Raw genomic sequence first — 72,089 nt, 5'->3', positions numbered from 1 at the left:
GGGCTCAAATGTTAGTTTATTCACCAACTCTTTATTGCGCACCTTATTTGTGCCAGACAATGAGGCCACTCTAGTAAAGAATTCAATAATAACCCCTGACCTCTTGCCATTGATGGTTTAATACGAAATGCAGATAAGCAAACATTCAACTATTCTATACAGCAGGGTTACACTGAGAAAGTGTAAATGGTGATGGAACTTGTAGCTACCTCACTCAGACTTCTAAGTTAAGGCCTAAAGACAAGACTACGTTCACCAGGGATGAAAGAGTGGGAGGAGTGTTGCATTAATAAAGAGCATAGAAAGTACAAACGTACAGAGGAGAAAGAACAGTGTGCATTCTGAAATTGAGAGTTCATTATAATGAGAGGTCAAGTTTGAGGTTGTAAAATATTGTAAATGGTGATTCTCTACTAGGGGAGATTTTGGCCTCCAGGGGATGTTTGTCAATGTTGGGAGATATTTCTGGTTGCCACAACTGAGTTGGGGGAGGCTACTGGCATCTAGAGGGTCGAGACCAGGAATGCTGCTGAACATCCTACAATGTGTAGGACAGCCCCGCAACAAATAATTGTCTGCTCTCAAAGTCAGTAGTGCCTAGGATAAGAAAACCTATTAAAGATAAACCTGTAGACTTAAATTGGGTTTTGAACACAAAGCTACTTGAAGGAATTCGGGATTTATTCTGGGAGTCATGGGGCACCACTGAAGGTATTAAACATGTGTTTTTTGTCACTCTGAGAACAACTCCGTTATTGTGGCTGAAATTAGGTATTTATTTATATTGAGTCTCACTCACATGATTGGAAAATTGTGCTGACTATGAATTCCATCTACCCATCTTACAAAAATTGACAGACCATCACTGTGGAAAGTTTGCTGAAAAGTTTAAAAGCAGAAAGAAAGGATGGCTTAATTCATTGGTCTTTGCCAGATACAACATAATTTTTCTTAACTGTGTGTTTATTTTATTAGACTCTCTGCTGCCACATAGGGTCAAGCATGAGCATCCATTCTCATGAATATGAAGCTCTTGAAATCAATAGAAGATACACTTGGCCGTGATGTAGTTTCAACTGGAAATAATAACAATAATAATAATAATAATATCTTTGTACATCTAGAGAAAAGAGATACCATTTAAAGTTTCAGAATAGGGATTCTTAATTTCTTTTTAAGTTCCAGTCTCTTGATTATCTGATGACACTGATTTTTTTTTCTTTTTTTTTAGAAATATGCACTCATTCCTACAAATGTAGGATCTAATTTCAGGGTTTCACATAGCCTACAAAAATATAATGATTTCTCACATGATACTGATGTTCCCCCAAATACCCAAAGGCCAGACTGATAGCCACAAAAATTTGCAAAGGGAAATCTAGCATAATTTAGAATCATCCAGAGAAAGCTTTGCATTTTTTCATCAGCAAAGAACTCTTTCCAAAAATGTTCACCATGATACCATTTGTGTTATCTTGCAAAAAATAAGTAATATTGCATCACAGCCAAAAAATTCAATGGAAATGAGCAATTTTTCTTATGATCCATAATGAAGACAATATGTTGCTCTGGTTATAATAACCTCTGTGATGAACAATTCTGTAAACCATGTGCTTTCTGCTGATTCTTGTCCATTTAATCATTACTTTACCTAAAAATAGTGATTGATTATAGGCTCAATGTTTTGTAAATGGGAAGAAAGGGTGAATTGATCTGTGCTTGAGTTTATTACTATTCTTTTCTTGTACAATCAAGTACTAAACTTTCAATTCCCTTTACTCTCTTTTACTACAGATGTACCAATTAACTACCTTAGTCAGTATAGAACTGCTCCCAGAATACCTACACCCTAGTAAATACAGACATACACAGACACACACACACACAGACACACACACACACAGACACACACACACAGACACACACGCGCGCGCGCACACACCTTATCAGTTCTTTGGAGGAGATAACACGTGCTTATTTAAGGATTTTTATCTCTGCTAATGCCATCACCATTAGCTCAATGCATTTTCTACTTGTTTGTCGCTATGCTCATCGTTGTTCACACTTCCTAGTTCTGTAGGGAGAATCAAAGTGTCTGCTTTAACTCAGATTCTTGCTCTGATTTCTAGTAATTCGTCTACTTGAATGAAATTCCATTATGAGAGTCAGAATGTCCCTTCATGCTCTTTAGTTTGGGATTTTGTGGACTCTACAAATATTAGGGAGAAGTTAACATCTAGTCAGAATCAAGGTATTATTTAGGATTGCAGTTCTCACCTGAGTCCCATTGGTAGTTTGTAGAACTCATTTGTAGTTCATTGGTAGTTTGTAGAACTAATTTCCTTCTCATGCTTTTCACATGTCTGTTTCCATCTTTAAAATAGCAATGGTAGTTAGAGTCCTTCTCATGCTTCCAATCTCTCCTTTCTTTCTGCTACATTTCTCTGATTCCAGCTGGAGAAAAATCTCTGCTTCGAAGGGCTCATGTGATTAATTTGGACTCATCTGGATAATACAGGGTACTTTATCTTAAGATTTCTGACTTTAATTACTTCTACACACTCTCTTTGCCATGTAAGATAATATGCTCATAGGTTCCAAGAATTAGGGTGTGAACATCTTTGGGGGCCTTTATGCTACCAGAGAAACCTGCAGATAAACATTCAGAGCGAGAGAGAGCAAGAGCGAGCAAGCAAGAGAAAGAGAAAGAGAGAGAGAAAGTGTTTGATTCTAATTAGAACTATCATGGAAGATCAAAACCACAATGAAATATCACCTCATACCTGTTAGAATGGCTATCATCTGCAAGACAAGAGATAGCATATGTTGGCAAGGATGTAGAGTAAAAGGAACACTTGTGTGCTGTTGGTGGGAATATAAACTGGTACATCCGCTATAAAAATGCTGTGGAGGTTGTTCAAAAAATTAGATGTAGAACTAATATATGATTGAGAAATTCCACTTCTAGGTATATATCCAAAGAGAATGAAATCAGGACATTGAAGAGATATCTGCACCATTATTTTATTGCAGCATTATTCATAATAGCCAAGATATGGAAACAACCTAAGGGGCTGTCAGCAGATGAATGGATAATGATGATATGGTATATATACACAATGGAATATTATTCAGCCATGAGAAAGAAGAAAATCCTGACATTTGTGACAATATGGATGAAACTTGAAAGCATTATATTAAGTAAAATAATTCAGAGAAAGACAAATGCTGTATAACACCACCTATATATATAATTTAAAAAAAGCTAAACTCATAGAAACAAAGAGCTGAATGATGATTATCAGGGTTTGGGGAGCTGGGGGAAATAGGAGATGTTGGTCAAAGGGTATAAACTTTCAGTTTTAAAGTGAATAATTTGGGGGAATCTAATGTACAGCATGGTGATTGTAGATAACAATATTTTATTATGTACTTGAAAATTGCTAAAAGAGATGATGGAAATGTTAGCCAAGACAAGAGATAACTAGTTATCTTGTTATGGCCAGTGCAACAGTGGTAATCATTTTATAGTATATAAGTGTGTCAAGTGAACACATTGTACGCCTTAAACTTACACAATGTTATGTTTCAATTATTTCTCTATTAAAATGAGTAAATAAAGATTTCTAAAATTAAATGATAAAAAAATCCTGTAAGAATGACATAATTAGACTTATTAGAGATGGGACCATTTTTAGGGGGTCTCGGTGTCTGAATAAAATTTTGACTGGTGGAGACGAAATTGGGTCATTTTATATGAAGGTAATAGAGTAAACAGATTTGAAAATGAGGAAGTAAGAGAGTTTGAACAAAACAATAGTCAATTTGGGGTATAAAGAATGAAAAAGTAGGTGAGAGTCAGGGAGTAGAGATCCTTAAATTATGGGTCAACAGTTTATTCTTACTAAGAATATAACCAATACATTGAAGGCATTAAATAAAAATAGTATTAAAATTAAATAAAAACTTTTTTTAACTGCTGCAAATGAATGGGAGTATCAATTTGCAATGGTTGGGTACATTTTATCAGCAGGAAGTATAATGCTACAGGTGATTAGGATAAAGAAAGTTCTGAAAATTGATGCAGCTAAATACAGAAATGGTACTTGTTAGCAATTCCTATATAAAGACTCCCCATTAAAGTTTTGCTATTCTCTATGAAGTAAAGCCTCAGATTTTACAGAAATCCATGCTTAAACATCACTGTAAATATCTACTTCCATCACAAATGTGAGTGGCTTGGAGATTATTCCTTTTATCCCTTCACTTATGAACATAACCAAGTATAATATGATTTGAAAAATCCAGAGAAAAATTAGAATATATAATAGAAAAAGTTCCCATTTTCAGTAGCAACTGAAAAGATAAAAGGGAATAAACTTAAGAAATATGCAAGACTTACATGAAGAAACCTTTAAAATACTATCAAAGAATATAAAAAGACTTCAACTAATGAGGAAATATATTAAGTTCCAGACAAGAAGACTCAATATCATAAAGATATCAATTCTTCCTATTTTAATTTAAAATTTAATGTTATAACACCAACAAAATTACCAGCAGTCTTCTTGTTTTCTTTTTTTTACAGGACTAACCAAATATAAACTTCCCATGGCAAAATAAACAGAATATCTCAAAAATAAAAACTAGAAAAGAAAACTGGAGAGATGAGATTAGTCATTCCAGTTAGCAAATCATACCCTAATGTTTTAACAATTTAAACACTATGGTAGCAATTTAAGACTAGACAGAGAAACAAATGAAATAGGATAGAAAGTACAGAAATAGACCCAAACACATGCCATATAATAAAAAGGCCATCTTAAGTCAGTGGAAAAAATATGGATTCATCAATAAATAGTACTGGGACAACTGGATGGCTATCTGGAAAAAAAGTTTGTCTACAGGATTAATTCCAAGTGGATAGAAAATATAAATGTAAAAAGTGAAATCATAAGAGCACTAGAAGAATCCATGAAAAAATTTCTTTATGATTGTGAAAGATCAGAAGCCATTAAAAAAGCTATATCTAATTATATTAAAATATCTTCATAGCTAAGTGCAATGTTAGCTAAGTCAAAATACACCAATTAATTGATGAATACATTTGTAGCAATATTTAAAATAGCAAAAACATTGGAAACATTTTAAATTTCTCAGTAGGGACCAGTTAATAAAGTATGTTTGATCCATACAATGGAATATCATGTTTTGGTAAAAAATAAGAGGGAGATCCAGGTCAAGATGGCGCAGAAGGTAGATGCTGTGCTCACCTCCTCTTGTGACCACATCAAAATTATAATAAAACTACCGAACAACCATCACTGAGAGTTGCCTGAGGTCTGGCTGAACAGAAGTCCTACAACTGGGGACGTAGATAACAGGTCACCTCGAGGGAAGGAGAGGCGAAATGGCTCAATTCCACAACCACATGTAGCAATCAAGAATCGGGAGGGTTACCTTGGCTGCAGGACCCCTCCACCACACCCCCCCCACACACGCCAGAGAAGGAAGGGGTCCTGGCTCCACATTGGGTTTCCCAGCCCGGGGTTCCAGCACCCCACAATCTCTGGCTGTAAAAACCATTGGAAACTGTGGCTGAGAGAGATGGAGGGCTATGGAGTCACAGACATTCCTCTTAAAGGGCCTGCGTCTGGTCTTACTCGGTGAGGGACTCGCTCACTCTTCTCTCTAGAGCTGGGGCAGCTTCTTGAAGAGTGCCAGTGACATATGAAAAACTGAGTTATTGGGCTTCAGGACAAGGGCTGAAGGGATAGCTTTCTCCAAGACAGAAATGCTGACAGTGTCCCTTGTTCCTTTGTTGAGCATTCCCCTCTCCCAATGTGCGAATGAAGGTGGCTGCCATACAAGTCTCCAGAAATCAGGCTAATACAGATTGCTCCTCCCAGGCAATTCCCTGAGACTCCACCTTTCCTAACCGGTAGGCCCACCCAAGCTGCCTCCAGTGATTTATTCCATACAAATGGCCTGCCTATCTTGGCTCATGCTGCAAACTTTCCTGAAATCTCTCAAAGGCTCACAAAACTGAAGAAAGCAGCATCTGGCCTCGGCATGCCCCACACTTCTTGCTGAACAGCCCTAAGCACGGCACTAGTGGCTGCCAGCCTCAGTTCCTGGATTGGCTTCTCGAGGCACCTATAAACCCAACAGAGGAGCAGTCATATTAAATTGCTTGGTGACTCTTACAAAGTGCCCCCAGAAGTGCACATTCAAAGGCTAAACTTGGCCTGCAGCTGGGCCTCTCCCAGGAGGTCCATGGGCCAACATATCCAGTGACCTGCTTCCATTGGTGATGGAGCACTGCCCAGGACAGCATTGGAGGAGGACACACCAAAGGGAACATTGGGCAGGCCCCAGGCCCTGCTAAAGAGAATCCTGCTCCATAGGCTCAGCCTCTCACCAGCCAGTCAGTCATCGCAACCAATTGGCTCAAGGGTCAATCCCTCTAATCAACGTACAAACAGCAACCAAGGCTCAACTACAACAGGTGAGCACACACAACCTGCACAAAGGACACACCTTGAGCATCTTGCTCTGGTGACAAGGGAAGACTGTGCCACTGGACCTCACCTAACACCTACTACATAAAACCATTCTACAAAGACTGGGAGACTTTGGAGCCCTATCTAACACAGAGAAACAAATACAGGGTGGCAACCAATATAGAGAGACAAAGAACAGAAGAAAGCTCCAGAAAGAGAATAAACCAAATGGAGACAAGCAATCTACCAGACACAGACTTCAAAACACTGGTTATAAGAGTGCTCAATAAACTTAGGGGAAGAGTAGACAAACTCAATGAGAACTTTAACAAAGAGATAGTAAGCATAAAAAAGGACATAGAAAACATAAAAGGGAACCAGTTAAAAATGAAAATACAATATCCGAGATGAATAATATATTAGAGACAATCAAAAGATTGGATGAAGTGGAGGATCAAATCAGTGATTAAGAGAATGGGATAGAGGAAGAAACCAATCAGAAGAGCAACGACAACAAAAAAAAAGAATAAAAAACAAACAAACAAACAAACAAACAAAAAATGAGAATAGTTTAAGGGACCTCTGGGAAACCATCAAGCGTAACAACATTCGTATCACAGCGGTACCAGGAGAAGAGTAAGAGCAAGAAATTGAAAACCTATTTGAAGAAATAATGACAAAAAACTTTCCTAACCTGGTGAAGAAAATAAACATACAACCCCAGGAAGCTCAGAGATTCCCAAACAAGATGAACTCCAAGAGGCCCACACCAAGACACATCATAATTAAAATGCCAAAGTTTAAATACAAAGAGAGAATCTTAAAAGCAGCAAGAGAAAAGCAATTAGTTACCTACAAGGGAGCTCCCAAAAGACTGTCAGCAGATTTCTCAACAGAAAGTTTGCAGGCCAAAAGAGTTTGATACAAAATATTCAAAGGGATGAAAAGCAAGGACCTACAACCAAGATTACTCTACCCAGTAAAATTATTATTTAGAATAGAACAGATTAAAAGCTTCCCAGACATGAAATAGCTAAAGGAGTTCATCACCACCAAGCCAGTATTACAGGAAATGTTGGAAGGACTTCTTTAAGAAGAAAAATATATGTATCAAAAACATGAATAAAGAATGGCAATAACTACATATCTTCAATGAAAAAGAATTAAATATTCTAATCGAAAATAGGGTGTAATTGCGTAAGAAAACAAGACCTTTACATAGTCTGCCTACAAGAAACTCACTTCATATTAAAGGATACACACAGACAGAAAGTAAAAGGATGGAAAAAGATAGTTCATGATGGATCTAGAGGGTATTTTGCTTAATGGAGTAAGTCAGTAAGAGAAAGACAAATGCCATATGATTTCATGTACATGTTGAATCTAAAGAACAAAATAAACTGGTAAAACAGAAACAAACTTATAGATACAGAGAACATTTTGAGGGTTACCAGGTGGGAGAGTGGTTGGGGATCAGTGAAAAAGGGAGAAGAAATTAAGAAGTACAAATTTATGGTTACAAAATAGTCATGGAGATATAAAATATAGCATAAGTAATATAGTCAATAATATTGTAATAACTATGTAAGGTGTTAGATGGGTACTAGATTTATTGGAATGATCACTTCATGAGTTTTTAGATATTTAATCACTATGTTGTACACTTGAAACTAATATAATATTGCATGCTGACTATAATTTTAAAAAAAGAATAAGGGAGTTCTCTATGTATTGATATCAAAGCCTCCAAGATACATTATAAAGTGAAAAAAGCAAAGTACAAAATGATTTTAGTACACTATCTCATATAGAAAAAGAAAGAAATTAAATACACACACACACACACACACACACACACATATGTGTATTTGCTTGTATATGAATAAAGAAACTAGTTCTTACCTACAAGTTGGAAAATTGAAAGAGAGTCACAGGTGAGAGTAAGATTTTTCTCTGAATCCCTTTTTATGTTACTTTATTTTGTATTACTGATCTAAAAATTTAAATAATAAAAAAAATCTAGTAATGCTTTTCTTTTTCTAGGCAATCTTATTCATTCTACCAAATCCTATTTTATTAAGTTATCATAGGGAACATGTACCAACTGCAGAATTCCTTCAAGGGATTAGAATTCTATGACATCAGTTCAAAAGAAATTGAGCTGGTATACGGTGCTATGTAGTGCTTTAGTGCTAAAATACAAAAATTCTTAAGTAATGCTCAGTTTGACAAGGGTGAAGTCCTTCTGGGTTGTTTGGCCTTTCATGACTTCATAGCCACTAACCAATAGTGGGTCACATTCTGTATCTCTCTGAATCCATCCATTGGGCTATAAAACACAACTCCAGAGATCTGATTAGCCAGGTGGTGGGCTCTGGGACCAGGAAATGAGCAAGTCAATTTATGATTAATATATAAAGTTGGCAAATATAAGTGCTACACTATACAAATGTTGGCCAGGATTGCCACTCTGAATTTCTTTCTCTGCATCCCTATCCGCAGTGGATCTATCTTGCCCTCTTGCCTCTCCAGAACCTTGTGAATTTCAACATGGTATAGAGTCAAAGAAGAGAAACAGGAAATTAGACAGAAAGGGAGAAAATTGCCATTTTCAACTGTTATGTACATGAATGATATTTTCAGTTAATGAGATGTTTTGTAGAAACTGTCTTATAGTTTCATTTAAACCCCTTTTAATATTATATTTAAGTATATCTTTCTCTAAAAAGTTAAATTCTGAGAAAAGAGGATCTTTTCAAATAAGGCAAGCAGTGACTCTAAAGACCTTTATGTGCATATAGAGGGCAGATGGCAGAAGGGAGCAGGCAAGCTTAGAATAAATGAAATTCCATTCCAATTAAAAAAGGATCTTTGGAAGCACCTCAAGCAAGCTAGAATTACTGTCATGCCTGTTGATGTTGTAATCTCTCCTTTTCTATTGGGCGAGAGACATATAAATGAGCCAAGAAATAAGGCAAGTAACTTGAGAAACCAGATGAAGTTTTTCCTTTATAAATTTTAAGTAGAAAGAGGCTGGCTTAAGTTGAGTCGAGGGAACGGCATAAATGGTATGAGAAGAACAAAGGCTACAGTAGTTAAGATAAATGACCATGGTGGATAAGATTTTAATTCCTTAAAGAAGCCCTAGAAAAACTGAAAAAATAATATTAAAAGGGGCTCACTCAAGCTTTGAAAGGAAACTGAAGGCTAAATCAAACAATGAACAACAGAGCTGAAAATGAAGTTAGAAAAATTTCCAATTTAACTGACATCTTCCCTAAGTTTTTCTCTAAATTGTGCATCTTGTTTAAAAAGAGTATTTCTTTATATTACTGCTTTCTTGTTTAATAGAGAATTCGACTTCAGATAAAGCCTGAGTAGAATATTTGGCTAAATCTTGTGACTGGCTTAATTATGCCTGTGGGAAGCTATTCAGACCTTGAAGCTGTAACTTCGATATCACTATGAATAGCATGACAGTTTATTCAAACAGTGGGCAGAGGATCAGGAGAAATTTAGAGGCCACTGAAGTGCTAGCATGAACATGTAAACCTACAAAGTAACCTTGGTAAATACCACAGACTGTATAAATATCTTTTTTTTAATCTGTTGCATAGAGGACAGCACTGAACGTGGCTTTTTGGACAGATGCAGTTTTCAAAACAGGAATTAGATCTTAGGTCTTCAGAGCTTAAATAACGAGAAAAGCAAGCAAAATTTAGGGATGATTGTTGAAGTATATTTAATGCTTATTTGTGCAAATTAAAAGCCAGTAATTTTGATCTTTGTATTATTGTAACAAAGTAGTTTTCCAAAGTTTTAAACAACAGTGGAACTCATCTTTCAGATGGTACCTTTTACAGAATTTGAATACATAAAACAAATCAGAAATAGAATTTTAGTAGTTTTAATCCTATTTTATAAATTCACACATAATAGTTTTTTACTTATTTACAATAGAGAAAATAATTAGGCTGTTTTGACAAACTGATAATTTGAAAACAAGGCTATTATTATAGTTTTAGGACAATTGTAGTCTTTTATCAGCTTCAATACCCAACAAATTTTTATATCTTGTTTCGTTTGCACAATAAGGAGAAAATCTTAATTCATTAAATAGTAGCAAATAACACTCTTCTAGAGTGTTAACCATCCATTTTGCATTCTCAGGGCACTGGAAAATTACACTGATTCTGAAGTAACACAACGGATGCCAGATTTTTTTTTTTTTTAACATTTATTCATTATCTAACTACTGCTCATATAAGTGGGTAATTGTTCAAATTTCAGAGAAATTAAAGAGTCCATTTTTTGGTAGAAAATACTTTACAAATTTATTTTATGACATAATGAGATGTTTGGTGTAGTTATTTTTAGCAATCTTTTATATACATCAGTGTTTGTCTCTGTTAGAGTCACTTATAGTTTCAAAGTAGTAAAACAAATTTTGTTTTGCATGTTAAGTTCAAGATTTCGTCCGTAATATTGTCCGTAGCTGTAAGGATAGTACTACTCAACCTGAATAGCCTAATAAATCTTAGTCATATTTAAAAAAAATTATTGGCAAGACACAAAATCTGGTGCAAATGTGTAATCTAATGTAAAAGACATGCATGGTCCTGAATAATTAGTGAAAAAGACATGTATGCAAAGCCACATAAACTTTTACAGACTATATGGCTTTATAAAAAGTCAACTTTATGCAAAAATATGTCAAAGTAAACATTATTTTAAAATTTGTACCTAAATGATTTTATCTGAGAGCATTACGTCAGGCATTAATGCTCTCTAATGTGTTAAAATTTGGTATTTAACACTTTTGAACAAAAAGGTTTGTTTGTGTTACAGCTTGAATTATATCTAAAAATGTATGAAGTAATGTTTGAATTAGACAACTGTGGAACTCCTGAAGCGCATTTTGAAATATCTTTTAAGATATCTCAATAGTGGAGTCAGAGTTTTGGGACCTAGGGTTGGAAACAATTAGTACAAGCCTCAAATCCTGAGCTTTCATGTTGATGTATAAATCCTGTAAATCTCTTAATCATTCCTAGAGCAAGCTTTCATCTAATTTTCTCAAGAGAGTTATCAAAACAGTTCTTGGAGTTGAATCAGGGCATGTCGAAGGTCTTCAGAGGATAGGCTTCATATACTTCTCATAAATCAATATATCTCTTCAGCTTGCCGAATATAAGAACTGCGTTAAATTCATTTCTTCAAAATGTTGTGCTATGACATTATGTCTTCAAACTGTTATCACAAAAAGGTTGAATTATTTTCTAAAAAATGTAAAGGTAAACTTTCTTTTAAATTACACTGATTCTGAAATACCACAATGGATGCTAGATATTAAATAATAAGGAGTGATTTATAATATTGTCTCACAATAAAATTTTCTATTTGGACTTTAGTTAATTTTATTTTTTTTCCATATTAATGAATGATATTTTAGTTAAGATGTCATTAACTGTAGTAAATAGTGATGAAAATGCAACACCCTAACTTTTCTCAGTAGGCTGGTAATCCAGTTGAAAGCATAAAAACTTGGTGTATGTATCCTTTACATTACTGGTTGAATTTAAAGAGGCAAATTGCCAGGATCTCAGTTATAGACTTGATTACAACTTTCGCTTTCTATATCAATTAGTATGAAGTGAAATCCATTAAAAATATATTGTCTTCATATCTTGGTTTGCTCTCCTTCCTGTTTGATTTCAGTAGAGTAATAAACTCTGGTTAGGCATTGCTTTGCCTGACAATGTAAAACTACTCACTTTCTTCTAAAGCATTCATGCTGGTTTTAGCCATTCTGAGCCTTGACTAGTACTCATTTTCCTCACTATGATAAATTTTCAAGCAATCTGTGGAAGCTAATATAACTCTGACTTCTGCTAGCTAGTTGTGAGAGCTATATTTGAACTCTCCCATCTTTTTCCTGTTTTGTCCTTATGTTGATCTGTGAACTTACAAAGGGGAAATCATCTATTTTTAAAAATTTATTTTTATTTTTTAAAAGATTTTCATTAAACTATAACATAAAATATTGTATTAGTTTCAGGTGTACACCATAGTTATTCAACATTTATGTACCTAAAGAAGTGATCACCATGGTAAATCCAGTAACCATCTGACAGAGTATAATACTATCACAATATTATTGATTATATTCCCTACACTGTACATTACAACCAGATGATTTGTTTTATACTCGGAAACTTGAACCTCTTATGCCCCTTCACCACCTCCCCCACCTTTTTAAAAATTTTCAAATTACAGTTGACATTCAATATTATTTTATATTACTTTCAGGTATATTGCATAGTGGTTAGACGCTGATATAATTTATTAAGTAATTTCTCTGACTAGTCTAGTACTCACCTGACACTATACATACTTAATAAAATATTATTGACTATATTCCCCATGCTGTACTTCACATCCCCACGATTATTTTGTAACTATCAATTTGTAGTTCTTAATGCCTTCATCTTTTTCACCCAGCCCCACAAGCCCTTTCTCATCTGGCAGCCATCAGTTTATTCCCTGAATCTATGAGTCTATTTCTGTTTTGTTTGCTCATTTTTTTGTTCTTTAGAGTCTCATATAAGTGAGATTATATGGTGTTGTCTTTCTCTGATTTATTTCACTTAGCATAATACTTTCCATGTTCATCCGTGTTGTTACAAATGGTCAGATTTCATATTTTTTGACAGCCTAGTAATATGTCATTGTATGTGTGTGTGTGTGTGTGTGTGTGTGTGTGTGCCACCTCTTCTTCATCTAATTGTCTATTCATGGACACCTAGGTTGACTCCATATCTTGGCTATTGTAGATAATGCTGCGATGAACTTTGGAGTGCGTATATCTTTTCAAATTAGTGTTTTGGATTTCTTCAAATACACAGACGTGGAATTGCTGAATCATAAGGTAGGTCTATTTTTAATTTTTAAAGAAACACCATACTGTTTCCATAGCGGCTGAATCATTTGTAATCCTACCAACAGTGCATGACAGTTCCTTTTTCCAGGTTTTCCCCAAAACCTATTATTTGTTGATTTATTGATGATAGGCATTCCGAAAAGTGTGAGGTGATATTGTAGTATTAATTTGCATTTCTCTGATGATTAGTGATCTTGAGCATCTTTTAATATGTCTATTCTCCATCTATATATCGTCTTTGGAGAAATGTCTATTCAAGTCTTCTGCCCATTTTTTTAAAATTTATTTTTTAAAATATATTATTTTTTATGGTGACATTGGTTAACGAAATTCAGTAAGTTTCATGTGTATGATTCAACAGTAAGGCTGTATATTGAATTGTGGTTCACCATCCATAGTTGCATTTTCCTGTCACCACATATTTGACCCCTTTTACCCTACCTACCTCCCTGCCTCCTCTGGTAACTACTAGTCTATTGTCCATGTCCATGAGACTTTGTTTGTTTGTCCTGTTTGTTCGTTGCTTTTAGATCAATATCCCACATATAAGTGATACCATGTAATTTTCAACTTTTCCTGTCTGGCTTATTTCACTTAACATGATTATCTCAAGGTCCATCTAGGTTGTTGCAAATGACCGTATTTCATCTCTTCTTATGGTTGAGTAATAGTCCGTTGTATATATGTACCACAGCTTCTTTAGCCAATCATCTATCATAGTACACCTTGGTTGCTTCCATGTCCTGGCCACTGTGAATAGTGCTGCTATGAACATCGGCGTGCAAATATTTTTTCAGATATGAGTATTCAAGTCTTTGGGGTAAATACCCAGGAGAGGGATTGCTGGATTAAATGGTAGATAATTCTTAGTTTTTTGAGGAGTCTCCATACTGTTTTCCATAATAGCTATACCAATTTGCAGTCCTACCAGCAGTGTATGATGGTTCCTTTTTCTCCACATCCTCTCCAACTTTTGTTATTACTTGTCCTGTTCATTATAGCTATTCTAACAGGTGTGAAATGGTATCTTATTGTGGTTTTTGATTTGCATTTCCCTAATAGAGAGTGATGTTGAACATCTTTTCATATATTTGTTGGCCATTTGTATGTCCTCCAGGGAGAAGTGTCTGTTCGGGCCCTCTATCTAATTTTTGATTGGATCGTTTGTTTTTGTTGTTGTTGTTGTTGTCATTATTGAATTGTATGAGTTCTTTGTATATTTTGGATATTAGGCCCTTATTGCAGGCACTGCTTGCAAATATATTTTCTCATTTGGATGGTTGTCTCTTTACCTTATAGATGGTTTCTGTTGCTGAGCAGAAGTTTTTAGTTTGATATAGTCCCATTCATTTATTTTTGCTTTTACTTCCCTTGCCTTTGAGGTCAAATTCATAAAATTTTCTTTAAGTCCAAGGTCCTATGTTTTCTTCTAGACATTTTATTGATTACGGTCTTATGTTCAGGTCCTTAATCCATTTTCAGTTAATTTTGGTGTGTGGTGATAGACAACAGTCTAGTTTCATTCTTTTGCAGGCAGCCTTTCAATTTTCCCAGCAGCATTTGTTGATGAGGCTTCCCTTTCTCCACTGTATGTTTTTGTTTTTTTTGTTGAAAATTATTTGCCCATATAAATATGGGTTTACTTCTGGACTCTCGATTCTGTTCCACTAGTCCGTGTTTCTGTTTTGCTGTCAGTACCATGCCGTTTTCATTACTGTTGCTTTGTTGTATAATTTGAAATCAGGCAGAGGGATATCATCAGCTTTGTTATTTTTTCTTAGGATGGCTTTGGCATTTTGAGGTCTTTTGTGCTTTCATACAAATCTGATGTTTTTTTTTTATTTCTTTTTAAAAAATGCTGATGGGATTTTGATGGGGATTGCATTAAATCTGTATAATACTTTAGTTAATACGGTCATTTTAATTATATTGATTCTTCCAATCCAAGAACATGGAATATCTTTCCATTTCGTTGTATCTTCTATTTCTTTTAAAAAGGTCTTATTGTTTTCATTATTTGCCTGTTCCATTAAATTTATTCCTAGGTATTTTATTCTTTTTGTTGCAATTGCAAAAATAATTAATTTTTTTACTTCTTTTTCTGACGCTTCATTATTAGAGTATAGGAATGCTGTGGATTTTTGAAAGTTGATTTTGTATCTAGAGACTTTACTGTATTTTCTTATTGTTTCTAGTAGTGTTTTCGTGGAGTCTTCAGGGTTTTCTATATAGAGAATCATGTCATCCACAAATAGTGACAGTTTGACTTCTTCGTTTCTTATTTGGATGCCTTTTATATCTTTCTCTTGCCTGATTGCACTTACTAGGACCTCCAATGTTATGTCGAATAACAGTGGCGATAGTGGACAGCCTTGCCTTGTTCCTGATCTTAGAGGGAAGGTTTTTAGTTTTTCACCATTCAGTGTAATGTTGGTTGAGGGTTTGTCATAGATGGCCTTTATTATGTTAAGGTATTTTCCTTCTATACCAATTTTGTTGTGTTTTGAATGTAAATGGATGCTGTATCTTGTCGAAGGCTTTTTCTGCATCTATTGCTAGGATCATATGATTCTTATTTTTTAATTTGTTTATGTGGTGTATCACATTAATCGATTTCCATATGTTGAACCATCCCTGTGCCTCTGTGATGAAGCCCACTTGATCGTGGTGTATAATCTTTTTAATATGTTACTGTATTCGGTTCACTAGTATCTTATTTAGGATTTTTGTATCTGTGTTCATGAGAGATATTGGTCTGTAGTTTTCTTTTTTATGTGCTATTTTTACCAGGTTTTGGTATCAGAGTAATATTGGACTCATAACATGAGTTGGGAAGTATGGCCTCCTCTTCCACTTTTTGGAAGAGTTTGAGGAGAATAGGTATTAAATCTTTGAATGTTTGGTAGAATTCACTGGTTAAGCCATCTCTTCCTGGACTTTTACTTTTTGATAGGTTTTTGATGATTGTTTCAATTTCCATAATGCTGATCGGTCTATTTAGATTTTTCAGATCTTCTTGATACAGTCTAGGAAGATGTATTTTTCTAAGTACTGGTCCATTTCTTCTAGATTATTAAGTTTGTTACTGTATACCTTTTCAGTGTATTCTTACGTGATCCTTTGTTTTTCTGCAATGTCAATCGTAATTTACCCTCTTTCATCCCTGATTTTATTTATCTGTGTCCTTTCTCTTTTTTCTTTAGTGAGTCTAGCCAGGGGTTTGTCAATTTTATTAACCTTCTCAAAAAACCAGCTCCTTATTTATTTTTTCTATTGTTTTTTAGTTTTCAATCTCATTTATTTCTGCTCTAATTTTGACGATTTCTTTCCTTCTGCTAACTTTAGGCCTCATTTGTTCTTCCTTTTCTAGATTTTTAAGATGAAGCATTAGGTTGTTTATTTGGGCTCATTCTTGTTTTTGGTGATAGGACTACAATGATATGAACTTTCCTCTTATGACCACTTTTGCCATGTCCCAAAAGTTTTGATATGTTGTACTATCATTATCATTCGTTTCTATATATCTCTTGATCTCTCCTTTTATTTCTTCCCTGAACAAGTTATTCTTCAGTAGCATGTTGTTTAATCTCCATGTATTTGCGTTTCTTCCTGTTTTCTTTTTTGCAGTTTATCTCTAGTTTCAAAGCATTGTGATCAGAGAATATGGTTGGTATGATTTTGACCCTCATATATTTCTGTGTCCCAGTATGTGGTCGATTCTTGAGAATGTTCCATGTGCACTAGAGAAAAATGTATAAGCAGCTGTTTGGGGATGGAAGGCTCTATAAATGTCAATTATGTCCATTTAACATAATGTATCATTTAACAATGTTATTTTCTTATTAATTTTTTGTTTGGATGATCTGTCTATATCCGACAGTGGAGTATTTAGGTCCCTTACTACGATAGTGTTTTGGTCTGTTTCTCTCTTTAGTTCTGTTATTAATTGCTTTACATATCTCGGGGCTTCCTGATTGGGAGCATAGATATTAATAAGTGTTATGTCTTCTTGGTGCATAATTCTCTTTATCATTATGATGTGTTTCTCAGTATCTTTCTTTACCTTTGTTATTTCGAAGTCTATTTCTTCTGATATTAGAACTGCTACTCCCGCTTTTCTCTGAATGCCGTTTGCTTGAAATATCATTTTCCACCCTTTCGCTTTGAGTCTATATTTGTCTCTGGAGCTGAGATGTGTCTCCTGGAGGCAGCATATGGTTGGGTTTGTTTTTTGATCCATTCTGCAACTCTCTGCCTTTTTATTGTTGAGGTCAGTCTATTTACCTTTAGGATGATTATTGAAATATGAGGTCTTCTTATAGCTATTTTACTTTTTGCTTTCAGGTAGCTCGGTGTTTGCATTGCTTTCTCATCCTTGTGTTTCTGTTTTCTTTATTTTGGTTGGCTTTTGTGGGTTTTTCCTTTGCTTCTTCTTGTTTTATGTTATATGCTGTAGTTCTGAATCTTTGGCATGTTGTTACTATTATGAAAACGCAGAGGACAGTTATGTACATACAGTCATCTATTTTCTTCTGCGTGTGACTTATCTCCATTCGCCTTTGCAAATTTGGATCTTTGAATCCTCTCCTTTTCTGTTATTGTTGTCTCAGTTTGTTCCTATATATACTGAACTACACAGTACTATCTTGCTATAGCAAATCTCTTCTTATTGTTTAAGCTTATAATGCCCTGATCTTAGTAAGGTTTGCACTCCTCTGCTTCTATCTGCCTGCTAGTCGCCGTACTCATAGTTATGGATTTTTGTGTCATTTTGTTTTAGGGGACCTGACCCCTTTCAGTATTTCCTGTAATGCAGGCCTTAATTTTTGTATGTTTGGAAAGGTCTTTATTTCTCCTTCATATCTAAAGGAGAGCTTTATTAGATACGTTATTCTTGGCTGATAATTCCTTTTATTTAATAGTTTGAATATTGCATTCTACTCCTTTCTGGCTTGTAAGGTTTGTGCTGAGAAGTCTGATGATAATCTAATGGGTTTTCCTTTATAGGTTACCATCCTCTTTTCCCTGGCTGCCCTGAGAATTCTGTCTTTGTTGTTGATTTTTGATAATTTTAATACAATGTGTCTTGGTGAAAGCCTTTTTGGGTTGAGATAATTGGGTGTGCTGTTGACTTCTTGAATTCCAAGCTCCAGCTCATTCCTTAGATTTGAGAATTTCTCTTCAACTTTTTGTCTGAAAATGCTTTCTAATCCCTGTCCCTTTTTCTTGCCTTCAGTAATGTCCATTATTATGTTTCCTCTCCTGATGGTATCAGCTAATTCTTGAATTTCTTTTTCATTATTTTTCATTCTTTGGTTTCTCTCTTCTTCCTTCTAATTTATTTCTAGATTTCTGTCTTTGACATCACTGATTCTTTCCTCCATTTGTTTGACTCTATTTCCCAATCTTGCTATTTCAGTTTTCATCTCTTGCAGTGTGTTCTTCATCTCCAGAACATCTGTTCTGTTCTTTTTGAGGATTTCGATCTCCTTGCTAAAGAACTCATTCTGCTCATCTAGTTATTTTTTCAATTCCTGAAATCGATGATATGTATTGTTTTGGACCTCATTGAGTTATTTCAGAAGTACCATCCTGAATTCTCTGTCATTTCAGTCACATATTTCTATGTCTTTAAGCTTATTTTCTGGAGAATTTTCTCTTTCTTTCTGAGCTGCCTTGTCACCATGGTTGTCAATGGTGTTCAACGGAGTGTTTCTCTGCCTAGGCATTAATGGAAGTGTATTCCGCTTTTCTTTTTTTTTACAGGAAAAAGATTTGTTATACAAAGATCTCTCTTTATCCTGTTTCTAAGAAGGTGTTTTACTTTTTTATTTCTAGTAGGTGATGTCTAAGCCTCTTAGATCCCTGCTTTATATAAGGTGTCAATAATGCTTTTATGTTTCTTGTAGATATTCAATCACGCTTGCTACCCTAATCTGTCCCTGACATTGTTTGTGACAGTTTCGGTAGCATTTGCTCAGATTCCCCTGGGACTCTGCAGTGTTTAGTCTTGGAGGATATGGGGGGGGGGCTTTTTGGATTGGGGGACAGGAACTGCGGCTTAGTCTCATGTTTTTCAGCAATGGCTAGGAATAATCAACTGTTGCTTCTCTGCCGTCCCCACTTGTTCATCATCCCCACTTCTCTGATTTCTGCTCTGATCTCTGGGCACTGCTGCTGCATGGAGTTCATAGCTCTCTTATGCAGAGTTGTTCAGGGAGCCTGCTGAATTTTCTCTGTTCTCCCAGTCTACCTCCCGACACCCAGGGCTCTGACCTGTGGTAGCTCTTATGCACAGATCCCACACTCAGATGTGCTGGTGTGCTGGTTGGGTGATTTTGTTGAGTTTTAGATGTTCAGCTTATTGTTGTTTCAAGGGCAGAGATCTGGGGACATCTCTCACTCCACCATGTTTCTGATGTCATTCTTCTGCCTATTCTTTAATTGAATTGTTAGTTTTTTGGTGTCGAGTGGCATGATCTTTTCCTTTTTTTCTTTTTTTTAAAATACATTTTCAATATTCCTCCATTTAGTAGGTTGCATTTTCTTTTTGTTGATGGTTTTCTTTGTTGTGCAAAACTTTTTTAGTTTGATATAGTCCCATTTGTTTATTTTTTATTTTGTTTTCCTTGCCCAAGGAGATATATTAGAAAAAATATTATTAAGAGCAATGTCAGAGTGTCTACAGTCTGTATTTTCATCTAGGAGTTTTATGGTTTTGGGTCTTACATATAAGTCTTTAATTCATTTCGAGTTTATTTTTGTACTGGTGTAAGAAGGTTCTCTAGTTTCTTTTTCTTTTCTTTTTTTTTTTGCATATATCGTTCCAATTTCACCAACACCATTTATTGAAGAGACTGTCTTTATCTTGTATATTCTTGTCTCCTTTGTTATACATTAATTGACCATATAGGCATGGGTTTGTTTCTGGGCTCTCTATTCTGTTCTATTGATCTACTATCTGTTTTTATGACAGTACCATACTATTTTGATTACTATATCCTTGTATATCAGGTAGCATGATACTTCCAAATTTCTACTGCTTTCTCAAGATAGTTACGGCTATTTGGGGTTCCATAAATATTTTAGTATTCTGATAAAGTAACAAGATCCAACTATATGCTACCTACCACAGGCATATTTTATATTCAAAGATACAAATAAATTTAAAGTAAAAGAATGAAGAAAGGTGAAGAAAAAAATGGCAAAGATAATAGAGACTCTGTTCATCCCTCTGGTGACCAAATCGAAGTTGTGACAGAAACAAGGAGCAAGCAGCAAGGAAAAATTGCCTGGAATTTAGATGAACAAGCCATACAACTAGGGAGAAATCCAAGAAATCACCCTGCAACAGCAGATGGTGGGACAGGGTGAGGACGCAGGGCTGCCTCTTCTCCAGTGGTTGAGTGAGGTGAAGGCGATGGCAGCAGCAGAAGCCTCTTAAAGGGGCCATGTCCATGAGCAGATTTTTGTGGTGACAGACCTGCTCTCTCGGAGCACCAGTGCCCATTCAACTGCGTGCAGGGGGCACCAAGTACTTACAGGGAGACATTGTTGGAGTGAGGACCGAGGTGAAACACTCTATATACAGAAGTGCTGGCAGTATCCATTATTCCCTGTTAAGCCTTCCCCTCTCCCAGTGTGCGGATACAGTGCTACCATAGCTGAGACATCATCAAACTGGATAACAGAGTCTATCCACCCAGAGGATTCCCTGAAACCCCATCTCCCTCAACTCGCGGCCCCACCCAAGCCACATCCAGGTATACCCTCAGCGAGTCAGGTGCTTCTTACTGAAATTCACACAGGAAGCAACTGGCCTTGGTTTCTGGTGTGGCCTTTTGAGGCGACTATAAGCATAGCACCTGTGGATTGTTTGCTGACTATTAACAGGTGGCCCCAGAGAGACAGAAGCTTGGGCTAAATTTATCCTGCAGCTGAAATCTCTCAGGACTGTGCCACTGGACATCTACTTCACAAAGCCACACTAATAAGACCGGGAGACTTAGAGCTTTGCTTAATACATAGAAACAGACACAGAAATGCAGCCAAAATAGGAAGACAAAGAAGCAGAAACCATATGGGAGAACAGAACAGAGTTCCAGATATAATGGTGTCAAGTAATCTAACAGATGCAAAGTTGAAAACACTGGTTATAAAGATTCTAAATGAACTTTTGGGAAGAGTAGATAAATTCAGTGAGAACTTCAACAAGGAGATAAAAAACATAAAAATGGAAATGGAAATTAAAAAAGGGAACCAGTTTGAAATGAAAAACACATTATCTGCGATGAGAAGTATATTTAAGGTAATAAACAAAGGAGTAAACAGAGTTAATAAAGAAGAGGATCAAATGCCCTATCTAAAGGATAGGAAAGCCAACGACAATCAGAATGTCAAGAGATAAGATGCCAAGACTATAAAAATAATTTAAGGAGCTTATGGGACACTATTAAGGGTCAAAATTTCCATCTGATTGGTGTACCTGAAGGAAAACAAGACGTTGAACAGCTATTTAAAGAAATAATGATGGAGAACTTCCCTAACCTGGTGAAAGAAATAGACATAAAACCCCAGGAAGCTCAAAGAATCCCAAAAACCAGAGATCCAAAGAGGCCCTCATCATGATACATCATAATTAGAATGCCAAAGGTTAAATACAAAGAGAAAATATTAAAAGCAGCAAGAGAAAAGCAGATGGTTACCTACAAGGGAACACCCATAATACTGGCAGCTTATTTCTCAAAAGAAACTACGCAGGACAGAAGGGTTTGGCACAAAATATTCGACAGGATGAAGACCCAGGATCTACAATCAAGAATACTTTATCCAGCAAAGCTATGATTTAGAGTTGAAAGACAGATAAAGAGCTTCCCAGACAAAAATAAGCTAAAGGAATTTATCATCACCAAGCCAGTATTACAGGAAATGTTAGAAGGACTTTTTAAGAAGAAAAAACATGTATCAAAAACAGGAATAAAGGATGGTAACAACTACATTTCTATCAATAAGTACTTCCGATGGAAAAGAATTGAGTGCTCCAACTAAAAGATAGAGTGGATGAATACATAGGAAAACAAGACCCCTACATGTTGCCTGCAAAAGACTCACTTCAAATTAAAAGACACACAGGGACTAAAAGGAAGAGGATAGAAAAAGATTGTTTTGATGGACCTAGAAGATATTTAAGTCAGACAGAGAAAGTTAAACACTACACGATTTCACTTATATGTGGAATCTAAGGAATAAAAAGAACAAACTAATCAAAAACAGACTCAAATATAGTGGACTATTTGGTGATGGACAGAGGGGACAGGAGTTTGGGGGGCTGGGAGAATAGGTTTAAAGAAGTACCAATTAGTAACTGATGGAAGGTCACAGGGATGGGGAGCACGGCACAGGGAATGCAGTTAGCATTAATATGTTGACGAGGTGGCGGGTCTGGGGAGGAATTGGCAGGATCGTTTTATGAACTATATAGATGTCTAACCAATGTACTGTACACTTTAAACTAATTAAAGAATTTAAAAATTATTTAGTATTCTTTGAATTTCATAAAAAATGCCACTGATATTTTGATAGGGATTACGTTGACTATATAGTAACTTTGAGTGTTATGGCATTTTAATGATGTTAATTCTTCCTATCCATGAGCATGGTATATGCTTCTATTTATTTGTATCTTCTGCAATTTATTTCTTCAGTGCCTCATAATTTTCTGAGTACAAGTCTTTTACCTCCTTGGTTAAATTTATTCTTAGGGTTTTTAAAATGCAATTTTTAAGTAGGACAGTTTTCTTAATTTCTCTTTCTGGTAATTCATTATTGGTGTATGAAATGCAGCCGATTTCTGAATATTAATTTTGTATCCTGCCACTTTACTGAATTTATTTATCAGTTCTAATAGTTTTTAATGTAATCATTAGAATTTTCTATACAGCATCATGTCATCTGCAAATAATGTCAGTTTTTCTTCTTCCTTTCCAATCTGGATGCTTTATCTTTCTTTTTCTTGGCTGATTGCTGTGGCTAGGACTTCCAATACTATGTTAAATAAAAGTAGTAAAAGTGGACATCTTTGTCTTGTTCCTGATATTAAGGAAAACTCTTTTAGTTTTTCCCCATTGAGTAGGATTGTTTGTCATATATGGATTTGTTATATCTGGCCTGTACTATATGAGTTATATTTCCTTTCTTCCAATTTTGCTGAGATTTTTTAAATTATATATGGATGCTTGATTTTGTCAAATGCTTTCTGTATCTCTTGATATGAGCATATGATTTTTATATTTCATTCACTTATTTGGTGTATCACATTAATTGTTTTGCGGATATTGAATCTACCTTTCATTCCAAGAATAAATCCTACATAATCATGTTGTATGATCTTTTTAATGTATTGCTGAATTTGGCTTGCTAATATTTGTTGAGGATTTTTGTAGCTATGTTGATCAAGTATATGCGTATATATATTTGTAATATTTTTGTCTGGCTTTGAGATCAGTGTAATGGTAGCCTTGTAAAATGAGCTAGGAAGGCTTCCATTCTCTTGAATTTTTTGGTATAGCTTGAGAAGAATAGATGTTAATTCTTTTTTGAATGATTGGTAAAATTCACCTGTGAGTCCATTCAGTCCAGGACTTTTGTTGGGAGTTTTTTGATTACCAATTCAATTTTGTTAGTAGTAATCAATCTGTTCGGATTTTCTATTTTTTTTGGACTCAGTCTTGAAAGATTGTATGTTTCTAGGAATTTATTTTTTTCTTCCAGATTGTCCAATTTGTTGAATATAATTGCTTATAGTATTTTCTAATAATCTTTTGTATTTCTGAGGTGTCAATTGTCACTTCTTTTTTATTTCACATTTTATTTAGATTCTCTCTCTTTTTTCCTTGATGAATATGGTTAAAGTTTCATCAATTTTGTTTATTATTTAAAGAATCAGCTCCTGGTTTCATTGGTCTTTTGTATTGTTTTTTAAAACTCTATTTTGTTTATTTTCACTCTGATCTTAATATTTCCTTCTTTCTACTCACTTTGGGCCTTATTTGCTTCTTTTTTTCTGATTCATTTTGGTGTAAGATTAGAGTGTTTGTTTGAGATTTGCCTTGTTTCTTGAGGTAGGCCTGTATTGCTATAAATTTTCCTCTGCTTTCGCTGTCCAGCAGATTTTGGGTCACTATGTTTTTGTTTTTATTTGTTTCAAAGTATGTTTTGATTTCTTTATCTCATTGTTAACCCATTAATTATTTAATTGCACATTTCTTAGCTTTCACGTGTGAGTGTGTTTTTCAGGTTTTTTTCTTTGTAACTGATTTCTAGTTCATACCATTGTGGTCAGAGAAGACACTTGATATGATTTCAATCTTCTTAAATTTATTGAGACTTGTTTTGTGGCCTAACATGTGTTCTATTTTGAACAATGTTTCATGTGCACCTCAAAATAATGTATATTCTGCTGCTTTGAGGTAAAATTCTCTAAAAATATCAGTTGAATCCATGTGTTATTTAAGGCCTCTATTTTCTTTTTGGTTTTCTGTCTGGAAGATCTATCTCTTGATGTCAATGGATTGTTAAAGTTCCCTACTACGACTGAATTATTGTCACTCTCTCCTCTCATGTCTGTTAATATTTGCTTTATGTATTTAGGTGCTGCTATGTTAGGTCTATAAATATTTCTAAGGGTTATACTCTCTTGTTGTATTGATCTCTTCATCATTATGGACTTTCCTATTTTTCTCTTATTATAGCCTTTATTTTAGTCTATTTTGTCTGATATAAGTATTGCTTTTTCTTCATTTTTATTTGCATAAAATATCTTTTTTCCATTCTTTTACTTTTAATCTGTGTGTCTTTCATCTGAAAGGGTCTCTTGTATGCAGCATATGTATGGGTCTTGTTTTCTTATCTTTCAGCTACCATATGTCTTTTTTTGCAGTATTCAATCCATTTACATTTAAAGTGATTGTTGATATTTATGTAGTTATCGTTATTTTATCATTTTTGATCTTATTTTTCTCTAAAAGTGGTCCCTTTAACATTTCTTGTAATACTGTTTGGTGGTGATGAACTTCTCTAGCTTTTTCTTGTCTGGGAAGCTCTTTATCTCTCCTTTGATTCTAAATGATAGTCATCTGGGTAATCTTTGTTGTAGGTCCTGCTTTTCATCACTTTGAATATTTTGTGGCAATCCCTTCTGGTCTGCAAAGTTTCTGTTGAGAAACCAGCTGACAGTCTTATGGGAGGTCCCTTGTAAGTAACTGTCTTCCTCTTGTTGCTTTTAAGATTCTCTCTTTGTATTTAACCTTTGGCATTTTAATGATGATGTATCTTGGTGGGGACCTCTTTGGGTTCATCTTGTCTGGAACTCCCTGTGTTTCCTGGACTTATATGTTTATTTCATCACCAGGTTAGGGAAGCTTTCAGTCATTATTTCTTCAAATAGGTTCTCAGCCTTTGGTTCTCTTTCTTCTTCTGTCATCTCTGTGATGTAAATGTTGTTACACTTGAGGTTTTCCCAAAGTCCTTTAACTATGCTTGTTTAATTTTTTTTCTTTTTGCTATTGTCATTTGGTGTTTTCTGCCACCTTGTCTTCAAAATCGCTCATTAAATCTTCTGCTTCATTTAATCTGGTTTTGATTCCTTCTAGTGTATTCTTCATTTCAGTTGTTTATTCATATTTGACTGGTTCTTTTTTATAATTTTTATATCCTTTTTTATTTGTTGAAGTTCTCACTAAGTTGCTTAAGCATCCTTATAACCAGTGTTTTGAACTTTGTACCTGGTAGATTGCTTGCCTCCATTATGTTTAGTTTTTTTTTTCTGGCATTTACTACTGTTTTTTTCATTTGGGGCATGTTTTTTTCTCCTCATTTTGGCTGCCTCTCTTTGTTTGTGTCTGTGTATTAGATAGATCTGTTAAATCTCCCAGTCTTGGCAGGTTGGCCTTATGCAGTAGGTGTTTGGTGGGGTCCAGTGGTATAATCTCCCTGGTCACTTGAGTGGATGCTCCAGAAGTGTCCCTTGTGTGGGTTATGTGCCTTCTTATTGTAGTTAAGCATTGATTGCTATTGGCACATAAGTGGGTGGAATTGGCCATGACCACAGCATATGAGCTGCTGTGTGAGGACTGACCCCGTGGACCAGGATTCAACCCAGAGGGCTCTGATGCCTACCAAGATCACCCTATGGGTGTGGCACTTGTGGAGATAATCAGGTGTTGTTCTGTTGTGGTTTGAAGCTGGCCACTGGGTGTGACTGGCTCTGGGGCCTCTTGGGAGTGGCTTCTGTGCAAGCCAAGGTCAATTGCTGCCTGTGACTATTTTGTAGAAGCTACAAAATGATCCCATAGGTGGACACTGCCTGTGCTGGACCATGGAGGTGCATGGGAGAATCCACACTGTGAACTGAAGATGGTCATCACCAATGCTGTGCCTGGGGCAGCTCAGCAAAAGGCCCAGGGCACCCTGAGGCTTGCCACTAACTGCCAGCTGTTCATAAGTCTCAGCCACTGAAAGAGCCCTAGGTGGTATACAAGTTGGGTAGGGAGCAGTCTCGAAATCATCAGCGTGGGGCAAGTGGTGTTCAACGGATTAATGCAGATTCAGATTTGATGCCAGTTCTGAGCCGAGGGCCACTCTGCAAAGATTCAGAGCACACTGAGGCCAGCTGTCACCTGCCTGGGGCCCACAGACCCCCAAGAGTTGTCTAAGAAAGGCGGTAGCATGGGCTAGCACCAGCTGCAAAAAATCATCTGGCATTGTGCATGTTGGGTGGGGCAGAGTCCCAGGGACTCATCAAGGTGGAGTGAGCGGAGCTCACCAGACCAGTGAAAATTCAGATTTGGCCATGTTGGGGGTGGGTTCAACCCAGAAAAGATGACATCATACAATGGCTACATGGGAGGAGGGCTCAACATAAGGACAATGGTGGCTTTCCCTCCAGCCCTCACCCTGAATCACACAATTTGGTCTTCCCCTATATGTCTCTGGCACTTCCTTAACTAGAGTCTCTCTGCTGGAACCCAGATTGAGTACCTAGGAGTGAAAGAGTCTGGGCACGAGCCCGGAGGACTCCTGGGTTTCTAGCCACCTTCCATCTCACCCAGATGGTTGGAATTTCCACTAATTTTCACAGCCTTTATTGTAGAGGCTCCTCTTCCTCACACTGGTGCTCAGGGCTGGGGAGCCCAGTGTGGGGCTAAGACCTCTTGCTCTTTAGGGGTTACCTCTGCATCTAAGCTATCTTTCCTGATTTTCCACAACAACACGTGGTGTGGTTCTAGCTCATTTCGCATCTTTGCCCCTCGTACCAGTCTTGAGGTGTCTTCTTCTTTTTATTCGTAGTTATAGGACTTCCATTTGGCTAGTCATCAGATGGTTCTCCAGGTTGGTTTTTCTATAATTTAGGTGTAATTTTAATGTGGTCACAGAAGGAGGCAAGCACAGAGTTTACCTACTCTGCCACCTTGACTGGAACTGCCAATATGTCTTTTTTTTTTTTTTAAGAACACTTAACATGAGATCTACCCTTTTAACACATTTTTAAATGCACAATACATTATTGTTGACTATAAGTACAATGTTGTATTATTTTTGCCTCTGTATTTCAGTGGCCAAGTGAGCCTGCTAAAGGAGTATGGTGGGTAGTACCATGGGAAGGCAAAAAACTTTAGGAGGGTACTTCAGAGAACTCACTAGTGAGATGCAGGGAAGATATACTATCATATTAGAGTTGACTACAGCAAATAGATTCTCTGGACAGCCAGTTCCAGCAATCAAGTTTAGCCTCCTTGCTCAGATATATTTTATCTGGATAGAAAAAGCTTATGAAATATCAATTAAATCCATCCGCATCCCTAGCTATGAGAAAAAGTGTGGTAGCAGATTCTTGGTGTTATTAAAAAAAAAAACAAAAAAACAAAAAAACATTTTTCACCATGGCACAATAAAAAGGATCTATTATCAAGCTAATTCTTGGTTAGTGCTGACCTAATAAGGAATTAGAAGAGAGTCTATTACTCCAAGTGGAAAAAAATCTTAATAATTATGCTTCTTGTTTTTGCAATGTATTTATACATATATATTTGAATGTATCTTCATTCTGGAAATTCACATTGCTTACAAAAATAATAAAGCCACATTAAACTAAATTAAATAGTAGTCAAACTATGTTTATCTGATTCAAGAGACTATAAATTTATCTGTTTCCCATTTTTTCTTTACTGACCGGTTCTTCCAGTTCTAATGCAACATTCTATTGATTGAGGCAAAGTGGCACCCTTAAATGAGGTGATTTCTTTTCATTTAAAATTAGTTACCTTATCTAATATGTAGGAAAATTGAAGTACTTTGTCATATATTCCAGCATCCTGAAAAAAAAACCTACTTATATACATTAGGAAGCCCTTAAATAAATGGAACAGGTAATGCTGTCAATAAAATTTTGAAGACATGACTTAGCATGGTTAAACAGACATTTTCTTCAAAGGTAAGGTACATAGACTGCTTCATTTATATCATTTTTGACAGGTAACATAGAGGTGTAATGATTATCTATTCTTTCTCTAATTGTGCTTCACACAATATACAAAAAGTATTTCAGGTGGTTCAAAAACCTAAATATGTAAAACAAAACTTCTAAAAAATATTTTATAAAAGAATATTTTTATGACACTGAAGCTTAAAAAAATCAGATTATAAAAAAAGACTGATATCTGACTACATGGAAATAAAAACTTGTGTATAAAAAAAGACACTATCAGTTAGGTTAGTAGACAATGACACATTGAAAAACAATATTTGCAAGATGTTAACACAAAAAGTCACTATTCAGAACCTGTAAATAGTTGCTACAAATCAAGAAGACAACTCAATAGAAAAATGGGCAAAGAATTTAAGTAGGCAATTTATAGATAAGAAAACCCAAAAATGTATTAAATGAAGCTCAACCTTACTAGGAATTTGGGGAATAAAACTTAGAACTACAATGACAATAATTCAAACTCTAAAATTTAATAGTTGATTAATATCTGGTGTTAGCAAATATGTAAAAAATGAAGAAACTTCCACAAACTTTTGCCAGGAGTGTAAATTGATAAACCATTTGGGAATGTAATTTGATAATAATTAGTAAAGTTGAAGATATATCCACATTTATGTATATACCTTAACTCTTGCACATGCGCATAAGGAAAAGCATAAGACTATTAAAGTCACTGAAACAGGGGAATGGACACATAAATGATAGAATTCTATATGGCAAATAAAATAAATAAATTATTCTTATATATATTGAAATATAATGTTGGGTGAAAAGCAAGTTTTCACAATGTTTATTGTATTCTCTATATAAACATATTTAAATGCAGTTGATGTAGCAAATATATACAAATATGAACAGGAAAGACTGTCTTCAGATAGAGGTTGCCTTTGGAGAGACAAACATGAAGAAAACTAGATACAGAGGAATAAAAAAACAAACATGAAGAAAACTAGATCCAGAGGAATAAAAAGGCGATTTCAAACTTATCTATAATATTTTATTTTTTAAAAAATAACTGCTGATGCAAGCATGGTGAAAGTTAACATCTCTCAATTCTGGGTTATGGATACCTGAATATATACCATACTATTTTCTGTACTTTTCTGCTTATTTTAATAATTTCACAACTAAATAATAAAATGTTAACTATACATTTTAAAGATAAGTTAATAATAGGAGTTCAAAACCAAAAATTCATACCACTAATTTCTAAAATTTTATCTCCAAAAAAGAAAAAAAAAACTGTTGGTAAAAAAGATATTTAAAAAAGTAAATAATTGACTTTAAAAATAATAAAAACTGAACATTGCATAAGACTTATTCAGTGTGGTCAATATGTTCTTTAGACAAAAATTGATTGTCTTTAATACATTTACTTTGAGAATTAATTTAGAGCAACTACTTTAAAAGCAGAGGCAAGTAGATGAAGGAAATACAAAAATGACTGTAGAAATTAATGATTTTAACACTGGATCTTTATAAAAGTAAGGAAGTGGACAATCTTCTGAAAAAATCTACGAACATAAGAAAAAAACCTAATAAGTGATATTAGAAAGGAACCTATTAAGTGATATTAGAAAGGAAAAAAGATATATAACTATAGAGATAACAAGTAAAATGAGAAGGGAATACTATGCACACTGGTATAATGCTTTTGAAAACATAATAAAAGCAATATTTTCTCTGAAAAAATATACATATAAAATCTCGACTCCAGAAAAAAATGGGAAACCCAAATAAAAGATAATCAGGGGGAGAAATTAAGAAATTTATCAAAGGCTCTTGCCCCCAATAATATTATGAATGAATTCTTTAAGATTAAAGCAATAGATAATTTTTGTGCATTATAAACTATTCTAGACAACTGAAAAATATCAAAAGCTATCTAGGTCATTTTCCAAATTTAACAAATCCTGAAATCTACGTGTGTCAAAGAATTAAAATACATTCTATAGATCTTTCTTACTTGCAGTAACAAAATGCATACTTAAAAAAACTAATAATAGAATTAACAAATATATTAAAATATTTCATCATACGATATCAGTATGTTAACTCATCAATAGCACAAATAAGTAAAACCATAAAGCAGTCTTAATAAGATTTAATGGACATTCTGATGAAATATAATGTTTATTACCTATTTAAATCTCTTTAAGATTAATATTCAAACTAATTATCCTTAATAAGATAACAAATTTATATTTCAAATGAATTTTCAATATCATACATAAGGATGAAATGCTAGAGGCATTTGTGTTAAATTAGAAATAAAACCACTATTCCATATCTAGCATTGTGCTTGAAATGCTGGAAAAGACAAAAAAACAATTGTATATGTGTAGTAAAATAGAACAAATAAACATTATTATGCAGGTGATATATTTTTATTTAAAAAACCCAATAGAATCAATTGAAAGTTTACATATATATGAATATATACACATATATATACACGTGTATGTATGCATATATAAATATAGATATCCTAGAAGCTTTTTTAACATATCAGTCAGAAAATGCAATTTAAAAAGAAAACAACGTATTACACATGTCTGTCTATCATCTATCTAATCTACCTATCCCATTAACAATAAGAACAAAAACACTACCTTGTGATAAATCTAAATGGCAATAGTAACAAAATATAATGGGAAAATACCTTACTGATTAAAAAAAAAAATCAACTTGTATATAGTAAGAGAAAGCAACAACACAGACTTTTATACAGGAAATATAAATATTGGTAGAATATTTGTTATTCTAATATCAATACATTAATACATTTTTTCACTTGACAAAATAATTCTAAAATTGATCTAGAAGATTAAACAAGTGAGCCTGCAGCACAGTGCCTAACACTGCAGCTCAATAGTAAACACTCAAGTTCTGTTAAATAAAATGGCCTATAAAGAGAAAACTGAACCAGGAGAGGAGAACCACAAAGTATGATGTCATGAGCCATGAAAGGGGAACTTCAAGGAAAAGGGAAATGTCAACAAAATTGAAGGATCAAACAAACAAAAAGAATAAATTCAGTAATTAGGATGTCAATGTTGCATTTCAAAGGAGGGTACCATATATGTCTCTTTCCTACCTAATTGAAACAACTGAGAAATTAGTAAAAAGGGTAAGCCAAATGGAGGCCAAAATATTGGCATTATTACTAATAAATTTATACTGCAGAGTGCGAGTGCCATGCTGCAGACTAATGGCTCATATTAGACAAAATTAATTACCTCATCTCAGCACCAGCTGGACCTGGTTGAGAATATTTGGGAACACACTCTCTCTGGTCAGACTTGCTCCTGAGAGGAAAAAAAGAGGAGTTGGGCCTAATATCCATCAGCATTAGACCATAACTTTCATCCGTGGTTATTTCATACATTAAATACTGTTGGTTAGTTCGTACATAGAATAGTATTTGACACTGAAAAGGAGTGAACTACACTCGTACTCATCAAGAATAAACCTCAAAGACATAATAATAGCAAAAGTAGTAAGTCACTCACAGATAAATCTAAGGAGCAAAGCTTCCATTTATATTCAGCTTAAAACAGACAAGCCTATACAACATATTGTTTAGAGATATATACATAAAAAGGAGTTGTTTAAAGCCAGAGAATGATTATCACAAATTTTAGGAAAGAGGTAATCTCTGGGGCAGAAAGGAGTTGTAGTAACAGTCACATACAGAGGCCTTCTAAGTCACTGGTTATGTTCAACTTCTTGAGTGACCTGTAAATAAGCATTTTATATTTTCTTTTGTATGCATGATATGTTTCAAATTAAAAAAAAATAAAGAAATGGTTTAAAAAAATAAGAACTAGAAAACGCTTCTCTCTACAATACCTGCATCTTCATTTTCCCAAAGAAAACATCACAAGTAATTAAATTTAGCTGTCTCTTTTGGAAAGATGTCCATTGACCCTTTCTCACCTTTTGCCATATTTTTTAAACTTAAATAATGATAAATTCACAGAAAGGTGCAAAGATAGTACAAAAAGGTTTATATACTCTATACATTGTTTTCCCCAATGGATATGTCTTTCATAATTATAGTACACTATCAAATCAGTTGCTAATATTGTCTGTATAGTTCTGCCATTTTATCACAGGTGTAGATTCATGTAACTGTCCCCATAATCAACATACACAACAATTATTACCACAAAGATTTCCTTCATGCTATACCTTTGTAGTCATACTCGCCCCAACTGCCCATCATCACTAACTCCTGGCAGTCACTAATCTACTTTCCGTCTCCATAACTGTGTTATTTTGAGAATGTTATGTAAAGGGAAATGTTTAATATAAGATTGATGAGCTTTGTTTACTCAGCATAATTCCCTTGATTCATCCAAATTGTTGAGTGTATCAATAGTTCATTCTTTTTTATTGCTGAGTAGTGTTCTATGGTATGGATGTACCATAGTTTAACCATTCACTCATTGAGGGATATTTTGATTGTTTTCAGTCTTTGACTTTTACAAAGTTATGAACGATAAGATACAGGTTTTGGGATGGAAATAAGTTTTTATTTGTCTGGGATAAATGCCAAAGTGTGCAGTTGCTGGATCATATGGTAAATATGTTTAGTTTTTCAAGAAACTGCCAAACAATTTTCCAAAGAGGCTGTATCCACCAATGTATGGGAGATCCGTTTTTTCTGCATTTTCACTTGTATTTGGTATTGTCACCGAAATTCAAATTTTAACTGTTCTCATAGGTATGTAGTAAAATCTTATTGTGGTCTTAATTTGCGTTTCTCTAATGGCTAGTTGTATTGGTTTCTTGTTGCTACTATAACAAATTATCACAAACGCAGTGCCTTAAAACACAGATTGATTCTCTTACAATTCAAGAGCTCAGAAGTCTAAAATGAGTCAGCAGAGACCCATTTTTCTGAAGACCCTAGGGGAGAATTTCTTTCTTTCTACAGGTTGCCTATACTCCTTGGCTCCTGGCCCTTTCCTTCATCTTCAAAGCCTGAATTATAGCATCTTCTCTCCTCTCTGATCCTGCCTTCCTTTTATAAGGACCCTTGTGATTACATCAGGCCCACATGCATAATACAAGACAATCTTATCTCAAGATCCTTAATAACTTAATCACATCTGCAAAGTTCCTTTTAACATATTCACAGGTTCTGGGGATTAGGAGGATAATTTTTTTTTTTTTTTTTTTTTTTTGGTGGGGAGCATTATTCTGTTTACCATAGCTAGTGATGCTGAGCATCTTCTCATGTTTATTTGCCATCCATATAAACTCTTCAGAGATGTCTTTTATAATTTTCTAATGGATTGCTTGGGTTTTGTTTTGCTTTATTGTTGAGCTTTGAGAGTTCTTTGTGTATTTTGAATAAAAGGCCTTTGTCAGATATACTTCTTTCAGTTAGTAGCTTGTCTTTTTATCTTAACTGGATTTTTTACAGAGCAAATGTTTTAAATTTAATTTTGATGAAGTCCAAATTATTGACTGCATTTCTTGATGAATCATGCTTTTGTCATCAAATCTAATAAGTATTTGTCCACCTTTAGATTATGAAGATTTTTCTCCTATACTAAAAAAAAAAAACTTACATAGGTTTACATTTTACACTGTAGTTTATAATCCATTTTGAGTTAATTTTTGTATAAGTTGTAAAGTTTAGATCATAGTTCCATTTCTAAGAATTTTTTTTTTGCTAAGACTTTCTGTTATTTCATTTGTTTCAAGTGTGTTACTAATTGCTCAGAATTTTTATGATGGTTACTCTAAAATCCTTGCCTGATAATTCTAATGTCTCTGTCATTTTGATGTTGGCATTATCTTGATTGTCTTTTATTGGTCAACTTGAGATTTACTTTGTTCTTTGTAGGATAAGTGATTTTTGATTGAAGTTGTTATGCTAGCCTTAGGTCTGAGGTCTCTAGCCCATCTGCTTTACTCTATCCAAACTTTCACACTCTATTTATGTCTGTTTTATATATAAATGTCCAGAGTTTTTAGATGTGCCCAATGAGAAGAATAGCAAAAACTATGTTTACTCTATCTTTCCAGAAATGGAAGTCTCCACGATTACTTTTAATGACATTTTGGTTGTTGACCATAATTATGTCACAAAATTTGAATTCAAAAAATTTTTTTTAGGTCCTATTTTCAGTGTTTTATGTATGTACATGGTTGCAAGCCAATAGTTATTGTAGGTGACTATCAGTGAACTGGGATTTATAATTTCCATATTTAGCTCCAAAATCAGAGGATATATATTTGGACTAAAGAAGTTTTAAATTAATTAGAGATATTAACTAGATTTTTCAAATATATAACTTCTAATATCTTCCCTTGATAGCCCTAAGAGTTTTAAAAGCCAATTGACTTGGCAAAAGTTAAGTAACCTTGCACTTTATACGAATCTTACCAATTTAATTCTATGTCTCTAACCAGGGTTGTCATGTTTGATTGTACAGATTGTGCACTGCACAACTCCAGGGTGTAAAGTGCTATTCATAATGTTTTCTACTGTAAATAGGACACAGGAAAGAAAAAATTATAATAGTTCCTGGCTTCTAATCCCCTATTACCTTTTACTATCTTCATTAATCTTAAGTATTCTTACTTGGCTTATTAGAGCAGAGTGACTTGCTCAGAGGTATCCAGCAATTCTCAGGTGCAAAGTTAATCGTCTAACTTCTCTTCCTTCCATATATAAATATGTTGGTTAAAATATACCACTTGGGAGCCCAAGACTTTTGAAAGGCTACAGTGATATAACAAAAAGAAGTGGAGGCGGAGGACCTACAGCTGATAGCAAGGTAATATTTCCATTAGGATTTCCTTCAAATACTAAATTTGAGGCTCACATATATTTGGCATTGGTAAGGAGCAAGTAGTTCCAGCCTTATTACTAGACTTTCCATATGTTCCCATGGGTTGGAGTTTCCCTGAGGGAAGTGATAACTCTACACGCCTACCCTGACTGAGGGAGGGACATCAGAAGAGGAGATACTAAGGAGCCAAGAATGGTGTGAGAGCCAGCAGTGCAAGGGTTGGGGAAAAGGGCGGGGACAGGGCTGGTTGCTTTTCTCTTTTCACCTGGAAGAGAAGCATGGATATAATCTCTTCATTTTCATCTTTTTTTGGGGTGTGGGGGTGGGAATAAGAGAAGGTGTAAAGCATGGGAATAGCATTTTTATTTTAAAGTGTGAAGCATACGCAGTGTGAAGAGAACTACATTTTCACCCTAAAATACAAAGTATCCAGAGGAGAAATATATGAATAAATATGATATCTTCATTTTTTTAATTAATATTATTTACAACCTAGAAACAGTACTGAAAGGTCAACTAAATGAAGTTGTCAACACATTCCTAAATAACTGACTTTATAATGTAAAATATCAACATTCTTGAAAAAATCAAGCAATTCTTGGCAGTTAAAAAATATTCATTTAAATAAAGTATAACAAATGGATTACCAATTAGTTTTAATTACTCACTAAAAGCTGGTGACCCCTAAATTGCAAATAATACCTATTTATAAATAATTAAAAGTAAAGAGAATATTTTTAAAGTTTTTTCCATAAATCATACTTTTCTGGCATTAGCTCGAAGTGATTAAATTTTACTTTATCTCAAATGCAAATTCTGATAATGTGTAAGCTTCTCTGGGTCTCATGATCATAAAATGTATCCTCATCTGCTTTAGCCATTTAATAAGGTCATTGTGAAAGTGTGTTTAATAAGTGTTTAATAAGGCATTTGGAAAGTGTTTTGAAATAAAATGTGTAAGTTGTTAAACTGGCTGGCAGTTTATACTGTCGATTTTAAATATTTTTAAGATTAAGGCTAAAACCTTCAACATGAACTATACAGTATTTCATAATCTGGACCTCCTGGCCCATCTTGCCAACATCAACCCTATGTATCTCTCTGATGTGGCTGCACTGAATTGGAAGAGGGGGCTGCATGGCTGGAGAACATGAAGGTCACCTACATGCTAATATTTTTCTCCTCTACGGAGGAAATGGAGGATATGAACAATTCCAAGAATTTGCCTCAGAGATATTCTTCACTAAGAATGATTTCAAAATAATTTTTTCAAAAAGTTCATCTGTTAATGGCATTGCAGTAACAGGAAATCTGATGACACTGCCTTCTGCTTACTTTTAACAGTTGATGCCATAGCTATGGCTGGAGAGAAATAGCATTTTAGGTATAATTCTTTTTAATTGTTGGATGTCAGGGACTCTTTAAGAGCCCTTCGATCTAAAGGGAAAGAAAGCACAATCAAAGTCATGGGCAATGGAGCAGATGAAACCAAACTGCGTTAACTGAAAAAATAGCTGGCTCTTTTATATTGGCAATTTCTTAGACTTTACCTTTTAAAGCTAAGAACTTTGCTAATTTTCTTAGTTGGAGATGCAAGGACCATTCTAAGTCTTTCCCTTCTTAATAGTTTGTTAAGGATGCCATAACAAATGCCACAGACTGGGTGGCTTAAACAACAGAAATTAATTTTCTCTCATTTCTGGAGGTTAGAAGTCCAAGATCAAGATGTTAATTGGTTGGTTTCTTCTGAACCTTGGTCTTTTTAATTTCTGCGTTTTTACATGGTTCTTCATCTGTGTATGCTTGTGCCCTAGTTTTTCTTCTTTATGGACACCAGTCATATTGGATTGGGGCCACCTTACTGACCTTCCTTAACTTAATCACTTCTGTAGTGGCCCTGCCTCTAAATACAGTTCCAATATGACACTAGAGGTTTGCAGTCCAACATATGGTTTTTGGCAGAACACAATTCAGTCTACAACACCTTCCAAAACTATTTCTTATGTTCAGTTAGAACATTGAAATGAACCATTTATAGCACCTTCCTCTCATACCATCAGTGCCTTGGTAGATATGGTTTTCAGAGATTGGACTTCGATGCTGGCAAAATCAGGTTTTAACTCCATGTAATTCTATACAGTAGTCCCCCTTATCTGCATTTTCCCTTTCAGTGATTTCAGTTACCCATAGTCAACATGGTCCAAAAATATTAAGTGGAAAATTCCAGAAATAAACAATTCCTAACTTTTAAATTATGCATCATTCTAAGTGATATGATGAAATCTGCTCTCATTTCTATTCTATCACACACAAATGTGAATCACCCTTTTGTCTAGTGTCTCCACGCTGTATACACCACCTGTTTGTTAGTAACTTAGTAGCTGTCTAGGTTATCAGATTGACTGTTGTGATACTGTAGTGCTTGTGTTTAAGTAACCCTTATTTTACTTAATAATGGCCCAAACCATTCGTATAACTTTTATTATAGCGTACTGTTAAAATTGTTCTATTTTATTATGAGTTATTGTTGTTAATCTCTTACTGTGTTAATTTATAAATTAAACTATCATAGGAATGTATGTATAGGAAAAAACAGTATATATAGGGTTTGGTTTCAGGCATCCACTAAAGGTCTTTGTACATATCCCTCACAGATAAGGAGGGACTACTGTATATTGAGGTCATGTAGATTAACATCGGTTTTCTAGAACTCATACTCATTTGGTACCATATCGTATTTCGTTATAACGATTTTATTGAGATATAATTTTTTATCAAAAAATTCACCATTTAAAGTGTACAATTCAAAAAATTAAAAATTAACTGTACAATTTGCTGATTTTTAGTCTATCTACAAAACTGTGCAACAACTTATCTAATTCCAGAACATTTTTCTCCCCCCTGCCACCATATATCCATTAACAGTCTCTCTTCTTTCCCTCTTTTCCCAGCCTTTTGTAACCACTAACCTACTTTCTTTTTTTCTTTTTCTTTTTTTTAAATTAATTTTTTATGGTGATATTGGTTAACAAAATCCAATAAGTTTCAGGTGTACAATTCAACAATAAGGCATACATGTTGCACTGTGTGTTCACTGCCCAAAATTAGATTTCTATCTGTCACCACATATTTGACTCTTTTATACCATCTACCACTCTCCCTCTCTCCTCCCTCCTACCCTCTGGTAACCACTAGTCTATTGTCCATATCCATGAGTCTCTGTTTGTTTGTCCTGTTTGTTTGTTGCTTTTAGATTAATATCCCATATATAAGTGATATCATGTGCTTTTCAACTTTTTCTGTCTGGCTTATTTCACTTAGCATGATTATCTGAAGGTCCATCCACGTTGTTACAAATGGCAATATTTCATCTCTTCTTATGGCTGAGTAGTATTCCATTGTATATATGTACCACAGCTTCATTAGCCAATCATCTATCATAGTACACTTTGGTTGCTTCCATGTACTGGCCACTGTGAATAATGCTGCTATGAACATCGGTGTGCAAATATCTTTTTGGATATGAATTTTCAAGTCTTTGGGGTAAATACCCAGTAGAGGGATTGCTAGATCATATGGTAGATCAATTCTTAGGTTTTTGAGCAAACTCCTTACTGTTTTCCATAGTGGCTGTACCAATTTGCAGTCTCACTAGCAGTGTATGAATGAGGGTTCCTTTTTCTCTGCATCCTCTCCAACACTTGTTATTACTTGTCCAGTTGATAACAGCTATCCTAACAGGTGGGAGATGGTATCTCATTGTGGTTTTGATTTGCATTTCCCTAATAGAGAGTGACGTTAAACATCTTTTCATATGTTTAACGGCCATTCGTATGTCTTCTTCGGGGAAGCATCTATTCAGGTCCTTTGTCTATTTTTTAATTGGATTGTTTGTTTTGTTCTTATTTTTCTTGAGTTGTATGAGTTCTTTGTATATTCTGGATATTAAACCCTTATCAGAGGCATTGCTTGCAAATATATTTCTCTATTTGGATGGTTGTTCTTTACCTTGTTGACATTTTCTTTTGCTGTGCAGAAGCTTTTTAGTTTGATGTAGTCTCATCCATTTATATTTGCTTTTACTTCCTTTGCCTTTGAGGTCAAATTCATAAAATCCTCTTTAAGTCCAAGGTCTCTTAGTTTAGTTCCTATGTTTTCTTCTATGCAATTTATTGTTTCAAGTCTACTTTCTATCTTTATAGATTTTCCTATTCTAGCCATTTTATATAAATGAAGTCATACATGTGGCCTTTTGTAACTTTCTGTTACTTAGCATTTTCAAGGTTCTTGTATTTTGTAGCCTGTATTAGTATGTCATTCCTTTTTATTGCCAAATAATATTCTATTGTATAAATATATAGCATTTTGTTTTGATATATTATATTTATTTATTCATCAGATAGAGAACATTTTCATTGTTTACACTTCTCAGCTATTGTGAATAACACTGCAATGAATATTTATGTACAACTTTTTGTGTAGACATATGTTGTCAATTATCCTAGGCATAAAGAGTCAAATTACTAGATAATATGATAACTCTATATTTAACATTTTGAGGAACTGCCAAAATCTTTTCCAAAGTGATTATATCATTTTACAGTCCACCAGCAATGTATAAGTGTTTCAACTTCTCCACATTCTTGCCCACACTTATTATAGCCTGTCCTTTTTATTTTAGATGTCCTTGTGAGTCTGAGTATATATTGCATGATTATTTTTATTTTTAAAAATTTATTAAGGTATGTTTTATGAATGTGGTCTATATTGGTGAATTTTCTATGTGAGCTTGAGAAGAATATATAATCTGCTTTTGTTGGAAAAAGTAGTCTATACATGATCTACATGATCAGTAGGCTGATTATGCTGTTGAATTAAACTATGTCCTTACTAATTTTCTGCTTGCTGAATCTGTCCATTCTGAAAGAGGGATGTTGAATTCTCCAGGTAAGAAGAAATTCATCTATTTCTTTTTGCAGTTCTATCATTTTTTATCCCAAATTTTGACTCTGTTATTAGGCACATACGCATTAAGGATTGATATGTCTTCTTGGAGAATTGAATATTTTATCAGTATGTAATGACTCTCTTTATACCTGATAACTTTCCTTATTTTGAATTTAGTATAGCTACTTCAGCTTTCTTTTGACTAACGTTAGCATGTTATATCATTCTTCATCCTTTTACTTTTAATCTATATATGCCTTTAAATTTAAAGTAGGTTTCTTATAGACAACATATAGTTGTGTCTAACGTTTTGATTCACTCTGATAACTTCTGTCTTTCAATTGGTATATTTAGACCATTGACACTTAAAGTGATTATTGATATCACTGGATTAATATCTACCATATCTGTTACTGTTTTCTATTTGTTTCCCTTGTTTTTTATTTCTATTTTTGTCTTCTACTCTTTTTCTGCCTTTTGTAGTTTTACTGAGCATTTTATATGACTCTATTTTTTCTTCTTTCTTAGCATATCAATTATATTTCCTTTTTTAGTTTTTTTGATAGTTGTCCTAGAGTTGCCATATACATTTACAATGAATCCTAGTCCACTTTTAAAAAACACTATATCATTTCATGGTAGTCTAAGCACCTTATAATAGCAAAGCATTTCTAATTCCTCTCTCTTGTCCCTTACATCATTATTGTCATTCATCTAACTTATAAATAGGCCATTATTATTTTGGACAGATATTTTGGACAGATTATTTTGTTAGATAAATTAAGAATAAGAGAAACATAAATTTTAATTTTACCTTCACTTTTCTTCTCTAATGCTATTTCTTTCTTCATATAGATCTGAGTTATTGATGTATCACTTTTCTTCTTTCTGAAGAAGTTTTAACATTTCTTGCAAGGCATGTCTACTGGGAACAAATTCTCTCAATTTTTGTTTGTCTGAGAAAGTATTTATTTTTCACTTTTGAAGAATAATTTTGAAGGATACAGAATTCTAGGTTGGTAGGTTTTTCTCAAAATCTTAAATACTTCACTCTACTCTTTTTATTTACATGGTTTCTGAGGAGAAGTCAATGTAATTATTATTTTGTAAATCTATAAGGAAGGTGTTTTTTTTTCTTTTGGTTTCTTTCAAGATTTTTTTCTTTGATTTGATGCCATTTGACTGTTTTTAGGTGTAGTTTGTTTGTTTTAGAATGCAGGAGCATTTATCATGCTTATTCTCTGAGCTTCATGGATCTGTGGTTTGGTGTTTGACATCAATTTGGAAAAATTCTCAGTCATTACTGCTTCAAAATTTCTTCTATTCCTTTCTCTCTTTCTTCTTCTCTTGTATTCCCATAACATGTATGTTACATATTTCATAGATATTCTATAGTTAGTTCTTGGATATCATGTTTCACTTTTTAGTCATTTTTTTCTTTGCTTTTTCAGTTTTGGAAGTTTTATTGACATGTTCTTCAAGGTCTGAGATTCTTTCCCTAGCTGTGTTCAGTTTACTAATGAACTCAACAAACTAACATTTTCTTTTTTTTTTTTTTAGAATTTCCATCCCTCTGCTTACATTACCCATCTGTTCTTGCATGTTGCCTACATTTTTCCATCAGAGCCCTTGGAATATTAATCACGGTTTAAAATTCATGGTCTGATAATTCTAACATGTCTGCCATATCTAAATCCGAGTATGATGCTTGCTCTATCTCTTCAAACTGTGTGAATTTTGTTTGCTTATTTGTTTGGTTTTGTTCATTTGCCTTGAAAGGGAATGTCCTTTGCTGGAGAAAGCAGCTTCTGGAGAGAAGGTATAGGTGGGTGGTGTGGTTGCCTTTGATTTGAGCATTTGGGATGGTTCAATGAATTACTATGGGCTCTTGGATTTGGACAGGAAAAGGACCAAGATGGAAGGACCCCAGGCTAGTTGGCCTCTGGATGAAACTGGGGCTGCAAGGTTGCAGGGCCAGGCAGGATGTGGCTGGCTGCTTGTGCCTCGGCAGGGGACCGGCAGATGAGTATTCTTGGCAGGTTGTTGTTGTTGTTGAAAGCCTGACATAATGTACTGGTTAAAAGGAATCGAGTAAATAAGTCTTTAGTAATGTGGTGGTAAAGTGTGAGAGGACTGGAGGGAAAGTGAATTATAATCTCATGATTAGGTCTCAGTCTTTTAGAGAGCTTGTGCTTTTCAGCTGTGAACTTCACAAGTGCCTCTTGGTTTTTAGACCCTTTTAAATGGGACAGAATGGCTAGAGGGAGCTGGAGCTGGGTATTTCCCTTTCACAAGATTAGTTAGGCTCTGATAAAAACTTAAAAGTTTAGGCTACAGTCAAATAGCTTCTCTTGAGGTCAGGCCTTGTTAAGAAGAACAGAATTCTCTGATACATTTTAAAATGGCTACTTTCTTGTTCCCTCTTACAGATCTTCACAGTGAGAACCTGGTAGAACCCCTCGAGATAAAACTCACAAAAGTGTGGGGGCTTCTCTGAGACTGGATCCTCCCAAAGTGTATAATTCTCATACTTGTCCACACTGAACTTCCAGCAGGGTTTCATATCTCAGCACTGGTTCTTTTAGAGTTTTCTGCTCTTGGGTTTTTGTTCCAGTACATTGTGATTCTCTATATTCACCTGTCTCTCTTTCCAATTTGGGGGTGGTGGTGATCTCAATTCCCTAATCAATCTAAGAAGAATTGTTGATTTTCAGTTCATTCGTCTTTTTACTAGTTATTAGAATAGAATGACAATTTCCAAGCCCTTGTATGCCAGATCAGAAACTAGAAGTACAATAGCAAACAGTAATATAACTTATATTAGGTCTAATGCTCACTTATATAACACAATTGAACAAATGTTTTTAAGGACTACACTCTACACAAGGAAATTAATTACATTAAATGTGGTAACAACGATTTAGGAAAATTTAATAGAAGATTATTGTAGCATTTCCTGTGATTTAAGATAATCTTCAGGTGGTTTGAAGATTGTGGATTCTTTATCAGATCAGGCATCATTACATTAGATCCTTCCTATTTATGAGCTAGTAGCAAAGGGAGGTAATATAATTGTCTAAATTAATTCTGTAGAACAACTAAATTCAAACCATTGCAGTTTAGGATGTCATTATTCTCACAAAGATGAGCCAACATTTTCCTTTACTCTCTTTACATTAAAATAAAAGTTGTTTGCAGAGCTTTTTAATTGAATAAGTAAATTCTCAGGAACAAATTATAAAATGTAAGAACATATAAATCTTTAACATACAAATTTAAACTGTTATTATTTATCTGCTAAGCAGGCCAGGAAAATTTCTCCACTTAGAAACATTTTAATAACTTGTACCAAAGTATTTATTTGGTCATTTATCCATTAAATAAACATTTATTCAGTGCCAACTATGTGCTAGACACTTGCAACATAACATTGAAAAGACAGACATAGCTCTCATGGAACACGGTAGAAGATCCAGCTCTTCTCCCTATTTCATCCTTCTTAAAGTCAACAGAAATCAAATGGATGCAACTTGAGATAAGTGATATAAAGAAGCAAAAATAGGCTGAGATATAAAAAAAGAATAGAAGTGAGAAGTACCCACTGTAAATAGTGCAGCCATGGGAGACCTCTCTGACATGGAATTCTAATGGATAAGAAGGCTGGTTGACCAAAGAGAAAAATGTTAGGCAGGGAAACAACATGAACAAAAGTCCTAAGGCTAGAAAGAACTTGCAGTATTCCATGAACTGAAAAAAGTGAAACTTGGATTCAAATTCAGGCAGTCTAGTCTGCCTTCTGAGCCAGAGGAAGCTGATAATTAATTGATACTAAAATAAATACATCCTGATCAGGATCATTACTTTAGTGCCAGGATGACTTGTGTTCTACCATTTAATCATTAATTCTTTGGACTTTGGACACATGGTTAACTTTCTGGGAATTTTAATCTCCTCACCTATAAAATAGGTCGTCTCTATCCTGTATGGCTATACAGCATCTAACAAATGGAATCTCTTATTATTCCTAAGTATTATCCTTGCATTCTCCCTCCTTCACCCAATCAATTTTCAAGTCTCATTGATTCTATCTTCTGTCTCTGGTTTGAATACGTCTCTTTCTATCCTCACACTAGTTCAGAGCATCATCTTTTCTTTACCTGGATTTCTTTTGTCCTGATTTCCCTCTTATTCTTTCTCTCTCAAGTCTTTCCAAATAGTAGCCAGAATGATCTTTCTAAAATGCAAATCAGATCAAGTCACCTACACTGGTTGAAAACCTTTAATGGCTCCCTGTCACCCTCAGAATAGAAGTTTGGAGGTCACCTCTTAAAGCTTTTCCTACTCCCTGGCAGTGTTTTTCTCACTCTGTACTTTCCACAAGATAGCACATTGGGAGGTTGATTGATACTGTTAGTTTACAAGTCTTGGCCCCTTCTCCCCTTCTGCATGCTCTCCAGATTAATGTAAATCTCTACAAAGGCAGGAGTATGATATGGATTATCTTCTAAATGACTCTACAGTGTCTAATACAGAGCATGACACAGAGCAAAAATATCTGGAAGAAGGACACATAGTAAATGTTGTTGGTTAAATGACACAAAATATTGCTGCATGAATGATACTTAATATTGCTGAAAAAATTTTTTTTTAAATGAATGAGAAGAAACATGCCAAGGCATAAACTGTTCACTTAAGTTTAACCTGCAAAAGACAGAATTCTGAGTGTTTTAGGATGGAAAACTAGGGAGGCTTCTAAACCAATGTCAAAATCATAAACTGTGAAGCATAAGAGAGGCGAAAGGGGAGGGGTCTGTATTATTGAGTCACAGGGTATAAATTACTTGACAAACATTTGATCCTAAGGCTGGGTTAGAACCAGAGGTATGAAGCCCCCCATACTCGTTTTATTTGGTCATTTTGTTATGGATCTCTGAGTTAAAAAATTATGGATCTCTCAGTATAATGAAGCAGGTGTACTCTTTGACCACAAAACAGGCAACTTAGTACCAGGTCAAAATACAAGCAGTTTAACATCTCCTACACACTCTCCTTCCACACAAACATTTGGGCTCCATCCCCCTGGGAGACATCAAAAACTGCCACTCTACTAAAAGAAAAGAGAAAGAGTAAGACAGAGACCGAACTAGTGAACCTTAGAGACTCTTGGGAGGTGGTGGTTGTTATGGCATCGAACTCCAAATGAATGATATTCTCTGCCTTCTAAAATTAGTGGAGATTTCTTCATGTGTGTATCCAAGCACATCCTCTTGGAAGTGATGCTACATTTGAAGAATTCTATATTTTTCTGAACCATCTTGCATATTTCTAGTTTTAACTCTTGGTGTTTACCTGGTGGCTGAGAATGTTTTAGAATTTCCTCAAAGCACGGTTAGTCCAAGAACCAACAGCACTGGCATTATCTAGATATTCATTAGAAATGCAGAAGATTCATTTTAACAAGATTACTGGGTGATTTGTATGCATGTTAAAATTTGGGAAGCACTGTTTTAGGGTACTGTGAGAGAAGAGCAAGACATTAGTGGTTCTCAAAGTGTGGTCCCTATACCGGCATCATCAATATCATTTGAGAATTTGTTACAAATGCAAATCCTTAGCCTTATATAGAACTGCTGAATCAGAAAGTCTGAGAGGGGGCCCAGTAATCTGTGTTTTATCAAGCCTTCCAGGTAATGCTGTTGTTCATTGAGGTTTGATAACCACCAATCTAGGCAGATTGCCAGTAATCAATCAAGAGGCTGTGGCATGAGGTGCAATGGGAGGACACTGCCATGGCAGGCAGGAGATGAGAAGGCTTGATCTATTGCCAGCTGCAATTAATTAGTGGTGTGACCTTGAGAAAGGGGCTTGGCTAACTGACTGGATCTAGTTTCTTTATTTGCAAAGAGAAAGGTTGTGAGTTCCTTAAAGTAAAAGTTCTCACTATAAAAAGTGTGGTTTGTAGCAGTCTTTTACTAAGGGCTCCATTGGAAATTTAGTTATTTCAGAGAAAAAAATTATAGCACACATAATAAAAATAATAGGCAAATGTATTTTGCTTAAATACATTTGATGATTTTGAAATACAAGATATGAATGCTACAGAACTGTGAATAAACATCACTGCCCATACATTAGAAGGTCTGGACTGAACAAGGCTCATCAGCTCATCTCAGCTAACTTTTAGTTAACAAGGTGCGGAGAATTTCTATAATATGTTTTTACATCATTTACCTCTTACCATTTACATTTGTTGATTTCTCATTTTTGTTTGTTGTAATTATAATATATTATAGTCACAATTTATAAAAATTTTTCAATGGCTCATAAGGGGTTCATTGATTCATAAAGTGCCAATGCAATAACTACATAAATGCTATTTCAAGATAATCCTGTGGACATAACAAACGGCACTTTGGGCTAAACATAGGATTTGAACCTGAATCAGTAGAGACAAATGAGTCTTCAATGTAAGAATTTTACTCAGGCAATAGGATTATGAATAAGAACTGAAAAATAATTTAAATATTTTCTCTTAATTTTCATGCTGTCTGTTAAAAACTCTGAGGCTACACGTTTGTTTGTTGCTTTCCTCACTGCTGAAAAGGGTAAAGTCCATACTCTATCCAGGAAGCTTGTAAATATATTAATGGCATACAACATCTGAGTGGAAAGGAGAAAAAACCCTTGACAGATCCCTTTATGACAGTGTTGGACAGCAGCATAATCCCAGAAATGTGCAATGTGGAAGGGCTACTACACATATGTATGTACTAAGTTTGACAAAACCACTAAAAGGCAAAATATAAATCTCCTTTGTGTACCTATAACTGGTGCATATGTTAATGTAGAGTGTTCAATGGCTTTTATTCTGCTTTCTACCTGTCACCCATGTCATATAAGAAGAGATTTGTCATTTAGTTAATGCTCACTTTGCTTGCCAGATGCGGACTAGAAATGGTACCCTGTGGTCAGCACTGATGGGACATAAGGTATATAAGATCCAGGAAGGGTGTGCTCTGGGAGCGAGAGTGTTGAGCTGCACCCTGCTTTATTCATGAGAGAGAAATGACATTCAATAATGTGCCTCCTGATCCGGATTCAGCACTGATGGATATAACAATAATCGTGAATATGATTAAATCATGGCCACCGAGTGAATGCATGTTCAGTAGGGGGAAAATGGCAATGAGTCCATGACTGTTTTCCACATTAAATCACTTTGGTTATCCATGGCAAAAGTGCTTATGTAAAATTTTTTAAGGTTATGTTTATTGAGGTATAATTTACATACCATCATATAACTGCCACCACAATCATGATATAGAACATTTCCACCACTCCCAAAAGTTCCCTATGCTCCCCTGCATTCAATTCTTCCCTCTCACCCCCAGTTCCTGACAACCATTGATCTCTTTCTGACCCTAGTTTTGCTTTTTCCAGAATGTTATATAGCATGCATTCCTGGGGCCTGGCCTCTTCTCAGTTATATGTGTATTTGCGGCTGAAGAATGAAATGAACAGTATTTAAAAAAGGCAGTAGAGTTTATTTCTCTGATTTCACGTGGTGTGCTAAAGAACCAATCTGAGTAGGACATTTATATCTCCAATACCTAAATGCAGCACTTTATAGCCAAAACACTAGGATTTATCAAGAAGATCTAACAGTGGAACAGATGCCTTGTTCAACAGGAGTTTGACTCTTTCCCACAAACTAGTTGTTTTTTCACATGTTTGAGAAAGAAATCCATGGTCTTATTGGCCATTAAACATACAAACACAGGCACATGTGTGCGTGCATGCGCGCGCGCGCGCGCGCACACACACACACACACACACACACACACACACACGCTTCAACAGAATATGAAGCATGTTTTCTAGAGCCCCAAAACAGCTAGAGTGGAATAAGAATTCATTAGCTATAATCATTCAGGTCACTTATTCAATCTTACAGTTTTTCAGTGTGATGTGCATTTGATGGTACATTGTAAATGATCTTCAGTGAGAATCCTGTGCATGATTCCTTGAGTATCCATGTTCAATAAGAATTTCCAACTGTAAGTAAAAAGTCACTTGCTACCATTTTTACCTTTAGTTTCATATTTGTGTTTTATCCATAATTTATAAAACTTCCTGATCTGTTTAGTTTTTTAAAATTTATATTTATATCATGATTATTTTTATTATGCTGTGTGACAAAAACGTTTTGTATAATTAACATGGCCCACTTTCTTTCAGAGAAACAAAGGATTTCTTTACAGTTTTAGGTTGCTTTCTTTTTTCTGTGCACTGAAATAAATGAAAATTCTCAGTTGAGATTTTCAGGAAAGCACTGAAGGCTGATCCAATGAGCTGCTGTGAGAAATTGAATATGCAAATCATTTTTACATGCACATTTATGTAGGAAAAACACCTACACATCTGGGTTCTGAGCAGTCCCTGTTGATTAATATGCATGTGACCCAGAACTGCCCATTGCTGGGTAATGAGCATTTTAAATGTACTTGGCTTGTTTTCAAGTAAATCCCTGGGTCTTCAGCACTGCAATTAAATGTGCCAGGTTAGATGCTCATTTTATATTAATTCAACTTCCTACCCTATGAAAGAAGTTCTACTTTTATATTCAATATGTGTTTTTTTTCCCTCTACTTTGGGAAAAACAATGACTCTAGTTAACAGCAAACAATGGGCTTTCCAATGTAAGGAAAATCATCTGGTAAAGTAGAATGTTTTATGGAGTGGTTAAAAAAAATAAAAGTAGGGGAGATGGCTCCTGCCAAGCAACAACTGAAAGCTCAAATGCAACTAAAAAATACAAGCCAGCTGGCCAGCTTGTCCTAATGAATGATATATCCTTTTTTAATGAAGTATTTACAATATTCAAACTGTACATTATTTCTCTTGGGCATCTACAAAACCTTGGAAGTAGGTAGAAACAAGTAGCTATATTTCAAAGTGGAGAAATTGAGGCTCAGCATCCAGAATCCCATTCAGGATCTTCCCAGAGGTGGAAATACAAGTCAGAAGTCGAGGTGAATATAATTCACTTCCTTTACACAGGACTCTGCCACCAGTCCTGGCTGTTCTGCTCTGGCAATGCTCATTCTTGGGTCTGTATCAGTGATTCTCAACCTTTTTGATACCAAGGACTGGTGCTTCGAGGAGAATCTAATGCCTGATGATTTGAGGTGAAGCTGAGGTGGTGATGCTCGCACTGCGGAGCAGTTTTGCTTGCTCACCCCCTACTCACCTCCTGCTGTACAGCCCAGTTCCTGACAGACCATGGACCAGGATCAGTCCATGCCCAGACTCCTGCGTGTAGACCATTTATTTTATCTTCACTGGAAACAGAAGCTTTAACCTATGACCTTTTAATGTGAATAAAATCATTTACATTTTATTGTAAATTATTTTAGTCTCTGGGACTATCTAGGCATAAAATCTCCGGGAATTAATTACCTACCACACCAGACTCTGAAACGTATGAAGTTCAAACTGGTTTGAACTTCATACTTTTCAGGGATTGCTGAATAAAAAGAGTCTAAGAAGTATTTAATAACTAAATCTGGCACATCTAATGACAGTTCCCCCAGAAAGCATAGTTGCTGTGATTATTTTATTTTAAAAAATTATTATTTTTGTATCTCAGTAATACTATTTATAATCTATCATTAAAACTTTACATTAATGTAAGGCAATACCAATAGAACTTGGTGTAAACGCATTTGGGGGTTTATACATGTGTCAACTGTTACATCCTTAATTTCGTTTGCTTAATTTAATCCTCAAAACAACATAAGGAGATAAGTAGTAGTATTTTCATTTTACATATGAAGTAAAACATAGACAAGGTGAGTGACTCCTTCAACTTTACTCAGCTTTTACCTGCCCCTCCCAACCATGACAACAAGAGTGTTGCTTCTTCAATCTCTTTTCCCACACATTTCACCTTTTATTTACTTAAATATATTTTTATTCTTCTGAACTCAAGTGAGCATATATGATCTAGTAAAGAAAAATTAGTAAAGAAAAACAGTCAATATTTAGCTCCCAAATAAGCAGCCTAGTTAAAGAGTATGAAAAGAGATAAGATCAATAAAATGTTCTAAAGATTTGGTTCTAATTTTTAAATTATTGCTTCACTAGTTTTGTTTTATATCTCCACTAAATTTTGGAGTTATCGGCTTTACGTTACTTTAGCCATTCTTTTATAAAGACTCACACTTAGTGACATTTTCCACTTGTGACACTATAAATTCAGATATTCTACTCTCAGATTACAATCTTTTTCTTCCAATTTTCTCCATTCTTCTCAAGAATTCAGTTCTTTGTTCTACACTGAGACCGACAATTCTTTCCAGTTCCCCTTGCGGCCTTCTTAATTTCTTTCACTATTCACTGTAGCTTAGAATTTATTTCTCTTCAATTACTATCTTGCAAATATCCTTAACCCCCTTGATCTCTTGTCCTTCTATTACACTTGACTGACTAAAACCCTATCTACATTTGGACGAGTACCAGAATTTACTTTCTCCATGCCCAGATTACTGAGTTCTGGATACAACTGTACAACTGGGACCAATATATGTTTGTCGTCACTGACCTCAAACAGCTTATGAGTTTTCTCTAAAAATTCTATTTTCATTCTTAGTCAGTTTATGCCCTTTCCACAACACTCAGGTCAAATATTCTCCACTCTTGTTAATCCTTCAATTCTCTGTTGTTTTATCTTATCTCATACATTCTGTTCCTGTATTACAGTGTCTTAGTAGAGGTTCTCTTAAAACCAAAGCCTGAGGCAATACTTAAATGCTAATGCTTCACATAGAAGTGCAGTCCCAGGGAATGGGAATGAGGAAAAAGGGACAGGAGTCAGGAATGGTGAAAAGAAAATACAAGGTGATTTATCACTCAGCTGTCTACTTCTTCACAAAATGGAAAGAGACATAGCCAATCACTTAACCAAGTGGGCTATCCCTTGAAAGGCTGTATAGAACACAGATATTCCAGAATAGTCTAGTAAAAAGAGGAATGAAAAGAGAAGTTTCTAATGGTTCCTGTTCATCGCTTTCCTTTTACTGACCAAAATTTTGCCTTATAAGTAGTTATCTCCTCCATACTTCTCTGTTGCGGCAGTTCACACATTTTCAATTTTTTTTTCTATTTTCTCCTTTCTATTCTCTCCCTTTTGGGACTCCATTTACACATATATTTGACTGCTTAGTTTCTTATAGGTCATTGATGCTTCTTTCAATTTTTAGAGCTCTGTGATTTTAGTTTTTATTGTTAGTCTTCAAGCTCACAAATCTTTTCTTCTGTATTATCTAATCTGTAATTATTTTCCTATCCAGTGATTTTTTTTTAATCTCAGCCATTATAGTTTTAATCTGTAGAAATTTGATTTCTTTTTTTTATAAGTCCCTACTTAATATATTCAATTTTTCATTTAGCTTCTTGAATATATGGAATAGTTAAATAACTGTTTTATGTCCTTGTCTAGTTAGTCTAAGTTGCGTCATTTCTAGATGAGTTTTGGTTGATTTTTCTCTTTATTATGGGTTACATTTTTCTGCTTTTTTGGTTGATTTTTCTCTTTATTATGGGTTACATTTTTCTGCTTTTTTAAAGATTTTTCTCTTTATTATGGGTTACATTTTTCTCTTTATTATGGGTAATTTTTGATTGGATGACATTGTGAATTTTAGCTTGTTAGGTGTTGGATTTTTTTCACTCTAAAAATTATTTGGCTTTGTTTTAAAACATGATGAAATTGCTTTAAAACAGTGTGATCTTTTCAGGTCTTACTTTTAAGTTTTATAAGAAGGACTAGAACAATGTTTGGTCTAGGATTAATTTTGCTTTTAGCTACTCACATGGCCTCACATGCCCTCCATAAAAATGTAGTAAGATTGGATCGGCTACCTGTGTCTGCGGTGCCCAAGACCGCCTCCAAATTTCTATGATCTGCTAGGAGGAATCACAAGACTCATCGAGTGTCATACTCATAGCTAAAATTTATTATAGAAAAAAGATCAAAATCAGTGAAGCAAAGGTGCATGGGGTGAAGTCTGGACGAAACCAGGCACAAACTTCCAAGGGTCCTCTCTTAGTTGACATGCTTAATTCTCCCACTAACAAGTTGTGACAACTCTTGTGAAATACTATTGTTACCAGACAGTGGGGATCCTCTCCCGGCGTGTTATCCAGGTTCTTGATGTTTCAAACAAAGAATTGAACAAGACACCAAGATACAGTAGAAAAGTTTTATTAAAAAGGAAAGTACACTTCCAGAAGCGGAAGTGGGCCCGAGCAAGAGAAGCTTGGCTCAAAAGGCCTGGTATCAAAGCCTTTGGGGTTTTTATCCCTTTTTGCTGTGGGTGGTTATTTTTGTTAGAGTGGGCTTCCTTTGTTGTAGCCGCCAGTCCCCGAAAGACACACGGACCACCAGAAATCAGTGAGTTATAGGAAACACACTCTTTATTCAGCCAGCTGGGTCTGCCAGGGATATGCAGACCCCAAATTAAGCAGCCCCAAAATGTAGAGGTACAGGGTTTTTAAGCCCTAAATCCCATTCCTCATTCTGTCTTAAACACAAAGGTCTATTTTTCTTCTATTCACTAGCTGTCAACCCACAGGTTGGGTGTGCAAGCAGGGGTACAGAAGCAGAAAGCTTATCGATAGAATGTTATGTTCCCATGGGTGATAGCCTATGTTCCCATGGGCGATAGCCAAGCAGTAATTTTCCAGCCAGCACATTCCCCACTGGCCTCAGCAGAAAATCAAATCCTTGATTCTTCATGTGGAATTTGCTCATAGCCTCTATTTTGTAATACCAAAAGTTTAATAGAATTAATTCTCTTCCTTATATATGCAAATGAGATTGAGGAAACATGGGCCAAAAATTAACAAGAAGAGAAGGATTAAAGGTCCAGCTATAGTAGATAGGAGGGTTGTTAGCCATGGTGACCAATTGAACATCCTATGAAACCAGTTATTTGATTTTAGTCTGTTTTTCCCTGGCATCTAAATTTCTCTGTACTAGTTGTAAGCTTTCTCTAATTACTCCAGAGTTATTGGCATAGAAGCAACAGGTTTTACCTAGAGCCATACATAATCCATCTTGTTCTAAGAATAATAAATTTAAACCTCTTCTATTTTGGAGGACTATTTCTGCTAGTGAATCGACTTGAAGTTCTAGCCCACTGATGGTGTCTTTTAAGGTCTTGATATCCTTATTTATCTGTATTCCAATTTCACGTAATTCATTTTCTCCCTTGATGAGAGTAGTAGTACCTACAGCCGCCAAGCCCACTCTTCCGAGTCCTACAAGAAGGGGTAGTAAGACTGGTATGGCCCGTTTCTGTAACCTGTCCTGGTGGAAGAAGTGGAGTCTGCCTTCCAGCCCATTGTAAAGGGACACTTGGGGGAGTACAAAGACTAGGATACAAATATTAGCCTCACCTGAGTTGAAAAGAACAGATGCGGCACAGCGAGTGAGCCCGCTATCACATGCTAGCCAAGTATTATTTGGAGCCTTATAGTATTTACTCCTTGAGGTAGGTACTTCGATAGTATGATTACAGTTATCGAAGTAAGGTGACTGTGCCAACAGCTTAGAATAGTTCTTTGAAATCAGGCAGGTTCTTTTCCTTGTATGTCTCCTAAGGTGAGTCGAGGAGTTTCCTATTCACAGCCTTGTGCACTGCTGAGCTCAGTTAGATTTAGGGGAGTTCCTACTCCAACATAGTAAGGGAGTTTTTGGGTTTAGGCACAACCCGCAATCTTGTCCTATGTCTGGGGTAGTCTTATTTAAGACTTTGTGTATTGTCTTTAGCAAAGTTATTAATGCTTCTTCTGGTTTTGGTTGTGGCTGGTTGAATGCCCGGGCTAAAGAGGAAAAAAGGAAGAAACAAAGAGTTATACTTATGTATGCTTGAGTCTTAGTCTTAAGGGCCCGTTTTCCTGAGCTGTCCACTCTCGTGCTGCCTTCACGTGGGAGTGATGAATCCATGATGGGATGCCGTCTACTTTAACTGCAGTGGGCGTCATCAGGTAGACAGTGAAGGGTCCTTTCCATTTGGGTTCTAGTCCCTTGAAAGTGAACTTCCGGATCCACAGAGTCCCCAGGCTGACACTAATGGGGAAGTCTGTCCCCTGGGGCTCAGTGGGCAGCACAAACCCGGGACCAAATCTCCTTCTGTACACTTTGAAGGGCCTGTAAAGACTTAAGTAAGACAAGGTTATGTAGTTCTGCCTTTTTCTCACCTTTTACTCTAGGTACTAAAGGTGGGGGTTTTCCAAAGAAAATTTCAAATGGGGTGAATCTATTAATATATGGAGTACATCTGGCTCGGAGAAAAGCAAAGGGGAGAAGTTCTACCCAGGTCCCACCAGTTTCTAATCCTAACTTGACTAATGTCTCCTTTAGGGTCCGATTCATTCACTCTACTTGGCCCAAACTCTGGGGCTGGTAGGCGCGGTAGAGTTTCCATCACAAATTTAGGTAGCTAGCCAATTGTTATGATACCTTTGCTATGAAGGCTGGCCTGTCATCTGACCCTAAAGTTCCAGGGAGACCAAATCGAAGGAGAATTTCTTCTAGTAATTTCTTAGTAACTACTAAAGCAGTCTCTTTCCTGGTAGGGAAGTCCTCTACCCATCCTGAAAAGGTGTCTATAAAAGCAAGTAAATATTTGTAGCCCCCCACAGTCAGGGTTACCTCAGTGAAATCTACTTCCCAGTGGTCTCCCGGATAAGTTTCTCTTTCCTTATGCCTAGGTTCTTCTATCTTCCCCTTCTTTGGGCACAAGCTGGGCATCGTGAGGCAATCTCCTCTGCAGTTCTTCTCCCTTCTAATAAGTGAAAGTAGGGGTCTAAAGCTTGGAGCATCTTAGTTTGCCCTAAGTGTGTGGTCTGGTGTAGTTGGTGGAGGAGAGTCCAAGGGCCATGAGAGCCCAATTTTTCCATCTGGGGTCGTCCACTATCCTTGTTGGTCCTAGTGGCTCCCTTATCTTGAAAATATGTTCTCTTCTGCCATATAGGTTGGAGATGGAGGCAGTTCTGGGTAAGGGACAACAGTCAGTAATGTGGTGGGGGCCCCACTGTCATTGTGGCTCCTGTTCTTGTCTCTGCATTGGCTCATCGGTTTCCCTCAGTCTCAGGACTATTCCCTTTTTGATGCCCTTTACAAAGAACAATAGCAAGAGCCTTAGGCATCTATATGGCTTCAGGTAAGGCTAAGATCTCCCCCTTGTTCTTGATGTCCTTCCCAGCTGAAGTCAGAAGCCTTCTTTCCTTGTAGATGGCTCCGTGTACACGTGCAGTGGCAAAGGCATATCGGCTGTCAGTGTCTATTGTGACTGCCTTTTCCTTTCCCCATCTTAGTGCCTCAGTGAAGGCGATGAGTTCTGCCTTTTGAGCAGAAGTCCTATGGGGAAGAGCTTGTGACCAGATGATGCCAGTTAGAGTTATGACCACTGCCCCAGCATACCTCCTCCCTTCCTGCATGAAGCTGCTCCCGTCTGTGAACAGAACGTCCTCGGCCTCAGGCAGAGGGGAGTCTTTGAGGTCTGGCCGCGAGAAACACACAGCGTCAGTGAAATCTATGTAGTCATGAACAGGAGTCTTGGGGTCTGAGTCTGGCAACAGATTGGCTGGGTCGATGACAGTAGCTTTGGATTTTAGCCATACGTTTGGGGTCATTCAGTGCCTCCCTGTTGTTTAACACCTTCTGAGCTATCTCAACAAGTTGGGACAGGTTCATCCTTGCAAAACCTTCTAATTTTTGCAATTTACACCGGATATCAAGGGCTGCCTAAGTAGCAAAGGCTATATTAATTGCCCGCTAGTTCTCAGGGGCCTCAGGATCAGTGTGGGTGTATACCCGGTATGCCTCATTCAAGAGATGCTCCAGGGGATTCCTGAGGTTCCTGTATAACTTCAGTTACCTTATAAAGGTTAGTTGGCTGATGAGCAGCCATCCTAATTCCCCCAATTAGAATCTGGTGGTACCGATCTAATGCCGTTCTCCCTGCCTGAGAATTGTGTCCTCAGTCTGGGCAGGCAGAGGGAAATTCCTCCTCAGTCTGTTCCCCTGCTTCTTCAACTCTCCTCCCCCCACAGCTATCTTTTGTGTTTCAGTCTGAATGCGACCGCATTCCTCCTCGGTAAATGGGGTAATTAAAAGTTATTGGTAATCGTCCCAGGTGGGGCAGTGAGTCTGAAAGACACTCTATAAGAGTCCCATTAATGCCTGGGGTTTCTCAGAGAAAGGTGGATTCTGTGCCTTCCAGTTGTACAGGTCCCTAGTCGAGAAAGGCACATAAACCATAAAGGGCCTGTCTGTGATGCCCCTGGGGTGGTGCTTCTCACAAGGAGAAGATGGCTGGGGTGGTGGTATTGGCTGGTGCCTCACCCGGAGCAGGAGCAGGAGGCCCATAGGGGTTACCTGCCCATGTCTGAGGAGGTGAGGCAGTGCTATTTGGCCTCTGTTGTCTTGGATTATAGGGTGGGGGAAGGTCACTGTCCTCCGGTGGAGATTGGAGGACTGAGGGACTGGGCCGTCTTGGAGATTCATGTTTTGGGGTGCCCATAACTAAGACTCGTGCCCCTAGAGAAAGGGCACACTGGCTGAGCCAAGGAGGGGGTGTCTGAACAAGGTTTAACCATAGATCGATGTAGGGAAATTGATCGAGATGTCCCGGGTCTCCTGTGACAATCTTCCAAACATTTCTCACTAAATCCCTGTCAAAATAACCCTCTAGAGACCAGTTTACCTCAAAAGATAGCCACTCAATTTCACATAATGTTCTTAGTCTGCCTGGAGAAAACTTTATGTCATAGTCAGCTCCCTCTACAAACCCTTCTTTGAAATGTCGCAGGAGACACTCCAAGGGTGTCTTTTGTGAACTCGGGCTTCCTCGCATCGCTTGCGCAAAATACACAAAACAGACACTCAGACAAGAACAATTACTGGGGTGTAGGTGGACCCAGAGAAGTCCACCACCTACATCCTAAACAAGACCAAAGACAATAAACAGAACCTGACAACAGGACACAGGAGGCGGCGTCCCGCGGCCTGGCCACGGTCCGAGAGATATGACTGCGTCCAGTCTCTCCATGGACCCCCGGTGACCGGTCAACAGAAACAGGAAGAGAAAGGTACCTTTTATCCAGACGTTGAGGCCTTGGAGATTCCCGTCAGGACCAGGAACAAAGAGTGTGTCCTAAAGGTTGCGTCCTTGATGATTGTACCTCATCACGGCATTCAAGGGCCCTGGAACGTCTCAGGTTGGCCACCCCTTTGAATCCACAACAGGGACAGCAACCGCTTCGGAGGCCGGTCTGGTCTTAGATCCCAGGGCCACTCTCTGAGATCTCGCTGGGGCCTCCAAATGTTGTAGCCGCCAGGCCCTGAAAGACACATGTTGTGGCGCGATCAATTCTAAGACCCATGGAGCCAATTGAGATGAATTATGAGCCTTTATTAGCCGGCCTGCAACTGACTTGCTACCATGCAGGGTTAGAAGAGATCAGCCCTGAGCTCCCAAAACAGGCAGCTCATAAAGCTTAGCACTACACCCTGGTTTAACATCAAACAAGCAAACAGATTAACCACACCCTAGTTAACATCAAACAAGCAAGCAGATTACAGAAGCAGAAGTTGGCTGTTAGCATATCTTTGCCCAGAACCACACCCTTAACATTCCCCACTGGTTCTTTCAGGGGAATTCAAATCATTGATTCCTGCCTGCACCCTTTTTTGACATACATAGTTAACAATAAGTCTAATCCTCTCCCATTCTGTCAGGTTTCACCTAAAAGCCATACAAAGATCCCCTTACTTTAGGACGGAGAGAATTAAGATGGTCCAGACTGGACCCTTGATAGTCTTACCTTTAGTGGGTCCTCTGTCCAAAGCAGGGTCCATTGTTCTGATGTCTGTGGTGGATGCGCAGCCTTGATCCTGGTATGGTGAATCCAATGACAGCATCCAGCTACCTTGACCGCGGTGGGTGTAGTGAGGATGACAGGGAAAGGTCCGTCCCAGCAGCGCTCAAGAGAAGCAGGCTGTACCTTTTTCACCCAGATCCAATTGCCTGGAGCGTGGTTGTGTGGCTGGACTGGATGCTGAGCGGTTGTTCTGGTGGCAGAGACCAGTTGGTGGGTCTCCTGCCATGCGAGATAGAGGGCCTGCAAGGACTTAAGCAGTGAAAAATTATGAACTTCTGTTAGCTTTTCTTCTCCTAACTTGGGGAGAAGAGATGGGGGTCTTCCAAACATTATTTTGCAAGGCGTGATGCCCTTACAATAGGGTGTGCATCGTGCCCTTAACAGGGCGAAGAGGAGGCGATTCACCCAGTTTTCGCGTTTCCAGCTTGAACTTAGTTAAGGTTTCTTTCAAGGTTCTATTCATTCTTTCTACTTGCCCTGAACTCTGCGGCCTATAAATGCAATGCAATTTCCAGTTGATCCCTAACACTTTTGCTAGAGATTGGCTGGTCTGGGCGATGAACGCTGGGCCATTGTTGGACCCCAGTGTTATGGGCAGGCCAAATCGAGGCACTATTTCTGAGACTAATTTCTTTTCTACTACCTGAGCTGTCTCCTGCTTGATGGGGAAGGCTTCAGTCCATCCTGAAAAAGTGTCAATGAACACAAGCAAGTACTTGAATCCGAAGGTTTCTGGGCTGACCTCAGTGAAACTGACCAACTCCTAGTGTTCCTCCGGTGCCTGTCCACGAAGCCTCGTTCCCTTTTGAACTTCCTTGGAGGGCCTTGGATTCACTTGTGTGCAGATGTGCCACCGGGCTGATACCTGCTTAGCCATTCGGGATGTAATAGTCTCTTTTCATCAGTTCAATTAACTTGGTCCCTCCCAAGTGAGTGCTCTGGTGAACCTGGGTTATAAGATCTCAGCCCAAGGCCTCACGTACTACAATGCGGCTATCTGGAATCCTAACCCACCCAGTAGATTCCTCTTTTCCTTCCAGCTTGTTGCATAGTTCAACTTCCCCTGGAGTGTAGGTAGGGGTGTCTGTTAGCACGCTGGGCGGTAGAGCTGGCAGAATGTCAATTGGCCCCACTGGTTTTCGGGCAGCCTCCTTTGCTGTTTGATCAGTAGAGGAGTTGCCTTGTGCTACCTCTGAGCCTGAGTTCTGGTGCCCTGGGCAATGGATGATTGCCACTTTCTTTGGCAGCCAAATTGCCTCTAGAAGGACTCGTATTTCTTCCTTATTCTTGATTTCTTTTCCTCCCGAGGTCAGTAGCCCCCTTTACTTATATAACGCCCCATGTACGTGTGCTGCGTCAAAGGCATACCTGCTGTCCGTAAAGATATTAACAGTTTTGTTTTTACCCCACTGCAGAGCTTGAGTCACTGCTACTAGTTCAGCCCGCTGAGCTGAAGTTTCATGGCTTAGGGCTTGTGCCCAGATGACAATCTCGGTGGTAACCACTGCAGCCCCAGCATACCTGACTCCTTCTGAGACGAAGCTACTCCCATCCGTAAATAGAGTAGTGTCCGGGTACGGCCAAGGGCTGTCTGTCAGGTCCAGTCTGGTGCAGGTGACATTCTCTAGGACCTCAAGACAGTCACGTAGGGGTTGGCGAGGGTCATCGTCAGGCAGTAGGGTGGCTGGGTTGAGCGCGAGAGTTTTCAGAAACTGTTTGTGGGGTAGGTTGAGAAGCAGAACCTGATACTGGGTGATTCGAGCATTGGAAAGCCACCGGTCCAGTGGACTGCGAAGCACTGACTCAACTGCATGTGGGGCGATGATCTGGAGGGTCTGCCACTGCAATCCTCACCAAGGAAGCCCTTGGTCAATTTTAGGGCTTCCTTGGTGAGGATTGCAGTGGCAGCGATTGCCCTCAAACAGTTGGGCCATCCTGCTGCCACGTAGACCAATCTTTTGGAGAGGTATGCAACTAGTCACTTCCAGGGTCCTAGGGTCTTTGTCAGGACCCGTTTCGCGATTCCCTGCACCTCGGTAACAAAGAGCTGGAATGGCTTTTCCAGGTTGGGCAGGGCTAATGCAGGGGCTGTGGTTAGGGCTGCCTTCAGGGCTTCAAATGTCTTCCTTTCTTCTTTTCCCCAGGCTAGGTCCTCTCCTTTCCCTCTGGTACTAGTATACGGGGGCTTAGTTATTTCTGCGAACCCCGGAATCCAAAGCCTACCATAACCTACTGCTCCCAGGAACTCTCGAACCTGTCGCTTGGTGTGCAGCTGAGGTATCCTCAGAATAGCCTCGATCTGACTAGAGGGCAGGGCCCTTTGGATTGGCTCCTTGCATGGTTGCAAGCGGGACCTTGGTCATCTTCTTGGTCTGTGCTATACTTATCTCATCTCTATTGTTGAATACTCGTTGGGCTATCTCGACCAGTTCAGACAGGTTCTTTCCTTCAAACCCTTCCATCCTCTGCAATTTCTTTCGAATATCTGGGGCCAACTGACTGACAAAGTCTAAATTCACAGCCCTCCTATTATGAGGGTCCTCTGGGTCAATAGGGGTATATAACCGGTACGACTCAAAGTCATTACAGGAATGCCACCGGTGATTCATCCTTAGCTTGGATAACCTCGCTAACTTTAGATAAATTAATGGGTCGTCAGGCAGCAGACCGGAAGCCCTGGAGCAGAAGCTGGTGATACCGTTGGAGAGCCTCCTTACCTTGGTCGGTGTTGGGGTCCCAAGGCGGACGGGTGTTCGGGAAAACATGCTGGACGTGGGCCGGATCGGTGGAAGGCTGCCCGTTGGGCTCTAATACTATCCTTGCAGCCTCCCTTAGGATTTGTTCCCGCTCCTCTGAGGTAAACAGGGCCTGGAGAAGTTGCTGACAATCGTCCCAAGTCAGCTGGTGGGTAAAGAGGCTTGGGAATCGCCCTTGACTCTTGACCACAGCGGCAGCCCTTCAAGTACTTGGGGGCATCAGAAATGATATCGACCCCCACATTGATATATGGAACCTGATCAGAGTGGCCAGAATCTCGGTAGATGATATCTGGCACCTGAAAGGCTGCTTGCTTGTCGAGTGACCCCTCTGATGGCCACCCTGTTCCAAATGTGGGCCACTCTAACTGGCAGAACTTTTGGAGGTCGAAGATAGTGACATTAGCTCCATAGGCTTGGGCTCGTCTAGGACGATTTGAGGAGGAAGTCTGACCCATGTTAGTAAAGACAGGCAAGAAAAGAGAAAATCCCCACAAAAGCCAAATAAGCCAGGGCTAGGATTAGCCTCTGACCTAACATCCAGTCAGGTGGGGCCACGAAGGCCAGACCTAAGGAAAGAATCAAACTAAGTAAACTTATGAAGGCTAAAGCAATAGGAGGGTAACAGTATATTCAGCGGGTCCGGACAGACACTATACAGACAGACAAGACAAACTACAGGTAACACAAAACGCTAGCATACCCAAAAACCTGAATACCTGAACCAGAAACCTGAATACCTGAAGTCAAGTCTGACATCTCAGACCTTGACAGAACTAGGGAAGTATTGCTGTGTCCAGCCTTCCACTAGTTCCCTTAAGGGCCCACCGACAGACAGATCCAAGTGCAGTCTTACTCATCGGTGAAGCTGCTCCAGATGGCTCATGCCCAATTGTTACAGAATTAAACCTTTTTGTCCACCTGCTCTCCTGGGCGAGTCTGCCTGACGTCCGGGGCTGAGGAACGTCTCTCAGCGGACATCCCCTGGATGGGGCAGGTCCTTGCCCAAGGTGGCCGGGGTTGCGGGTCTTAGGAGATCTCCCCTTCTGGAGAGATCTTGCAGGGGCCTCCAAATATTGTGGCGCAATCAATTCTAAGACCCATGGAGCCAAGTGAGATGAATTATGAGCCTTTATTAGCCGGCCTGTGACTGACTCTCTATCATGCAGGGTTAGAGATCAGCCCTGAGCTCCCAAAAGAGGCAGCTCATAAAGCCTAGAACCACACCCTGGTTTAACATCAAACAAGCAAACAGATTAACCACACCCTAGTTAACATCAAACAAGCAGATTACAGAAGTAGAAGTTGGCATATTTTTGCCCAGAACCACACCCTTAACACATAGGGACCACCAGAAATCAGTGAGTTATAGGAAACACACTCTTTATTCAGCCAGCTGGGTCTGCCAGGGATATGCAGACCCCAAATTAAGCAGCCCCGAAATGTAGAGGTACAGGGTTTTTAAGCCCTAAATTTCATTCTTCATTCTGTCTTAAACACAAAGGTCTATTTTTCTTCTATTCATTACCTGTCAACCCACAGGTTGGGTGTGCAAGCGGGGGTACAGAAGCAGAAAGCTTATTGTTAGAATGTTATGTTCCCATGAGTGGTAGCCTATGTTCCCATGGGCGATAGCCAAGCAGTAATTTTCCAGCCAGCACACCTTGATTGACAACTAAGATTGACAGGACTCAGTGATTCATCATTTCACTTTCTGTGCATGTTTGTTCCCAGAATTCAGTCTGTTATAATAATATTAACGAACTTCTGGGCATATGCATTATATTATAATGATGGTATAATGAGGTTCAGGTGAGTCGAAGGTTGTTGGCGTCTTCATTGTGCAGATGCGAGTGACGGGCCTAAACTGGTACCTAATTCTCTGCCTACTAGTTTCTTCCTGTGAGTTAAAAAAAATGCCTTCTGGCTTGCTTAATTGTGGGAGGATTAGGGTGGACCCCTTCTAGGATAAGATGACCTTAGTGTCTTTGCAGGCAGACCCAAAATCCCCTAAGTAACTTTTCTGCCTAACTCTTTTCTAAGAGCCATGAACCCCCTAACTATTAGTATGTATGTTGAGGGACATGAGGTCTCTTCTTTCGTATCTGCTTCCTTCTGAGAACTGCCGTAGTCCCTGCCTACAGGGGTTTCATGGAGCTCTTTCCCTTTCTGCCTCAGTCAGGGTGGGTCTTGGGTTTCCTGCTAAAGTGCCACCTCAGTCCCTAAACAAAGAAAAGAAGATACAAAATTAATTTTAAATCATGTATCTATTAAATTCTATTATTGATTCGGCTATTAAGCAAGTAAAGAAAACAGGCTTGGTTAATATATTTCTTAAAGAGTAAAAAAATGACCTTTGGCTTAAAGTCCCCTCCCTGCTCAGACTCTAAGGGCGCTGTCTGACTTAACACCATTTCTGCTAACAATGGGCTGATGATCCTTTATCAATTGCCAGAGGATCTGAGTCACCAAGGCAATTAACAGGATTTGAGGGAGAGGTCCTCTTTTCTAAAGAAAGGAGGGAAGAAAACTTAACAAGGTTTACTAAAAAGATTAACTCTGCAAGAGATGTCCCATTTCATTTCCTGCTAAAAGATTAAGAATTTTACAAGTGATATCCAGTCTCACTATCTTTCAGGGAAGCTCATTCAAGAGTAGGTGCCCAGGATTTTAATTAGGGGCTGGTCATATAGGCAGTATTTACCTGGCATGTACCAAGATTCCAGACTCTCAGAAGGAAAACAGGTGTTCGGCATAAAACCACATTATTTATATGATTAGTTTAGGCATAAGGAGCCATTCTTACCAGGAAATAGTTGAACCTTTGTGAAATACAAGGGTCAACCTTTCAATTCAGCCTTTTTAAGGATAAGCACTCTCAGGTCTGCTGTATTAACTCTTCTGCACAGTGCTGATCTCTTGGGATTCAATAGTACCTTGTACTTTTCTTAAAACTCACTTGTTCAACTGCCTGTCTTCAACAGACAGTACACTTTATGAGAAAAGAAGAAACTGCATTTAGTTCAACATCATGTCTCCTGTGCCTACCATAACATTTAGACAAAGCGTTAATAATGTGAGAAAATAAAAAGCTGATAAAACTCTAAAGAGAAAGGGGCAAATGACATAAATATTCACTAATAAGCAGATATACCTACACTTTTTTCATGTATCGAAGTGATAAAAATTTTAAAACGTTACTACACAAAGTTAAGGATGTGATTAAATAGTAACTGTTATACATTACTGACAAGAATATCTAAGTTATATAAACGAACAATTTAGTAATGCGTGTCAAGAGTTTTAAAGTATTCATAATCATGTCTTAAAAAATGCTACTTATAGTAATGTATCATAAGAAACCAATCAAAAGATAACAAAATAAAGGTGTTAACTGCAGCATTATTTATAATGGAAAATATTTATAAACACCATAAGTGCCCAATGATAGAAGGTTAAATAAATTGTGGGATATAAATACAATGAAATATTAAAAAGTCAACTATAGATTGTTGTTAAACATTTTATGACATGGAAAAAAATGTATAGTATAATAAGTGAAGAACTCAGAATATCAAATAGTTAATACATTTTGATTCAAATATATTAATATACATGTGCATTTGTACATGTAAATGTGTTTTATTTAAAAATAGAATAAATTTGGATTATATATACTAAAATATTAATAATAACTAATCTGAAGAGTTTATTCATGGGTCTTTTTCTCCTTTTATTTTTATGTACTTTCTAAAATGGTGTATTTTGTAATTAGGATAGACGTACTCATACACACAAGCATGCATATACATCCATAGTACTCACCATTGTTAAGGGTGGAAAATTTTTCATGTGAGCAAACTAGCTAAGTCAGCTACGGGGAAGAAATATCTTTAGATAGCAGAAGTCCTACTTGCTTGTGTGTGGTTTAGGAAGTGTATTGTATAAAATATGTAGATGGCCAATGTCTGCTTCTGTAATCCATTTACTTGTTAATTAAGGGTGTTGTTCCGGGCAAAGATATGCTAAAAGCCAACTTCCACTTCTGTAATCTGCTGGCTTGTTCAGGAGACCACCAGGATATGGTCTTGAGCTTTATTAGCTGCCTGCTCTGAAAGCTCGGGGCTGATCTCCTCTAGCCCGGCGTGGTAGAGAGTCAGTCGCTGGCGGCTAATAAAGGCTCATAATAAATCTCAATTGGCTCCGTGGGTCTCAGAATCGTTTGCGCCATAAAACCATTATCAATATTTTGTTTAAAAATCTTCTGACAATGTGATGTTTCATTTCAGTAATTAAATACTTTTTCTTTTGTGCTTTCTATTTCCTTCTTTTATACTTTTAGAGTTATGTCTACTTCTGAATCCTAGTATAGGAAAGTATTCACAAGATATTTTATATCGCCTTTGAAATTTTGATTTTACTATTTTTCATATATTAAATTTTAAAGTATTTACTTTCAAAATGTTAAGAAAATGTGCAAACTTCAAAGGTTAATTAAATTTATCCAATTTGGAATCTGAATATTCCAAATATTTACACAGGATTAAAGGATTTGGACACACACACACACACACACACACACAGACTTGTAATTATGGCTCCAAAGCCATCATAAGGATGGCTATGTAATTTGATGACAAATGATTTATTAGAAATAATCTTTCCTGATAAGTTGTATTTTCTGCAACATCTGTCATTTTCCTATCTGAGTATAATGTTTGCATTTTATGTAAGGTATTATAGACAATGGAGGTTTTTATTAGTAGAGTTGGGATACTGGATTATCTCTAAAACCAGGCCATTTCTCTGTCTTGGTTTGGGTTTCTCCTAAAGCAAACTCTGAAGCAAGGGTTTGGGTGCAAGTAACTTATTTGAGAGGCAATCCCAGGAGACATGGTGAGGGAATGGGTAATAAGACAGAGAAGGGAAGAATGTCAATGAAGCAGGTGTGAATGATCAGGCTCCTTCTGAGGGTAACTGTAGCTCATTCTTGCTAGAGACCCTTTGAGAGACTGTGGAACACACCTCCAAAAATGTCCCACTTAAGGAGAAGGAAGCTGGGGCAGGAATCCATTTATCCATTGATACTTCTCTGTCATTGTTTGAGGATCATCTCAGGGACATAAACTTTCAGGTGTTTCCAGCCCTCCTCATGAGCGGGCTGCACATGCCCACAGGCTGAGATAAGTCAGCAATTATCTCTTGCATTTGGTACACAAAAGCTGTCTGGGAGTAAGAAAAAGAGAAGGCTGCAGGTATTCCCTGATTGGAGGCTGCTGGCAAAGGGAAGCTGACACTGGGCTAACTAGAAGCCAAGATCCTATGTGATTGGTTTGGGGGCATATTTGGCTTTCTCTTTTTGATTGTAAGTTGGAAGTGGGACAAATATTAGAGGAGTTGTCCATTATTAAGCACTAACTGTTTTGTGGTTTGGCTTCCTGGACTGGTTGCTGCAGATCATGGATCAGAGTTTTATTTTTACATGTGGTCTGGCTATGATCCATTTGTTTATTCAGTCTCTCAAAACTGAAACTTAATTATATTAAGTTGCTTGAGGTCCCACACACAGAGGCTAAGGTAAGACTCCATATCTCCTATGAATTCCAGCCTTAGCTTAATGGTAAAGAGCTAAATTTCCCTTGGTTAAGAAATAACACAAATCTCTGAGGCCCAGACCAGCTACTAGCAAGTAGCAACAATGAGGAGGGCTTGGCAGAAGAGCTGAGATGGCAGCTTGTGAATACACATGAGAAATCCCCAGGCTTTCCATAAATTGAGACTTCAAAAGGGACAGTGAGAACTAAAAACTGAGGGGTTGCTTGAAGTTAGCAAATGCTTGGTATTTATGTGACCTCTGAAACCCCAGCCTAGGGAAACTCATGAGGGATAAAGCTTATACCTACATTTATAGTTGAGTACCTCCCATTGGACCAGCCATATTCTTCCCTCAGGAATCTGCAAACAGCCCCTTCAGTCACAGCTTGCCTTCTACCCTTATCTGTGGAGAACATTTTAAGTAGAACAAAAGGAGCGATTGCCATGGGGATGGATAGAAATATTTTAATCAGTTATTCCACTCACGTGAGCTTATCCCAAAACCAGAGATGGTAATGAAAGTAATTTAACATACATCTATAATTAATTTGTTACACTTTTTCTGCTGCTGGAAAATCATACTATTTTAGAAAAGTTCATGAAATTAATCTCCCAAAAGAGACATGGGACAGAAAGCCTTCAGAAATAATGATTTTGTTTACTCTCAAACATGTGCATTTTAAGAGACAATTTTGGCTATAGGTCAGGGTTAATTTAGTGTTTCAAATTTGTTTTTTAGAAAACTGTATAAAGTCAAGATCTTCTTCTTCCTACCAGATACACAGGAAGTCTGCAGCATAGAAACCATTTTTCTTCTCAAATGGCTCCTATGATCTGGTAAGGACAGTAGATAATAAGTTTTGATTTTTTTAATATGAAGATAATATAAAGGCGGAATATGTTAGGTAAAAAAAAACACTATTCAGTTTTTGTATTTTGAGAATAAAAAGAATATTGTGCATTCCTGGTATGGCTTAAGTGATTTAGATAATAAAGCTACATGCTCATTAAGTTTAAAGGTAGCCAAAATTTTACCGGACAGCTAAGTAAGGTGATCAACTCATTCTGACTTGGCCAGAACTTTTTTGGTTATAGCACTGAAATTTCTGTGTCCTGAGGAACTCCTATAAGTCTGGGCAAACTGGACTGATTGGTTAGCCTAAGATTTCAGAAGATTTGAGTTTAAACTCATTCAATTTTGAAAAATGATGAATGGTGTAATATGGACTTGAGTCAGGACAAGTCCTAGGCTGTATGCTTAAGGATAGAAAATAGATTTTTAAGATATGGCATAGAAAATATATGACTGGAGAAATATAGGAATTGAAAAGAACACAAACTGCATGAAATTCCCAGAAGTGGAGATTTGAAGAAATTACTTGAGTAAACTCTCATTTAATGTTCATCTAGAAAACTAAGGCAAGACGTGACTTAGATTCTTTAACCTTCTTGTCTGCTTCCTCCATTCCACTAGATTTTTTTTAAATTTATTTTTAAGAACACCTAGAGCAGTGGTTCTCAAAGTGTGTTGCCTAGACCAGCAGCAACAGCATCATCTGGACACTTATTAGAAATGCAAATTCTCAGGCCTAGAGTTACTGAATCTGAAACTAGTGGAGCAGCTAAAATTTGTATTTCATCAAGTCCTCCAGGTGATATTGATGAATACTAAATGTTGAGAACCACAGACTGAGAGCAATCCCTCCTACCTTTTTTTACAGAATGACATACATCAAACATGAAAAATTTGGGGATAGCACATAGGGAAAATGGAAAGGCTACATGGGGCTAAAATAAGGCATTTGGGGCTCATATTTTGGCACAGCATGGGAAGGGTATTGATGGCTACACCTACTTTCCCCATAAACTTGTCACTCATTTCCACCTGTGATACTAGCCAATAACCAGTAACCAATAATAGACTCTTCCACGTTTCTGAGGCCGTTCAAGATTTCTGTAAACAAATGACTTCAAAATCTCCTTGTGCATATACACCATAAAAACTGAAGGCAACCTAAATAATAGAGGTTTGCCTCAACCATACTTCCAGAAACAGACACCCTAAATCCTGGGGCATCCTGTGGACAAGTTCAGTCAAGGAACAGTGAAGAATGGACCAGTAGAACATATGAGTCATGCTCTGGTTTTGAGCTATATTGCATTGCATCCTTTTCTGTTTAACAAATTTTGTGTTTTAAGGAAAGAAGTTTGAGTTTGTCATCTTTTTCAGCATCCAAAGAAGAGTTTGCCCCAAGTGTCTGAGAGGGAATATTTTACTTATCAACAAAGCTAGATCTTGATCCCATTGACAACCAGAAACCAGGGTAGTGAATCCTCAGTGCCCCAAAGAGTAATGGATTGGGAAAACAATTCAATGAACTCACAATTTATTGTTGTAAGGATATCATCTTAATGGAGAAATAAATGATGTGAATGAACTAATTTGGAATTTAGGATGAATGATGTCAATGTATTAACCAATATGTTTATATGAGGAGTTGTGTCAGAAAATACTTAGCCTTAAACTAAAAATTTAGGTATTCTCACATTAAAAAGTATCCAGAAATATATATTTTAAATTTCAACAACCCCAGCTGACTCTTTCCAGAGAGGCACAAGTTTATTTAGCACATGGTTTTGTGAAGACATATGTATTTCAGGAACAAAATAGAAAGTTTCCCAATTTGAAGAAGTATTCACAGTCATTTAAAATTATTCAACTATGAACTAATTTAGACAAAGAATGTCCAATTAGAAACAACTTCCAATTGTTTGATTCTTTTCAAATCATTGAAATAATATTTTCAATAGAGCACATGCATCTTCTAGTATACTCATTATTTTGTCTTCTACTATACTTATTATTTTGTGTAGTATACTCAAATGAATTAAATTGTGAGATAACTTTACTGCCATATTTGGTTGGCATGATAATTACCTTTGAGTACTCCTAACGTTGAAGACTCCATATAAGGTCAAAGAGGTGCACAGGTACAAAAATGGATCAATCCACAAAAGAGCTGAATTCCAAAGCTATGCTTATGGTTAATATGTGGTCTTTAGCCAATATTTTTCTAACTTGGGGATTTTTTAAAATAGATGTAGTGTTGATAAAAAACACGTTTGGTAGGAACGTGGTTTTCTTTAAACCAGCATCAAAGATATAGATATCAATGAGCCCATGGAACTTTGACACAATTTTAACTTCAAATTTGTTTCCTAGAAGTAAGCAATAGACTAATAGCCAATGTGCTATACAGAATTCATCCTACATGTATATGCCTTTTGAATGTGCCTGCCTGGCCTGAGTTGAGAGACTCTGAGAACAGTTTCCTTCTTCTCTCTGATGACTATGTTTGTATCTGAATGTTCATTGTGTGTGTGTGTGGAGGGGGGGAATGGGGGAGAGGGGGGAGAGCCTCTCTAAAGTCAGCTTTTGCTTTCCAAATGCAAATATGCTTGGAAGGATATTTTCTTAAAGTAATTTACAACACAACAGTTATGAACAATTTATTAGGGTTTCTCACCTTTCTAAGAGAGATAGATGGTAAAAGGTAAAGACCTCCAGTAAAGGAAGAAGGAAAGGTGATTAAAATACCAGCTTCTCAATTTTGTTCAGTGTCTGAACTAGCTAGGTATCCGCAGCCTAGCATAAAGCATTAGATATTTTCACAGGTAATTCATTGACATAAACTGACTACTACAATGTTGCTGCTGCTGGAGGAACTATAATAGCATTAAATGTTTACTGAGTACTAATCAGGTATCAGGAAATACACTAGTTCATTGTTCATTTATCTCTTACAACTTTCCACGATAGACTATTATTACTCCAATTAAAAGACCAGGAAACAGATTTGGAAGCAATAAATAACCTACTCCATCATACTTAAGAAATACTTGGTAAAACTACAAAATGACTCAGTCCTTTAAATGAACAACTATACCCTTGTATTCAAACTCAAAAGCCTCCCCTCCCAGGGAGCATAGATTGACCAGTTTAGGTGTTAAGAGGAAATTTCAAAGGCTCACAGTTAACAAGAGTTAATTTGCCTTTGAGTCGGAATATACTCCAAAGTGCGGGGAGAGTATTCCTCAGATGGGCAGACCTCTGCTTTCCTAAAAAGTTCCAAACTACTCATAAAGCCCTTGATTCAATCCAGAGCTCATAGAGTTTGTTCTGCCTCTGGCCCTTTTCCAAGAAGTTGTTATTTACTGGTTCTTCAGATCTGACCTAATTTGGAAACAGGCAGCATAGTTCCCTGGAATGGCTACCTCTGAGGTTGGGCTTCAGAGCAGAGCGTATTTTGCACCTCTCACAGACAATCACACAGCATATGTCTCTTCTCCACAGACATTTGAATAGTGTTTTACCTGGAAGAGTAACATAGTAAGCATTTTCTAAAACAGCTCAGGCAAAAACTTCAGATAAATGACCAATGTTCTCATTAGCCAAGTAATTGTCCAACTCTTGACTCTTCCATACCTTGACAAATTTTTATTTACTTATTTATTATTTTTCAATCACAGTTGACATTCAATATTATTTTATATTACAGACATACAGCATAGTGGTTAGACATTTGTATAATTTATGAAGTGATCCCACCCAATTTTTTAAAAATTGAATCCACAGAGAGAGTTTTACCATTTGGAAACAACTGTAAATAACCCAAAAGCAATATAGCTTTGAAAAAAGATGTCAGTGTCCAAATCCAGAAGCATAACTTGCAGGTCTAAACAAAAAACCCTCAATTCAAATGGGCCAGAGTCAAATGTGTTTTCTTCATTTCTCTGAAGGAGAATTTCTGTCACCAGATACAACTTGTGAGCAAAAAATTTCTACTTTTCTTTTAATCCAAGCTCTCCCATCATCTGAGGGTCATACCAATGCAAGGATTCTTGCAGGGCAGGAGAGAAAAGGTGCAGAAATCCTCCAATGCCTAATTCAAGGTTCACACTCCTCTCTCTGACTGAATCCAATCCTTTTTCTCATAAGTATGCTGTGAAGATTAACTAATAAGTGGTCATAAACCACTC

This window comes from Pteropus medius, unplaced genomic scaffold (genome assembly GCF_902729225.1).
Source record: "Pteropus medius unplaced genomic scaffold, Ma_sr-lr_union100, whole genome shotgun sequence".
NCBI lineage: Eukaryota > Metazoa > Chordata > Mammalia > Chiroptera > Pteropodidae > Pteropus > Pteropus medius.
Note: the sequence above shows the minus strand (reverse complement) of the source record.